The sequence below is a fragment of the Prionailurus bengalensis genome, chromosome X (genome assembly GCF_016509475.1).
Source record: "Prionailurus bengalensis isolate Pbe53 chromosome X, Fcat_Pben_1.1_paternal_pri, whole genome shotgun sequence".
NCBI lineage: Eukaryota > Metazoa > Chordata > Mammalia > Carnivora > Felidae > Prionailurus > Prionailurus bengalensis.
In genome coordinates this window covers 81,375,348-81,447,436 of record NC_057361.1, presented here as the reverse complement: position 1 = coordinate 81,447,436, position 72,089 = coordinate 81,375,348, and the positions used below count along the sequence as shown (strand labels likewise).

General features: G+C 37.1%; 1 protein-coding gene and 2 pseudogenes across 2 annotated transcripts in view; 2 read left to right on the top strand and 1 right to left on the bottom strand.

The window, feature by feature from the left end:
- TNMD (tenomodulin) overlaps positions 1–7,761 on the bottom strand; it is a 15,379-nt gene extending 7,618 nt beyond the window's left edge. Inside the window, exons 1-2 of one of the 2 annotated variants that reach the window (XM_043569648.1) lie at positions 7,627–7,761; positions 7,341–7,472 (exon numbers count right to left, since the gene is read on the bottom strand). In XM_043569648.1, coding sequence (XP_043425583.1) covers positions 7,341–7,472; positions 7,627–7,674 — 180 coding nt within the window. In that variant the 5' untranslated portion in view covers positions 7,675–7,761. The remainder of the gene's footprint in view (positions 1–7,340; positions 7,473–7,626) is intronic. The other variant, XM_043569647.1, reaches the window with a different exon arrangement.
- Positions 7,762–42,994: 35,233 nt separating this feature from the next.
- Positions 42,995–43,859, top strand: LOC122476806 (annotated as a pseudogene).
- Positions 43,860–43,942: 83 nt separating this feature from the next.
- On the top strand, positions 43,943–53,550 carry LOC122477102 (annotated as a pseudogene).
- The last annotated feature ends 18,539 nt before the right edge of the window (positions 53,551–72,089 follow it).

Below are 72,089 nucleotides of genomic sequence, written 5' to 3'. Positions count from 1 at the left end.
ATTTTAAACATTGGCAAGGTCTTTTAAGACACCATACTTTAAAGGGGGAAGGAAAATGGTATTTACAACCTTCCAGCAACTGCAGAGTTAACTCAGGAATTCTGGCCTGGTTTGTGACAGGTAGCAAACAAATTCCTTTAGGCTTGTTATTTGCTTCTAGTTATAAATATTTACTCAATTTCAGCTCTGCAGCCAGCTTGAGAAATGTCTACCTATGGCAAGAAATTGAACTCTAAGTAGGCCTGACCTAAGTAGAGGAGAGAGGCATCTACTTCAGATCCAGTCTTGTCAGATCTCCTACTGGGAGGGAATTTCTTTAGAAGTACTATACATTGTTGAGACAAATGTCGACACTACTAGTCAGTGGGGGTGGGGTGGTGTATTTGTTTCATGAGCAGCACCACTGATGGATTATTGCATGGAAAAATGAGGTTAGAGACTAGGGGATGTTGGAATGCTGCCTACCTGGGCAAAAGAAAAAAATACAGGCTGTATTTTCAATCATTGGTAGAAGACTATGGAACCATACCGGTGACATTTAGAATTTCAGTGTACTTCTGTGGAATGACTTTTCCTGCACTGTTGGCAATGCACTTCACTTGGACACCTTGCTAGATGAAAACTATTGGAAACTGCCAAGCTCAGCAGATCTTGATTACTTTCAACATTCCTTCAAAGAGGTTTTTTGGGTTTTTCTTTGGTTTGGTTTGATTTCGTGGGAGAGAAGGGGTCCATTCTGATCACATTCATTAACCAGATTATTGGCTTATTTTTAGCAATGATAGGCTGCTAAATGGAGTGGAATCAGAATGACTTCATTTACGTGTGAATCCTGGATAAGGGGTGGGAGTGGGAAGCTATATATTCACCCAGATGGAATTCTACTATCGGAAGTATCCTTTTGGAACAGACTGTCCTTGTCTAGAAAGGTGATGCTGGTGGCCCACTTTGGGCTGTTTGGGGATGAGTTTGAGCAAATCCAGACATACTGTCTCGCCCAGGTCCCTGTGGAGCACATTGCCTGGGAAATGGCTATGCAAGCGCCACTGGCCCATATGAAGACTGAGCTCATGCCTTTGGCCTCAGAAGTACTTTTCTCTCTACTAAGCTCAATGGCTCAGGGGCTGAGGGTCTTTCTGGAGATAAAGGACCAAATGGTTTTGTCCTTTCCAGGCACTAACTATAGCAGAGGAAGGATGACTGGCCTGAGAAACGTATGACTGGGTGCTCAGTAGCTCATCTCACACTGTCCCCAACTCAGCTTTACTTCAGGAAGGACAGAGCAAGGACAGACTGTGATGAGGACGACACTACTGTCAAATTGGCAAATAGGGAAAGTTAATTATTGGTGTTTCTAGGTTCCCTTTTCTGTTCTTTTCATATCCTGTTTCCTTTGTACTCTCTTAGTCCTTCCCCTTCTTCCCATCTTCCTCTATCCTTTTGTTTCCTCTCTAGACATCAAAGAATCTCATGGTGCTTCAGGTCCCTTATGTCAAAGAAAAAATAAATTTGACAAATGATTTCACACTAAGATGACCGTGATTGGTATTTATCTCTTTAAAAAGTGGAGTGAAATACTTAAGTCAAAAGAATGAATTACTAATGATGGATTTTAAGCACAATGACACCAGGAATAGGAGATATTTGAGAGGCAAGGGCATCCTTCCAGCACCACTCTGATACGTTCCTGTTCTACCCACAATAGGTCTCATCTTAACTGTAAGGACACTGGAGTGGGACAGGGAAGCCTATGGAGTGGGATATGACTCAGAAGTGAAATGAAATAGATATGTGGTTAAGTTCAGGTGGTGAGAGATGTAAGAAGACCACACTGAGAAAACATGGAGCAAAACCAAACTCATTTCTCTTCCCTGGCCCTTATACATTCTTTCCTCATTCCAGTTAAATCCTCCACTCAGGTACAAATGAGCCCTAACTTCCCTCTTTCACAGTCTTCCATTTCTTGCCTCAGTTTGTGGCAATCTCTGAGATTAGTTTTTGTAAAAAAAATACTGTTGCCTCAGACCCCAGTCTGACGGATCGATTTTGGGGGCAAGTGCCTTTAGCCTTTCCTGAAAGGGATTTGAGGACATTTGGCTTAGGTTTGTTTCTTAAAGCCTGTGATTAATCTAGCTGCTCTTCTCTCTACCTTCATCCTGTACTGTTTATGAGGTACACTCTCCAAAGGTGAAATACATGCTCAGAATAGCTGGTTATCAGGTGTTAGGCTGGAAGGAAGGGAAGGGAATGCATTGTACCATTTTATTACCAACCTAGCCTGTGGGAATTAAATGGCCTCTGGGTATTTCTTTACCAACACAGAGCAGACAGATTGTTTCTTATGCAAAGTTGGACTTCTGCATCTTCAATCACCAGCTCTCAGCCCTGAAAAAAATTGGCATAAGCAGCACAAACATTCCTCTTTTTCAATGAGAAAAAAAAACATTTCTTTCATCTACAGACTCAAGTTGGCTGGGAAGTTTTCCCATACCCACTATCCCCACCACCCCTCATTCTTATATGCATCTTAAGAATAGTAGAAAGAATCTTTAGACCAGGTTCTAGTCCTAGCCTCAACTCTGCCACTTAAAAGCTGTGTGACCTTGAGCAAGTCACCAAATTTCTCTGGAAGTTCAGTTCCCATCTTTATCTCCCACTCCTTGCCAGATGCAATGTTGAATAGTTGACAAAATTACTTTTGCTCAGATTTGGACTAATACCTATCAGGTTGATAATTGGACTGCTACTATGCTATTATCTGTTGATCACCTGGGCTACTTTCCCTATACAGCTCCAGTCCCACTCTCAGCCTCTAAAAGACAGTTCCCTCTGAGGAGCCAGGTTTTCCTTGGTGCCATGTAAGTTGCTCAGCAAATGCTGCCTTGTAGAATGGAGGGACTAAATCAGAATGTGCCCATTAGTAGCCAGAGTTCTCATCTACATGATTGGTTATTAACCTCTTAATAACCTACAGCAAGAACTGGCCCAGTGAGAGCTGCTGTCTGTATAAGGGTGGACTTTCCTTCTGCAATGGTTTGGGAGGAAAATAAAATGAAGAGAAGCCTTCTTTTTTAAAATGCCAATGTGGCACCATCTGGTGAAGCTCAGTCCCTCTGCTAAAGAGATTCCAGCTATAACTCCAACTTTTTCTTTGAGGGTATGAATGCTTCTCCAGATCCACATTTTAGCCACCAAACTGCTGTGTAGGAAAGCCCAGAGAACTCAGGAAAGACAGTTTTATTCTTTATGTGCCTAGAAGAGGCATTGAAGAAGAAGAAGATGGGTCTCTGGCCAATGCTAGTATTAGAGAAATAGGCACAGAAAAGCTAGATCCAGACTTAGCAAGGAAGTGCTTTTTCCGAACAAAGGATTTTCAGCATACGATGATATTGAGCTGGCAATCCTGGGTGATGCTGTCTTAATGATTATTTGCAGTTGAGGTGGGGAGAAGGCAGAAGGATGCCCACATATCCTTACCACTTCTCTTCTCATACTGATAGTATGGAGGAGTTGTGAGGATACCCCCAGTAATCTTGAGTGCTGTGTGGGCCTTAGGATTTACGGTTTCTAAAGAGTCCTAAAGTCACCAGGTAGTTCCTGGATATGGTAGGAAGGGCAGAATTTCATTTATTTAATTTATTATCCTTTTGCCTCATTTTACAAAGGATTGGAGTGGATAGGTTACAAGGATTGTGCTACATCTATAGATTGTTGATATAAGGGCTGGGATTTTTATGACTTGCTTTCTCCATGTTGGATGAATTAGCTGGAGAGTTGGCTTCTAATTGCTTCAAGTTAAATGTGTAATGCAGGGAACTTTAAAGGAAGAATGTTTCTCTAGGGTATTGGCTTCAAAGATCCTTGGGCAGTCACTGCCTAGAAGTGGAGCTTCATTGTGATGCACTCTCAAAATCTCTGGGACTGAATAGGTACCTTCCGTTTGGCTGAGAAAGCTGAATACAAGCATTTGATGGTCTGGCTTTCATTCAGCTTAAGTGGCTCCTATATGTGGTTGTGGGTTAGGGGCCTGGAGCCTGTAAGGGAGTGCAGCTGTTCCCCTAGGTTTAGTCCCTTTCATTTCACTTCATTTTGATGCTTTTCTCTTTCTGGAGTGTGTGTATGTGTGTGTATGCATTTGCACATGCATGCATGCACATGTGTTTATGCCTGGGGTGTGTGAGGAGAGGGAATCAAGCATGGCTTACTCTCACTTTGGGATCAAGAATCTGGGTCTTTTGTACACATCAAGGTGGGAGGTAATGGAAGGAGGGGGAGGACTTACTGGCATGGAAATGTCAACATCAGATGTGAGATGTTAAATAAACACTGTTTATTATAAACAGATGTCAAAAAAAAAGAAAAACAAAATAAAGAGAAGCTATGATGGAGGCTGAAGGAGCAAACACTAAGAGCTTGGAGGAAGCCCCAGGAGAACCACAAAAAAATCAGTCCATCCATAAGCACAGCAACATCAACAATTCTGTCTCCACGGGTTCCCACAGGTCCCACAGGCTTGTAAAGGAAAGCCCAGAAGAACCTGGGTTTTAATTTGTTAACTTTTGTTTCTTGCTAAGCCATACTCTTTTTTTTTTTAATAACATTTATTTATTTTTGAGAGACAGAGGGAGGCAGAGCATGAGCGGGGGCCGGGGGGTGGTGGGGAAAGAGACACACACAGAATCCGAAGGAGTCTCCGGGCTCTGAGTTGTTTGTTAGCACAGAACCCGATGCAGGGCCCGAACCCACAAACCACAAGACCATGACCTGAGCCGAAGTCAGAAGCTCAACTGACTGAGCCACCCAGGTGCCCCACATTTCTTGCTAAGCCATATTCTTAAGGGGAGAGTCTTTGTGCAAGGTGCCTGGATCCTTTTCCCTTGCAAATCTTCCAAGACTAATCTGACTTCTTTTTCCTTCCTAGGATTCATAAGTCAGCTCTGAGGCAGGCTTATTGGCAGTCTCAGCCATTGGAAACATAGATGGTTTCTTGGGCTCTTTGGGAATTAAAGGTAGCGGTGGACTGAGTGAAGCATCCACATCTCCAGCTGGTTCCTGAGTTTGCAACGGACCCAGCTGGGTCTTGTGGTGAAGGCCAGGACTTAAATATCAAAGACAACAAATTACAGCTCCCCACTGGAATGGAGAACAAATAACCTTTGTTCATGGTGGGAAAAGACCCAGGGGACACATATTGTCTTTTACCAGATTACCTCACAATAATTTTGTTCATTTCTGAGAACCCCTTTGCTGAAAAGTACATCCCAAGATGGATTACTTCATTCCAAGATGGATTACTTTATTTCATAGCATACTTGACCTCTTCTGTGCATGCACTGACTAGGTTTTAGTTTTGGTTTGAGGAATCACAGGATTGCTCCTTATAATGCATTAAGAAGAGAACTGAAGTGAGAAACAAAGATATGATATGGAAGTAGAGGGAACCATGGGCCCTGTTAGTGAGTTTGACACCTTGGAAGATAAAAGCAAGGTCCCACTTGTCATTTATAGTACTGAGGCAAATAACATTGAACGTTTAGAAAAACACATAAACTCTTTCAAAATAGCATTTGCAGTACCAACAGTCACAAAAAAGGCCATCTGACCCACTGTTTAATCAAGCTTGTACAGGTGGTCAAAAGGGCTAGCTACCTACCACACTCAGTTAAGTACATTATGGCCATGGAGAACAAAAGGGTTTATTGTCCTCTAACTCACCCATAATTGTCAAAAGGACCCTATATTCAATATGTGAGGCAACACATCACCTAGAGAATTAGCTAAATGGTAACAGAATGGGAATGGAATGCATTTTGGTGCTCTTACTCATTTTCTGTTTCCTTCTTGATCTCTATTTCTTTGCCCACCTTGACAGCCTGAATATAGGTGGCTTCTCTAGAAAGATATGTGAACAGAAAGTAGTTCAGAAGCAGGGCACAGTGCAAGAGATGAGATGAGATGAGACAGAGAGAGAGAGAGAGAGAGAGAGAGAGAGAGAGACAGAGAGAGACAGAGAGAGAGAGAATGACAGAAATCGCTAACTATAACCATTGGGTGATGCCTGAAATCCATTCTGGAACAAGGTGCAAATAAAAAAGCAGACAAAGATGGACTGGTTTGCTTTTCATTCTCCCTCTTACTTAAACTTGATAAGGTAGACTCTAGGACTAGATGAAAGTGGATATGACAGTAAATGTGAAGAATCCAAGGGTAGCTATGCCTTATTTCTCTGTTTTCTTTTGGACACTTGTGTAGTTAATTTTCTATTTTCTCCCCACTGCCTCTCCTTTTTCATCAATCCATACTCTTTCCTCTCTGTTCTTATCACTCCTTTGGCTCCCAGTAGTCTATGTAAACCCATTTTCTTCTTATCTTTCATCCCCCCTCCTGGATATGTGCCTTTCTTTTCCTACATTTGTTATCAAATAAAAATTATGATCTCATTATAACAAATTAATAGCAACAGTAACAACAACCCACATGCAGAGAGAAAAATGTGGCAAAGACATAAAACCATCTTCACACCTTGTAGCTTGTACATTTATTAATTCTCTCTTAAATGGAAATGGTTAGCATGAAGGGACCACTTTCTTTGGGTCACATCTAAATTTGCCTATTGTGTGTGAGTCTGGGTATAACAATAACACTAAGGTACACAAATATCAATGACAATGGCCAGTCAGGTTTACCAAATTACCCTAATATCAGAAGTTTTCTGAGATACCTGTGATTAATGACTTGGTGTCCCTTGTTTCTACCTTGTGGCATTACTATCTCATGGGTCAGTGACAATTATGGCTAGTGAGGAGCAGAAAAGTGCTGTTTTTTTTTTAAGTCATAAATGCATGTGAAGTCAGGTATGAGAATTGCTTCTTCTGAAAAGGTATTTTCTGCCTGACCTCAGAACAGATACATTAAGTCAGAAACATAATCCCTGAAAATCCTTTGCTGCCATTTCTGGTGATTTCTTTTTATGTGGTTGTATATTACTTTTCCATCAACTTCTGCCCAAATAATTGAAAGGGAGATGAAAAATATTTTTTCTTACAGTAAAAAATTTGCTTCTAGTAGGAGTCTTAACTTCTTAAACCCAAGCATTATAAAAGAATGGCTAATTCTACTCTTATCATTATTAACTGAAATGCAGAAAACAAACTTTCCTTTACCAAAATAATTACACAAATGAAAGAAAGCAAAATCTTCATTCAGTTCTTCATAAAACCAGAAAATATATGCAAAAGGGACTTAATGATTTTCATTTTCAGAGTAATATACACGTCAAGCACTAATTAAATTCAATTAACTCAAAACAGAAGCTTTAGATAATATGTGCATTTACTTACTTTTTTGGGTGTCTCCGGCCAGAAATGTTTGCCCCCCCAAAACAAGACAATTAGAGTTAGGGCCAGGATACCAAACACCAATCCACAAATCTTAAGTGATTTACATATCTTCTTGGATTTAAAAGCTTCTGCCTAAGAGAGAATAAAACAATACACAACAGCTCTTAAAATAGCAAGCCAAATTCAAAATCACCTTTGATTTCTCTTTTTAATGTTCACATTGCGATACAATAAATCTGTGAAACCATGCTTCTGCTCAAAAGGGAAAAAATATGAATCAACTTACATTTAGAATGTGACAGTCCTCACAGTTCTCTGGAGGATTCTTTGCCATGCTCTCTCAGCGCACAGTACTCTTTTCCTGCTTTGAGAGGACTGAGACCACTGCTGAGGTGGAGTTGCAAGTGAGTCAGCTAACAGATGCCAGAGGAGAAGCTGAATTTATATGGCTCAAATATGGCATACCAGAGCCTGAGGTAACCCAGGGGGCTCCTGTGCTGTGATTTGTTACATAGATTTACCCATATATGTATATAACTTCTGTGCACAGAATTCCATCCTGATTGGCAAAGACAGAAGGTTATAATGAAAACTATTGTCCTGGGGGTTGGTTTGGAATGGGACCAAGCCTAGGACACATTGAAATGATTTTTCACTATGAACTTAAAATATCAGTGGCAACACATGCTGCACACTACAGAAATAAGCAAACAAAACAAACAAAAAAAAGGAATGAAGTCCTGATTTCAATTCCATGTGATTTAACAAATATTTATTGCAGGAATATTAAATGTCAGGCACTGTACTTGGTGTTGGAAATTCAGAAATGAATAAGATACTGCCTCTGCCACTATGATAAAGTTCTTTGAGGACAGAGACCAATATGTTATCAACTAATTTTAATTAAAAACAGGGTTAAAAGATTACTTATAACTTTTCTCTCTCTCTTCATCCTAGCTCTCTGATTATTTTCCTTTTCTAAATTCAGTTCCTCAGTCTGTTCCTTAATGTTGATATTCTTTGTGGTTCTATCCTTGATGATCTTCTTAATCTACATACACTTCTTGTATGATCTCACCCACTCCTATAAAGTATCAGCTGCATATCAATGATTTCCAAATCTGTATCTATAACCACTTTTTACCTCATGAATTTCAAAATATTTGAGTATCTCTACCTGGATATACCTCAGAAACCTCAAACTCAATGTGTCCCACATCAAACTCTTCTTTTGACACCCTCTTCTCCCAACCTATTCCATGCCCCCTATATTCTTTTTTAAAAATTTTTAATGTTTATTTTTGAGAGAGAGAGAGAGAGACAGACAGACAGACAGAACACAAGTAGGGGAGGGACAGAGAAAAAGGGTGAAACAGATTCCAAAGCAGGCTCCAGGCTCTGAGCTGTCAGCACAGAGCCTGATGCGGGACTTGAACCCACTGAAAGTGAAATCATGACCTGAGCTGAAGTTCAACGCTTAACTGAGCCACCCAGGTGCCCCTCCCTGCCCCCCATATTCTTAATCTTGGTTGGTGGCTGTATTAGTTTTATAGAGCTGCTATAACAAAGTACCATAGACTGGGTGGTGTAAACAACAGAAATTTATATTCTTACAGCTCTAGAAGCTAGAAATCCAAGAGCAAGGTGTCAGAAGACTTGCTTTCTTCTGAAGCCTCTCTCCTTGCTTTGCAGATGGACTTCTTCATATTCACATGGCGTTCTCACTCTATGCATGTCTATGTTCTAATCTCTTCTTATGAAGACAACAGTCATATTGGGCTACAGCCATTGCATATAACCGTATTTTTCCTTAATTACCTCTTTAAAAGCCCTATCTCCAAATACAGTTACATTCTAAGATAATGGGTATTAGGGCTGCAACATATGAGTTTGGTAGCATGGAGGGCACAATTCATCCCGGAACCGTGGAACCATCACCCACCCTGGCTCCAAAACCAGAAAACTGAGGTTTGTCCTAGACTCCCTCCTCTTTTTCACATTCCCTTGATTTAATCAGTCACCAAATCTTATGGATTCTAAATTCTTACATCCTTCAAAGCCATTCTTTCCTCTCTATGTTGACCATTAAAACTTTAGTCTAGGTCTTTGAGAGGTCTCAAATGCATATCTCTAACCAAGGCTGTTCTTTTAGAGCTCTAGATCCATGTGTCTTATCTAACCTGTTGGAACTCTTCACTTGGATATTTCATAGGCACCTCTAATATTACATGTCCCAAACTGAATTAATTATCTCCCCTTCCAAACATACTCTTCTTTCTGTATTACCTTCCTCACTGAATGACACAATAATTAGTCCAAGTGATCCTTAGTTTTGTTTTCTTGTTCACTCCCATGCTTAATCAGCTATTAAATCCAGTCAATTTTGCCTTTGAATTATCTCTCCAGTTCTATTGCCTCCATCCACAATTGCCACTTAGTTGAGGTTCTTATACTTTTACTGTTGCATTAGAATCCTAACTGGTTTCTTTGCCTCCAATCCATTGCCTTCAAGGTGATCTTTCTAAGACTCAAATCTGAGGATACTCTTTCCCCTGCTTAAAATCCTTTCCTGTATATTCATTATCTATAATTTTTTTTTCAACGTTTATTTATTTTTGGGACAGAGAGAGACAGAGCATGAATGGGGGAGGGGCAGAGAGAGAGGGAGACACAGAATCGGAAACAGGCTCCAGGCTCTGAGCCATCAGCCCAGAGCCCGACGCGGGGCTCGAACTCACGGACCGCGAGATCGTGACCTGGCTGAAGTCGGACGCTTAACCGACTGCGCCACCCAGGCGCCCCATCATTATCTATAATTAATATCAAAGCTACTTATGGTGACATCATAGGGACTTCATGGTCTGGACTCTGCCTATCTCTCCAGCTTTTATTTATTTATTTAATTAATTAATTTTTATTTTTTATTTTTCCTTTTGAATGGTTTTTAATCGGGTATCGTTTATAACTCAGATTTCAATCAATAGCAATAGTATCGTCAAATCTTATAGCGATATTTCACCCTAGTAAACTTTTTTTTTGAATGTTTATTTATTTTTTAGAGAGAGAGAGAGAACATGAGCAGGGGAGGGGCAGAGAGAGAGGGAGACACAGAATCCGAAGCAGGCTCCAGGCTCCGAGCTATCAGTACAGAGCCCGACGCGGGGCTCGAACCCACGGACCCTGAGATCATGACCTGAGCCGAAGTTGGACACTCAATGACTGAGCCACCCAGGCGCCCTTCACCCTAGTAAACTTAATGAAAAAGTATGATACCAAGCATTACCTCTAATGTCTTTTTTTTTTTTTTTTGGTTGCAATATGATGGTTTTATTTATTTATTTATTTATTTAATATGAAATTTATTGTCAAATTGGTTTGCTCCTCCCAACCGGTGCCCTCCTCAATGCCCATCACCCACTTTCTCGTCCTATCCACTCCCCATCAACCCTCAGTTTATTCTCAGTTTTTTTTCAATATATGAAATTTATTGTCAAATTGGTTTCCATACAACACCCAGTGCTCATCCCAACCGGTGTCCTCCTCAATGCCCATCACCTACCCGCCCCCTCCCTCCCATCCCCTATCAACCCTCAGTTTGTTCTCAGTTTTTAAGAGTCTCTTATGCTTTGGCTCTCTCCCACTCTAACCTCTTTTTTTTTCCCTTCCCTTCCCCCATGGTCTTCTGTTAAGTTTCTCAGGATCCACATAAGAGTGAAAACATATGGTATCTGTCTTTCTCTGTATGGCTTATTTCACTTAGCATCACACTCTCCAGTTCCATCCACGTTGCTACAAAGGTCCATATTTCATTCTTTCTCATTGCCACGTAGTACTCCATTGTGTATATAAACCACAATTTCTTTATCCATTCATCAGTTGATGGACATTTAGGCTTTTTCCACAATTTGGCTATTGTTGAGAGTGCTGCTATAAACATTGGGGTTCAAGTGCCCTTATGCATCAGTACTCCTGTATCCCTTGGGTTAATTCCTAGCAGTGCTACTGCTGGGTCACAGGGTAGGTCTATTTTTAATTTTTTGAGGAACCTCCACACTGTTTTCCACAGTGGCTGCACCAGTTTGCATTCCCACCAACAGTGCAAGAGGGTTCCCGTTTCTCCACATCCTCACCAGCAAATCTATAGTCTCCTGATTTGTTCATTTTAGCCACTCTGACGGGAGTGAGGTGGTATCTTACGCGTGGTTTTGATTTGTATTTCCCTGATGAGAAGTGACATTGAGCATCTTTTCATGTGCCTGTTGCCCATCTGGATGTCTTCTTTAGAGAATTGTCTATTCATGTTTTCTGCCCATTTCTTCACTGGGTTATTTGTTTTTTGGGTGTGTAGTTTGTTGAGCTCTTTATAGATTTTGGACACTAGCCCTTTGTCTGATATGTCATTTGCACATATCTTTTCCCATTCTGTTGGTTGCCTTTTAGTTTTGTTGGCTGTTTCCTTTGCAGTGTAGAAGAGTTTTATCTTCATGAGGTCCCAATAGTTCATTTTTGCTTTTAATCCCCTTGCCTTTGGAGATGTGTCAAGTAAGAAATTGCTGAGGCTGAGGTCAGAGAGGTTTTTTTCCTGCTTTCTCCTCTAGGGTTTTGATGGTTTCCTGTCTCACATTCAGGTCCTTTATCCATTTTGAGTTTATTTTTGTGAATGGTGTAAGAAAGTGGTCCAGTTTCATCCTTCTGCATGTTGCTGTCCAGTTCTCCCAGCACCATTTGTTAAAGAGACTGTCTTTTTTCCATTGGATATTCTTTCCTGCTTTGTCAAAGATTAGTTGGCCATACTTTTGTGGGTCCAATTCTGGAGTCTCTATTCTCTTTCATTGGTCGATATGTCTGTTTTTGTGCCAATACCATGCTGTCTTGATGATGACAACTTTGTAGTAGAGGCTAAAGTCTGGGATTGTAATGCCTCCCGCTTTGGTCTTCTTCTTCAATATTACTTTGGCTATTCAGGGTCTTTTGTGGTTCCATACTCCAGCTTTGATTTTAGACAATTTCTTTCATAGAGATGGAGCCAACCAGGGGTGTCAGCTGGGCAGGGCCATGAAGCATGTTCATGTGACTTCATCCATGTTCTAATGTCTCAAAGAAAAATAACTTTCTAATTGTTGCAGACATAATTTTGCATGACATTGATTCTGTAATTTATGAAATTTAATTCATGATTCCATTTGTTTTACAATTTTTGGCCAAGCTTGGAGAAAAAGAGAAAGTCATGAGAAACTTATGTTTACTGTTTTAGATTATTTCCCCCTCCCCAATGTGACATTATGCCTCAAATACCTTCCTTATACTTTACTTTTATTGATACTGAGACCCTGCACTTTTTCACACTGCAGGGCATTTGCACATGCTATACTCTTTGCTTAGATTTCCCTTCTTTGTTTGTTTGTTTGTCTGTTTGTTTTTTGGTATCTTGCTTACCACTTTAAATGTTGCACTTATTATACTGCAATACAACCCATTTATATGTGTTTTTCTCCTGAGAAGATTTTGAGATATTTTAAAATGTGCCATATTTGTTAAAAAGTATTTAATTAAAATTGAGGACAAAGCAATATGCCGTGGAAGCATAGCCGGTGTGTGTGTGTGTGTGTGATCACTTCTGATTCAGGAGTGCAAAGAAAATTGCATGAAGCACATGGAATTTCAGATTGGTCATTTATTAGCACTGTTTATTCAGTGCCCTCTATGTGATAATCACTGTTATAGGGGCTAGATATATATTTAGTAGTGGACAAGAGAAACACAGCCCTTGACATTATAGAGCTCAGAGTCTAGCTGGGGAGCGAAAAGCTAAACTAAAAGGAAAATATCCTGTATCCTGTAAATAAAGAAAAAATATAAATTATGAATCATGGTAAGAAAGAAAAGTTCAGGGTGCTATGAAATCACCTAATTTGAATTGGAGGTGTCACGGAAGTCCATGCTGAGATATATCTTAAGCTCAGACATGAATAATGAGTAGATGTTAGCTGATGAAGCGTGAAGAAAAGATTATCCCAGGCAGAGGGAACAGCACATGGAAATACCCTGAAACAGAAGAGATCTTGTATTTGAAGAGTAAAAGGAAAGTCAGTGTGACTGTAATACAGTGAATAAGGAAGAAAGTTGTTTAAGATAAGGCTGACGAGGTGGGAAAGGACCATCCCATATAAGATTGTGTCTATTAGGATTGTTTATGGCTGCATGTAAAAGAAACCAAGCTATGGTGGCTTAACACAATAAGAAGTTTATTTTTCTGAGGTAACAACCTCAGTGTCAGCAGTCCAGGGCTTGTACAAGTTCTAGCACCCAAGCTTCCATATTTTTTTTCTGTGATCCTTTGACCATCGCTTCCATCTTCATGCTTCCAAGATGACTATTTCACTCCCAGTCAGGAAAAAGAAAATAATGTAAAAGGCAAAAGACATGTGACAGGTGAATCTATCTCTTTCCATCAGGAAAATAGGAGTTTTCCTGGAATCCCTATATTGTAGATTTCTGCTTATCTTATTGGCTAGAACTGGGTTTTATTTTCAACTCAGCCTATTACTACTCCTAACAAAATGCTGAGTTTGTTATAGAATGAGGAAACATATTGGGCAAGTAACTCACAGTTTCTGCCACAGGATTTGAAGTTTATTCTAATGGAAATTCATTGAGGGGTTTTAAGCAAGAGAGACACACAATTCCTTTTTCATTTATTAGCATCTCTCTGGCTGCTATGAGAAGAATCAATTGTGAGGAGACAAAAATTTTAAAAGGTTCATCAGTTAGGAGGTAATTGCAGGAGATGATGGTAGCCTGGACCAAGGAAGTGATAATAGAGGTGGTAGACAGATTTGGGGTATATTTAAGAGGTAGCACATACTCGGTGATAGATTGGATATACAAGGTGAGAAAAAAGGAGGAATAAAAAATGATTCATGTATTTTTTTTGTTTGTGAATTTGGGTGGAGTGTGGTGCCATTCACTGGGATTAGGAAACATGGAGGAGGACCATGTTTGGGGTAATGAGTATGGCTTTGGACATGTTGAATTTGAGGTATGTATGAAGCATACAAAAGGTGTCTGGTTGGCAGTTGGGTATATGTCTTTGTAGGTCAGAAGATAGGACCTGGAGTGGAAATATACAGGCATACTTAATTTTATTGTACTCTGCTTTACTGAGCTTCACAGATATTGCATTTTTTACAAATTGAAGTTTTGTGGCAACCCTGAATTGATCAAGTCTGTTGGTGCCACGTTTTTTCAATAGCATTTGCTCACTTTGTGTCTGTCACATTTGGTAATTCTCATATTGAAAAACTTTTCATTATTATATTTTTTATGGTCATCCATGATCACTGATTATGATCACTGAAAGCTCAGATGGTGGTTAGCATTTTTTAGCAATGAAGTACTTTTTAATTAAGGTATGTACATTTTTTAGACATAATGCTATTGCACACTTAATAGACTACAGCATAGTGTATACATAACTTTTATATGCCCTGAGAAACAAAAATTTCATTTGATTCACTTTATTGTGATTTTCACTTTATTGAAGTGATCTGGAACTGAACTGACAATATATCTGAGGTTACGCCTGTAGATTTGCAAGCCTTTTGACTGGATGGTATTCAAAACTATGGCAGTTGATGACATGGTATAGAGAAAAAGTGCAGAATAGAAAAAGAAAAAGGCTCAAGATTAAGCCCTGGGGAATCTTCAGTTACTTATTTGAAAATGTACTTTTATAATAGTTTTTACATTTTTATGAAAAAGATACATACCCATTAAAAAATATGCAAGTAATATAGAAAAACCCAGCAAAGGGGAAGAAAAATCTTTCCAAATCAGCACTAACCAGGGATAGCCATTATTGGGTCTCATTTTCCTTATCGGAATAAAGACGGATAAATATAGTACCTATTTATGAGATTCCTGTGCTAATTTAGTGAGATAACCATTTAAAGTGCTTATTCTGTTACTTGGGAGATAGTAAACACTTCATAAGCATTAGCTGCTAAGATTAATGAACATTTTTCTGGGCATCAATTTTATTATATAGGATTAATAAATGAATACAAAAGTTAAATGGAAGTAATATACATGCTATTTTTTAAAAGTATGAGATTTTTTTAATTGTTTGAACAAAAGAAAAATAAATCAAAGTGAAAGGAATTGATATACTTCAGATCAATGTTTCTTCTCTCTCAAAAAATAGAAGTTTCTGAAAAACTATTTTAAAGTTAAGATCAAAGATTTGAAAAATATAAAGAAGTTGTGGTCACTATATTTTTATTACCATGTTTAAATTTTTGATAGTGTTGACTGATTCCTTGGGTAGTTGGTTAAGAGCATGGGTTCTGTAGATAGCTTGTTTGGTTCAAATCAGTTCTGCCACTTGACTAGCTATTAGGTCGTCAAATTATTTAATCTCTACATGCCTCAGTTTTCTTATTTCCAGAATAGGGATTAACAAGTAGCTACTTCATTGAGTTGTTGTGAGTAATAAGTGTTAATATGTATAAAATACTTGGTATAGTGCCTGGTACATAATAAACTATTATTATAAATGTGAAGAAATGTGTTATTGTTATGAAACATGATAAAATGAGACCCCTTGCACTTTCCCTACCATTTTCTGATTTTTGTTAGTTATTTTATTATTTTTACCTTCTGTTTTCCACACCCTCCACCCCAGAATTCTTTACGTTTGGTCTTGGTTCTATGTTTAAATGAATTCAATGAATGGCTAAAATTAACAACACAGGAAACAACAGATGTTGGCAAGGATGCAGAGAAAGAGAAACCTTACACTGTTGGTGGGAATGCAAACTGGTGTAGCCACTCTGGAAAACAGTATGGAGGTGCCTCAAAATGTTAAAAATAGAACTACCCTGCAATCAAGCAATTGCACTACTAGGTATTTACCCAAAGGATTCAAAAATACAAATTTGAAGGGGTATGTGCATTTTGATGTTTATAAGAGCAGTATCAACAATAGCTAATCTATAGAAAAGCTCAAATGTCCATCAATGTATGAATGAATAGAGAAGAAGTGGCATATATATACAATGGAATATTACTCAGTCATCAAAAAGAATGAAATCTTGCCATTTTCAATGAGGTGGATGGAGCTAGAGTGTATTATACTATGTGAAATAAGTCAGAGAAAAACAAACACCATATGATTTCACTCATATGTGGAATTTAAGAAACAAAACAGGTGAACATATGGGAAGGGGAAAAAAGAGAGAGGGAAACAAACCATAAGAGACTATTTAATGATATATAACAAACTGAGGGTTGATGCAGGGAGATGGGTGAGGGGTAGGCTAAATGGTTTATGAGTATTAAGGAGAACACTTGTTATGATGACCACTGGCTGTTATATGTAACACCCAGGAATTCTTTATTCCTGAGTTATTTGTTTTGATATATCACTTGGTTGTCTACATTTTCTCATTTACTAGTTTTTTAAAAAGAGGCACTCATAAATGTTACATTTCTTGAACTTTTGCATACTTGGAAATATCTGTTGAAGGGAAAAATGATAGCATATAAAATTCTTGGGTCACACTTTGATTCTCTCAAGAGTTTGATATTGCTTCACTACCTTTTGGCATTGTGGGTTACAATGGTCCTTTAACTATGGTCTCTCCATTTATTCTTTGGTTGGCCATATTTCACTCCAGAGATTCCAGCATTAGAAGTCAGACGATAGAGGAGATGGAGCTAGCAAATGAGAATTAAATAGGGTGGCCAGGATAATGGGAGGAAAACACTGAGCTGTGACAAAAGCCAATAAAAAAGTGTGTTTGACAAAGAAGGTGGCATTGAACTCAATTAAACCTTCTATAAGTTTGAAATACTGTGAAAAATATATTTTTTTTAGTAGGGGGAATGTGGAAGAGCATTCTGGACTGTAAAAATAGCATGGTCATGAACACTCACTACCTAACTTGCTTACAGCAAGCCTGGCCCTCTATGCCCCAGTGCAATTGCCTTTCCCAGTCACACTTGCTTCAGTCCCACCAAGTGGACCCCTTCTACCAGAAGACTAGCCAGTACCCCTGCCCACACCATGTCTCCTAACCCAGAAGTTTTGCAAGGCCTTGGATCTGCCGGTAGTGGCAACAAGTTTAATTTCACAAGCAGACCAGAGCACACCTAGTTAAAACTTGCCACATTCAGGCCAGGGACCAAACACTACCCACAGCAGGCAAAGAGAGCCTCTGAAAATGAGTAACCTGAAGGATAAAGCAGCCAGGGCACAACAACAGAGCCCATGCAACACACATTAGAGAAACTCCCAAATCCCTAGGCCCTGAGGAAAAAGGACTACAAGACCTCTTCTTTATAAGGCCATTACCCTCAAGAACAGGAGAAGTAGCTGGCTTTCCTAACACAGAAGAAGGCACAGAGACTTAGAAAAAATAAGAAGACAAAAATTTGTCACAAATGAAAGAATAGGACAAGGCCACAACTAGAGATCTCAGTGAAACAGATATAAATAACATGACCGATAAATAACTTAAAGTAATTATCATAACGATACTCAATGGAGTTGAGAAAAGAGTGGAATGAAACCCTTAACAAAGAGATAAGGAATAACATAGCAGAAATAAAAGGCTCAATAAACAAAATGAAAACCATACTTAGTAGAATGAATAGCAGGCTGGAAGAAACAGAAGAATGAATTAATGACCTAGAGGGGAGAATAATGGAAAGTAATCAAGCTGAAAAAAAGAGAAAAAAAAATTATGCAAAATGATAATAGACTTAGGAAACTCAGTGACTCCATCAAATGTAGTAACATTCACATTATAGGAGTCCCAGAAGAAGAAGAGAGAGAGGGGGGCAGAAGATTTATTTGAAGTAATAATAGATGAAAACTTCCATAATCTGGGGAAGAAAGCAGATATCCAGATGCAGGAGGCATAGAGATCTCCCAACAAAATTAACAAAAGCCAATACACACCAAGACTTATTATAATTAAAACGGCAAGATACACTGATAAGAAAAAAAAAACTTTAAAATCATCAGGACAAAAGAAGACAGTTACATACAAAGGAAATCCCATAAGGCTATCAGGGGATTTTTTCAGCAGAAAGGAGTGGCATGATATTTAAAATCCTCAATGGGAAAAATATGCAACAAAGAATACTCTATGTAGTAAGGCTATCATTCAGAATAGGAGAGATAAAGAGTTCCCCAGAGAAACAAAGTTTAAAGGAGTTCATGACCACTAAACTAGCCCTACAAGAAATGCTAGAGGGGACTCTGAGTGGAAAGGAAAGACCATAAGTAAGAGTAATGAAATTAGGAAGCACAAAAGCAGTAAAAATAGTATATATGTAACAATCAGTCAAGAGATTCACACACACACACACAAAAGTAAAGTATGACACCATATACTTAAAATGTGGGGAGGAGAGGACTAAGAATGGGTTAAAACTTAAATGGCCATCAACTTAATATAGATTGCTGTATGCAGAAGGTGCTATATACAAACCAAATAGCAACCACAAATTAAAGCCACTAATAAATATGCAAAGAATAGAGAGAAAGAAATGAAATGTATCATTAAAGAAAATCAGAAAAACATGAAAGAGAGAAAGACAAGAAAGGATCAGAGAAAATCATCAGAAACAACCACAAAACAGGTAATAAAATTGCAATAAATACATATCTATCAATTATCACTTTGAATGTAAATGGGCTAAATGCTTTAATCAAAAGACATTAGGTGACAGAATGGATAAGAAATCAAGACCCATCTATATGCTGCCTACAAGAGACTCATTTTACACCTAAAGACACATGCAGATTCAAAGTGAAGGGATGGAGAAACATCTAGAATGGATGTCAAAAGAAAGCTGGAGTAGCAGTACTTATATCGGAGAAACTAGACTTTAAAACAAAGACTGTAACAAGAGACTAAGAGGGCACTATTCGGGGAATAAAGGGGAAAATTGAACAAGAAGATATAACAATTATAAATATTTATGCACCCAACAAAAGAGCACCCAAATACATTAAAAAGTTAATAACAAACATAAAGGAACTAGTTGATAATAATACAATAATATTAGAGGACTTTAATACCCTCACTTACATCAATAGACAGGTCATCTAGACAGAAAATCAAGAAGGAAACAATGGCTTTGAATGACACACTGCGCCAGGTGTATTTAACAGATCTATTCAGAACATTGCATCCTAAAAAAGCAGAATACACCTTCTTTTCAAGTGCACATGTAACATTCTCCAGAAAAGATCACATATTACTCCATATAAAACAAGTCTCAACAAATTAAAAAAGATTGAAGTCATACCATGTATCTTTTTTGACCACAATGCTATGATACTAGAAGTCAACCACAAGAAAAAATCTGGAAAGATCACAAATACATGTAGGTTAAACAACATGCTACTAAACAATGAATGATTCAACCATAAAATGAAAGAAGAAGTAAAAAAGTACATGGAAACATGAAAATAAAAACACAATGCTGTAAAACATTTTTGATTTAGCAAAAGTGGTTCTAAGAGGGAAGTTTAGAGTAATACAGGCCTACATCAAGAAGCAAGATGAATCTCAAGTAGACAAACTAACCTTATACCTAAAGGAGCCAGAAAACAAACAACAAAACCTAAAACCAGTAGAAGGAAAGAAATAATAATGAGTAGAGCAGAAATAAATGATATAGAAACTGAAAAAAACAATAGAACAGAATAAGAAACCAGGAGCTGGTCCTTTGAAAAAAATGAATTAAATTTATAAACCTCTAGCCAGACTTACCAAGAAAAAAAGAGAAAGGACTCAAAATCACAAATGAAAGAGGACAAATAACAGCCAACATCACAGAAATACAAACAATTATGAGAGAATATTAAGAAAAACGACATGCCAACAAATTGGACAACATAGAAGAAATGGATAAATTGCTAAAAGCATATAAACTACCAAAACTGAACCAAGAAGAAATAAAATATTTGAACAGACTTATAACTAGCAAGGAAATTAAACCAGTAATCAAAACCCCCCAACAAACAGAAGTCCAGGACTAGATGCTTTCACAGGTGAATTCTACGAAACATTTAAAGAAGAGTTAATATCTATTCTCAAACTATTCCAAAGAATAGAAAGGGAAGGAAAATTTCCAAATTCATTCTAGGAGGCCAGCATTACACGGATACCAAAACTAGATAAAGACACCACTAAAAAACAGAACTTCAAGCCAATATCCCTGATGAACACAGATGCAAAAATCCTCAACAAAATATTAGCAGACCAAATCCAAAAATACATTAAAAAATCATTCACCATGTTCAAAGGGGAGATACTCTTGTGTTCCAAAGGTTGTTCAGTATTCCCAAATCAATCAATGTGATACATCACATCAATTAGAGAAAAGATAAAAGCCAAACGATCATTTCAATAGACACAGGAAAAGCACCTGACAAAATACAACATCCATCCATTCATGATAAAAACTCTCAACAAAGTAGATTGAGAGGGAACATACTTCAACATAATAAAGGCCATCTATGACCCACAGCTAACATCATCCATATTGGGGAAAAAACAGAAAGCTGTTCACCTACGGTCAGAAACAAGACAAAGATGTCCACTCTTACCACTTTTATTTAACACAGTACTACAAATCTTAGCCACAGCAATAAGACAACAAAAATAAATAAAAGGCATCCAAATAAGTAAGGAAGAAGTAAAACATTCACAATTTACAGATGTCATGAGACTATATACAGAAAACTTGAAAGACCACCAAAAAACTGTTAGAACTGATAAATTCAGTAAAGTCACAAGATACAAAATCAGTGCACAAAAATCTGTTGCATTTCTTTTTTTTTTAATGAAATTTATTGAAAAATTGGTTTCCATACAACACCCAGTGCTCATCCCAAAAGGTGCCCTCCTCAATACCCATCACCCACCCTCTCCTCCCTCCCACCCCCCATCAACCCTCAGTTTGTTCTCAGTTTTTAACAGTCTCTTATGCTTTGGCTCTCTCCCATTCTAACCTCTTTTTTTTTTTCCTTCCCCTCCCCCATGGGTTCCTGTTAAGTTTCTCAGGATCCACATAAGAGTGAAACCATATGGTATCTGTCTTTCTCTGTATGGCTTATTTCACTTAACATCACACTCTCCAGTTCCATCCACGTTGCTACAAAAGGCCATATTTCATTTTCTCTCATTGCCACATAGAATTCCATTGTGTATATAAACCACAATTTCTTTATCCATTCATCAGTTGATGGACATTTAGGCTCTTTCCATAATTTGGCTATTGTTGAGAGTGCTGCTATGAACATTGGGGTACAAGTGGCCCTATGCATCAGTACTCCTGTATCCCTTGGATAAATTCCTAGCAGTGCTATTGCTGGGTCATAGGGTAGGTCTATTTTTAATTTTCTGAGGAACCTCCACACTGCTTTCCAGAGCGGCTGCACCAATTTGCATTCCCACCAACAGTGCAAGAGGGTTCCCGTTTCTCCACATCCTCTCCAGCATCTATAGTCTCCTGATTTGTTCATTTTGGCCACTCTGACTGGCGTGAGGTGATACCTGAGTGTGGTTTTGATTTGTATTTCCCTGATAAGGAGCGACGCTGAACATCTTTTCATGTGCCTGTTGGCCATCCGGATGTCTTCTTTATAGAAGTGTCTATTCATGTTTTCTGCCCATTTCTTCACTGGATTATTTGTTTTTTGGGTGTGGAGTTTGGTGAGCTCTTTATACATTTTGGATACTAGCCCTTTGTCCGATATGTCATTTGCGAATATCTTTTCCCATTCCGTTGGTTGCCTTTTAGTTTTGTTGGTTGTTTCCTTTGCTGTGCAGAAGCTTTTTATCTTCATAAGGTCCCAGTAATTCACTTTTGCTTTTAATTCCCTTGCCTTTGGGGATGTGTCGAGTAAGAGATTGCTACGGCTGAGGTCAGAGAGGTCTTTTCCTGCTTTCTCCTCTAAGGTTTTGATGGTTTTCTGTCTCACATTTAGGTCCTTTATCCATTTTGAGTTTATTTGTGTGAATGGTGTGAGAAAGTGGTCTAGTTTCAACCTTCTGCATGTTGCTGTCCAGTTCTCCCAGCACCATTTGTTAAAGAGGCTGTCTTTTTTCCATTGGATGTTCTTTCCTGCTTTGTCAAAGATGAGTTGGCCATACGTTTTTGGGTCTAGTTCTGGGGTTTCTATTCTATTCCATTGGTCTATGTGTCTGTTTTTGTGCCATGTTGCATTTCTATATACCAATAATGAAACAGCGAAAGAGAAATTAAGAAAACAATCCTATTTACAATTATACCCAAAATAATAAGGTATCTAGGAATAAGCCTAACCAAAGAGGTGAAAAATCTATACACTGAAAACTATAAAACACTGATGAAAGAAATTGAATAAATACTGTTAAAATGTCTACACTACCCAAAACAGTCTACACATTTAATACAATCTCTATCAAAATTCTAATAGTATTTTTCACAGAACTAGAATAAGAAGCTGTTTAGAAGAAACAGCTCTAAAATTTGTATGGGAATACAAAAGACCTCGAATAGCTAAAGCAGTTCTGAAAAATAAAAGCAAAGCTGGAGGCATCACAATTCTGGACTTCAAGTTATATTACAAAGCTGTAGTAATCAACATGGTATGGTAGTGGCACAAAAATAGTCATATAGATCAATAGAACAGAATAGAAACCCCAGAAATAAACCCATGATTATGTAGTCAATTAATCTCCATCAAAGCAAGAAACAATTCCAATGGGAATAAAGAAAGTATCTTCAACAAATAGTGTTGGGAAAATGGACAGCAACATGCAAAAAAAAAGAAAAGAAATTGGACCTCTTTATTACACCGTACACAAAAATAAATTTAAAATGGATTAAAGACCTAAATATGAGACCTGAAACCATAAAAATCCTAGAAGGGAGCACAGGCAATAATTTCTTTGACATCAGCCATAGCAGCTTTTTTCTAGATATGTCTCTCCTAAGGCAAGGTAAGCATTGGGACTACATCAAAATTTTAAAAAAAGTTATGCACAGTGAAGTAAACAATCAACAAAACTAAAAGGTAACCTACAGGAATGGGAGAAGATATTTGCAAATGACATATCGAATAAAGTGTTAGTATCCAAAATATTTTAAGACTTATCAAACTCAACACCCAAAAACCAAATAATCCAATTAAAAAATGGGCAGAAAACATGAACAGACATTTCTCCAAATAAGCCATACAGATAGCCAACAGACACATGAAAAGATGCTCATCCCCACTCACCATCAGGAAAATATAAATCAAAACTACAGTGAGATATCACCTCACACCTGTCAGAATGGCTAAAATAAAAAACAAGAAACAAAAGGTGTTGGTGAGGATGTGGAGAAAAAGTAACTCTCTTGTAGTGTTGGTGGGAATGCAAACTGGTGCAGCCACTGTGGAAAATAGTGTGGAGGTTCCTCAAAATTTAAAAACAGAACTACCCTATGATCCAGTAATCACATTACTGGGTAATTACCAAAGAATACAAAAACAGTAATTCAGAGGGATACATGCAGTGCCCTATGTTTATAGCAGCATTAATTTAAAACAGTCAAATTATGGAAGCAGCCCAAGTGTCCATCGACCGATGAGCAGATAAAAAAAAAAGAGGTGGAATATGTATACATTAGAATATTATTCAGCCAGAAGAAAATGAAATCTTGCCATTTGCAATGATATGGATGGATCCAGAGAGTATAATGATAAGTGAAATAAGTCAGAGAAAGACAAATGCCATATGATTTCACCCATATGTGGAATTTAAGAAACAAAACAAATAAGCAAAGGGAAAAAAAGAGAGACAAACCAAGGAACAGCTTTGTTTGATCTTGTAGAGAACAAACTGATAGTTACCAGAGAAGAGGTGGGTGGTGGAATGTGTGAAATAGGTGATGAGCACTGGCTGATGTATGGAATTATTGAATCATATTGTACATCTGAACATCTGAAACTACTATAACACTATATGTTAAGTAACTGGAAATAAAATAAAAACTTAAAAATAAGAAGTATATCATAGACTTCCTTCCCTGTCAGTACAAGAACTCATTTCTAATAGCTAAATGACATTCCACATACAATAGAATATACTGTAATTTATTTACAGGTTCACTATTGACAGACGTGTGGATGATCTCTATTTTTTGACATTATAAAGAATGTTGCAACAAGTCCCTTGATGCATTATAAGTATCTTTGCATACTTCTATAAGCATTTCTGTAGGATAGATTCTTAGTAGGGTATATTAGTTTCCTCGGGGTGCCATAAATAACCACAAACTTGGTGACTTAAAAACAATAGAAATTTATTCTCTCACAGGTCTTCCTTGATTCTTCCTAGTTTCTCATGGCTCTGGGCAATCCTTGGCATTCCTTGGCTTATAGCTGCACCACTGTAATATTTGCCTCTGTCTTCAAATGGCCTTCTTCCCTCCATGTGTGAATCTGTGTATCTTCAAATCTCCCTTTCCTTACAAGGATGGCAGCCACTGCATTTAGGCTGAAAAAATTATATCTCAATTTAATTGCAGTTCTGTTAGTATTTCTTATGTGGATTGATTGTTAATAACCATAAAAATGCACCATTTATAATTGTGCAATTGGGTCATTTTTAGTATATTCAAGAGTTGTTCAAACATCGTCACTAATTCCAGAACATCTTCATCACTCGCAAAAGAAACCCTGTAGCCATTACTATCACTTACCATTTCTCCCTTCTCCCAGCCCCTGGCAACCACTAATCTATTTTTGTCTCTATGGATTTGCCTATTTTGGACATTTCATATAAATGAGATTATATGTTATACGACCTTTTGTATTTGACTTCTTTCATTTAGCATAATCTTTTCAAGGTTCATTCATATTTTAGCATGTATAAACACTTAATTCTTCTTTATTGCTTAACAATAGTCCATTGCATGAACATACTACATTTTGTTTAATCATTTATTAGTATCTGGACATTTGATTTGTTTCCACTTTTTGGTTATTATGAAATATGGTGTACATTTATGTGTGACATGTTTTTAGATTCTTCTGGGATTATACCTAGGAGTAGAATTTCTGAGTCATCTGATATCTTTCAGTATATATATTTAGCTTTTTTTAAATGTTTATTCATTTTTGACAGAAAGAGTTTGGGGGGGGGAGCAGAGAGAGAGGACATAGGATCCCAAGTGGGCTCTGCACTGACAGCAGCAAGCCAGATGTAGGACTTGAACCCATGAACGGTGAGATCATGACCTGGGCTGAAGTTGGATGCTCAACCAACTGAGCCACACAGGCACCCCTAGATGTTTAACTTTTTGAGGAACCACCAAACTGTTTTCTACAGTGGCTGTACCATTTGCATTCCCACCAGCAATGTATGAGTGTTTTAATTCGTCCACCTCCTTGCCACAAATTGTTATTGTCCTTTTTGAAATGTTTATTTTTGAGAGAGAGAGGGACAGAGTGTGAATGGGGGAGGAGCAGAGAGAGAAGGAGACACAGGATCTGAAACAGGCCCCAGGCTCTGAGCTGTCAGCACAGAGCCCAACGCGGAGCTCAAACTCACAAACCTTGAGATCATGACTTGAGCTGAATTTGGACGCTCAATCAACTGAGCCACCCAGGTGCCCCTGTTATTGTCCTTTTAAAAAATTATAACCATCCAAGTAGATGTAAAGTGGTATTGCCTTGTGGTTTTGATTTACATTTCCCTAATCACTAATGATGTTTAGCATTTTTTCATGCGCTTATTAGCCATTGTACCCTTTTTAGTGTCTATTCAAATCCTTTGCCCATTTTTAAATTAGGTTATTTGTATTTTTATTATTGAGTTGTAAGAGATTTTGTTATATATTCCGAATACAAATACCTGGTTTCTCATGTGAATTGCAAATGTTTTCTTCTTATTTGGCCATATTATTCCTTGATAATGCTCTTTGATGAACAAAAGTTTTAATTTTGATGAATTCCAACTTATATATATTTTTTCTTTTGTTGCTTGTGGTTTTGGTGTCATATCTAAGACTCTTGTCCAATCCAAGGTCACGAAAATTTATCCCTATGTTTTCTTCAAAGAGTTTTATCGTTTTAGCTCTTACATTTCAGTCTTTGATCCATTTGAGTTAGTTTTTGTATATGATATAAGGTAAGGATCCAAATTCATTCTTTTGCATGTGGAAATCCAGTTTTCAAACCACCATATATTTTTAAAATTTACATCCAAATTAATTAGCATATAGTGCAACAATGATTTCAGGAGTAGATTCCTTAGTGCCCCTTACCTATTTAGCCCATCGCCCCCCCACACTCCCTCCAGTAACCCTCTGTTTGTTCTCCAGATTTATGAGTCTCTTATGTTTTGTCCCCTTCCCTGTTTTTATATTATTTTTGTTTCCCTTCCCTTATGTTCATCTGTTTTGTCTCTTAAAGTCTCCATATGAGTGAAGACATATAATTTTTGTCTTTCTATGACTAATTTCACTTAGCATAATACCCTCCAGTTCCATCCATGTAGTTGCAAATAGCAAGATTTCATTCTTTATGATTGCCAAGTAATACTCCATTGTATACATACCAAATCTTTATCCATTCATCCTCAAACCACCATTTGTTAAAAAGACTGTCCTTTTCCATTGAATGATGTTGGTACCCTTGTTAAAATTCAATTGTCAAAATTCAATTGACCATAAAGATTTGGGCTTATTTCTGGACTGTCAATTCTATTCCATTGGTCTATGTGTCTATCCTCATGCCAGTATCACCTTGTTTTAAAACCAGAAAATGGGGCTTATTCAACTTTGTCCTTTTTTTACAAGAAGAAAACTATTGGCTATTATGGGTCCCTTGCATTTCCATATAAATTTTAGGACCAGCCTTTCAGTTGCTGCAAAAGAGGCAGTTGGAATTTTGATGGGGATTTTTTTGAATCTGTAGATCAATGTGGGGAGTATTGCCTTTTTAACAATATTAAGTCTTCCAACCCATAAAAATATGATGACATATTTTCATTTATTTAGGTCTTCTTTATTTTTAAAAATTTTTTAATGTTTTATTTATTTTTAAGACAGAGAGAGACAGAGCATGAGTGGGGATGGGGCAGAGACAGAGGGAGACACAGAATCTGAAGCAGGCTCCAGGCTTTGAGCTGTCAGCACAGAGCCTGATGCAAGGCTTGAACTCATGAACTGTGAGATCATGACCTGAGCTGAAGTTGGACGCTCAACCGAATGAGCCACCCAGGAGCCCCTATTTAGATCTTCTTTAATGTCTTCTAATAATGATTTCTAGTTTCTAGTATACAAGTCTTACACTTTTGGCTAAATTTATTACTAAAACTTTATTTTTTTGGTGTTATTATGAATGAAATTGTTTCTTAATTTCATTTTTGGATCAATTGACAGTGTATAGAAATACATGTGGTTTATATATATTGATCTTGCATCCTAAAACCTGGCTGAACTTATTAGCTCTAATACTTTTTTAGTGGATTCTTTAGGTTTTTCCATTATAGGATCATGTCAGATGCAAATATAGTTTTAATTATTTATTTCCATATTTGATGGCTTTTATTTCTTTTCTTTGCCAAATTATCCTGGATAGATTTTATAGTAGATCTACCGAGTTTTGAAAATTGAGGTTTTTGAAAATTTTTTTTGTTGTTGTTTTTGGTTTTGGTTTTGTTTTGCAAATTCAGTTTTAGACATGCTGAGGTAGAGGTCCTTGAACACTATTTAAGAGGAGAAGTCAGGGAGATAGTTGGTTATTTATTTATTTATTTAGGAGAGAGATTTGCTCTGGAGATTCAGATTTAGTAGATGTCAACAAAGAGATATTTATTGAATCCCTTGAAAAGATAACATTGCCCAAGAAAAGTGTTTAGAATAAGAACAAGGCCTAGAACAGAGGTCAATATCCCATAAATAATGGGGATAAGAAGGAGATCACAAAGGTAATTGAGTAGTCACTGCCAGAAAACTAAGAGTTAAATCTTGAAAGTGCAGTGTTATGGAAGTCAAGGGAAGAAAGAGTTTCAAAAAAATGAGAGTAGTCATTAGTTTGGGGGACATGAAATGCTTTCAGTGGTGCTGAAAACTTTAGTAAAATAATGTCTTGGGTAGATTAGGGCATGTTAAAATGCTTAACGAATAAAACCAGTAAAGGTGATGGTACAGATACTAAATAAAGACAGAGGAGATAATCAGTAAACTATATTTATTTGAGTCACTGAATAGTATCTTTGGATATGAATTACACCTGAATTTTCTGCATATTACTTAAGCTTTTTGATATAGTAGAAAACTTACTGTAGGGGATTCTTGGCTTGGAAGACAGGTCATATATAAGCAGGTTCCGGGTAGAAGAGGTCTGATCTATTCTTTTTATGCCAGAGTTTCTCAAACTATGTTTTGACTTGCATTAGCATCACCAGCAATATTTCTAAAGGTACAAATTGGTTAGTTAAAGGTACAAATTACATAACTACTGGATCACGACCCCAGGAGTGGTACCCTGGAATCTGCATCTTAACAACTTCCGTCAGGTAATTCTTATGCACACCTAAATTTGAAAAGCATGGTCCTGGAGGAAGCATCCTTCTAAAAGTTAGTTAAGCTGACTCATTTACTCGAATGCAACAGAGATGAGACCTACTTAAAAGAGACACTGATTATAGCAACATGAGTTTATTTGGCTAACTTTGGGTACAAGGGTGCACAGCCTCAAAAAATGCCAATTGTCAAACATTCTGTTATGTTTCCAATGATGTCATTAGTATTTGGTTAAAATAATGATGCCCTTCCTGTGTGAGTTATTAAGTAGTGTTAAGATCTTCTATTGGTCAGGTTTCATCTTTCTATATTCTTCGTCTCTTAAGGTCAAGACTCCTTGCTTTTGATCTATCTTATATCCCTTTTGATCAGTAACTACATCAACTTAAACAAAAGAGGAATTTAGGGGTGGAAATTGACCACCTAATCCATGTCTTGAGGTTTTCTATAAAATGACTGACTTATATCAAACAATATCTAAATCTATTCCTAGGTTGTTAATAGCTTCTGATACTTTTCAGCTTCATGCCTCTTTGAATTTTTCTTTGTGCATTATCTTTTTTTCTGACCAAAAAGTCTCTTCTTTTTTTAAAAAAAAATTATGTTTATTTTTATTTTTGAGAGAGAGAGAGAGAGAGAGTGCACAGGAGGAGCAGAGACAGAGGGAGACACAGAATCTAAGCAGGCTCCAGGCTCTGAGCTGTCAGCATGGAGCCTGAGGTGGGGCTTAAACCCATGAACTGTGAGATCATGATCTGAGCTGAAGCCGGACACTTAACCAACCGAGCCACCCAGGCGCCCCTAATCTCTTTTCTTAATTCACTATTTACTTCATGTGCTTATTCACAGAGGTTGTTTTTTTTTTTTAATTGATCATAGCATCAAGGAAAGTTGGGACTAAAGTGAACTTAGAGATTTTATTTTTACTTTATTTTATTTTAAGAAAACTCAAGGCCAGAGTCATGAAACAACTTGCCCACAGTAACACAGCTAGTTAGTGACCCAGGGAAGACCAGACCAAGGTCTTCTGATTCTATTTCCAAAGCTACTATATATACTATTTCCTACTATAGCAGGGATTGTTATCCCCAGAGAAGATAAACTAATGATTTTTCATATGTTCTTCAAGTAGGACCAAGTCTGGTGTGCAAAAGGAAGAACTGAAGGAAAATAGTGAGTTTCTTTTTAAGCTTAGTCTGTTAAAAAGATTTAACTTTTAACCACTGTATTAGTTTTCATTTTTCCCCCTCATCTCTGCCAGAAACAATAAAATGACTGCTGTAGCACTGAGACCAAGGCAAGGTATTATACTTAAATCTGAGTTTAAATGATTTACAATTGAGTGGGAAGACTGTCTGGCATACTGGGTTTACCAGGCTATTTCTGAATGCCACTGACCAGCCATGTGACCCTCATCAAATCATGAGCCTCTGTCTCTCAGTTTCTTCATTTTATAGAGAGGATTCTACTCAGAGTGCTTAGACAGAGACCAATGAGAAAGCAGTTGCTTAAAAAAAAGAAGTTACTTATATTCAAGGAGTATCAGCTTTGGACAACTTAGTGACTGCCTTTTACAAAAGATAAGAAAGCTTAATGGACTCCTCACTGTGTCTTGATTAATTTTCAGTTTTGAAACTTAAAAAAAACTCTCCAAGATAAAGAGAATATCATGTTTTGAAATGGGAGAAAACTCTGGGGTAGGAGATGTTTTTCTTACTACTGATCTTTTTTCTAAATAGGCCTATTAGATTTTACTAAAAGATTCATTAGAAAATGAACATGAAAGAAAGAGACAAGAAAAGAAATAGATCATTCAAAGAGAATTTTACAAAAAAGCAATGACTGTAGGGAGAATAAAACCTCAGAGAGACGTGGTAAAGTCAAGCAATTTGGGTGAAAAGAACATGTGGTGCTGTGTAGTAGTAAGTGCCAAAGAGGATGGGTGGAAAATAGCATGTGCCTGGCCAAAGAGCTTTAATTTTTTTTTAACTGAGAACAGTAGGAGATAAATGGGCAGTCTCCAAGGTGCTCTGGAAAATCAATCAGAAACATCATCTAGAAGCAGCTGACTTAATTCATTCTATTCCTATTACAATAAATCTGGCTGGCATATAAATTTCATGTGCCTGGAAATACTAGCCTGAAAAATTACTTTTGGGCTCTTGCTTGAATTTTTATGTTAACAGAGAAAACTAGGAATCCACCAAAACACAGAGAATCCAACTATTTTCTCCTCCAAAGAATAGTTCAAAGTCCAGATCTGGCCTACCGTGTAGATAGTAATTAACCATATAAAACAATTGGTAGCTTTTGGTTATCCAAAATGAGGATGCTGCATTTTTTATATGAAGGTACAGAACTTGCATTAGGGCAGGTATTTGGAGTATTTTTTTCATACTTGGGGTGGTTTTGTATTGATCCATCTGTACTTTCTAACTCTTCCTCCCTCATGCTCAGTGCTAAGAGGCTTGCCAGGGAACAGAATAAATGGAATGGCCCACCCAGACTTTGGGCCCATAACTGGGGCCTTATTAGCAACATGGCTCAGACAACTGATTCTAATGAAAGCTCCACTGAGGTGGCTGAAATGGCTTCCCAAGCCTTAAACTAGAGCTACTGAAAAAGAGCTATATCTTTGTCAACATGAGCTTACTACAGACCAGTTGCCATTGATGATAAAAAAAAATCATAGTGGTCAGTCTCTTTTTATGCATTTTGCTGGGCATTTGGTGGGCTCACCAAGTACCCTAGAGACTTGTATTCCTCAATTCTGGAAATTTTTCTTGCACTATGTATTTGATAGTTTCATCCCTATATTTTCTCTTTCTGAACTTTATCATGTGGATGTTAGACCCACCAGATTGATGCTTAAATTTTATTATCTTTTCTCTACGATTTTTATATCTTTACCTATTGGTTTAGTGTTTTTCAAATTATTTTTAGAACAGTTTATAGGTTCACAGCAAAAGTGAGTGGAAGGTACAAAGGTTATCCATATGCCCCTTGTACTCACATATGCATAACCTCCGCCACTCTCAAAATCCTGCACCAGAACAGTACATTTGTTACAATTGATGAGCCTACATGGACATATAATCATCATTCAAAGTCTATAGTTTACATTAAAATTCATGCTTGATGTTGTACATACTATGGGTTTTGACAAATGTATAGTGGTATGTATCCATTATAGTATCATACAGAATACTTTCACTGCCCTAAAACTCCTCTCTGCTGCACCTATCCTTGTCTCCCTCCCTGCTAGCTGTGAACAACCACTGATTCTTTTACTATCTCCATAATTTTGCCTTTTCCAGAAGGTCATATAGTTGGAATCATATAATATGTAGCATTTTCAGATTGACTTCTTTCACTTAGTAATAATACGCATTTAAGATTCCTCCTTTCATAGCTTAATAACTCATTTTAATTTAGTGCTAAAAATATTCCATTGATGGATATATACAGTTTATTTATACATTGACCTATTGAAGGACATCTTAGTTGCTTCCATGTTTTGGCAATTATGGATAAAGCTGCTATAGACATCTGTGTACAGATTTTTCTATGGACATGTTTTCAACTGTGTTGGGTAAATACCGAAAAGTACAATTGCCAGGTTACATGGTAAGAGTATGTTTAGTTTTGTAAAAAAAAAAAAAACCTGTCCAACTGTATTCCAAAGTAGCTGTACCATTTTGCATTCCCACCAGCAATGAATGAGAGTTCTGTTGCTCCATATCCTGGTCAGCATTTGGTGTTATCAGTGTTCTGGATTTTGGCTACTCTAATAGGTGTGTAGTCAAATCTCATTGTTGCTTTTAATTTATATTACTTTAGTGACATATGATATGGAACATCTTTTCATATGCTTATTTACCATTTGTATATCTTCTTTGGTGAGGTCTGTTAAGATCTTTGGCCCATTTTTAAATTGGTATGTTTGTTTTCTTATTGCCGAATTTTAAGTTTCTTGTTATTTTGGATAACAATCCTTGATCATATATGTATTTTACAATGATTTTATCCTAGTATATTTGTCTTATTCTTCTGACAATGTCTTACATAGCAGATTTTCATTTTCACAAAATCCAGCTTATTCATTATTTCTTTCCATGGGTTGTGCTTTGGAGTTGTATCTAAAAAGGCATTACCATACCCAGCGTCATCTAAGTTTCTTCCTATGTTATCTTACAGAATTTTTATAGACTTTAATTTTACATTTAGGTCTATGATCCATTTGGAGTTAACTTTTGCGAAGGTTGTAAGGTATGTGTCCAGACTTCTTTCCTTTCCTTTCCTTTCCTTTCCTTTCCTTTCCTTTCCTTTCCTTTCCTTCCTTTCTTTTCCTTTCCTTCTCTTTTCTTTTCTTTTTTTTTTCTGTTTTTTGGTATATGGATGCCCAGTTATTGCAGTGTCATCTGTTGAAAATATTATCTTTGCTCCATTGCATTGCCTTTGCTCCTTTGTCAAAGATCAGTTGACCATATTTATGTTGGTCCATTAGTGTCTATTAGGTTCCACTGACCTATTTGTCTATTCTTTCACCAATTCCACATTGTCTTAATTACTGTAGCTTTATTAGAGAGTTTTGAAGTTAGTGTTAGTCCTTCACCTTTGTTCTTCAGCACTTGTTGGCCATTCTGAGTCTTTTGCTTCTCTGTATAAAGTTTAGAATCTGTTTGTCAATATCCACAAAATAGTGTCTTGGTATTTTGATTGGGATTGCACTGAATCTATAAAGATAGGAAAAATTGATATCTTATAGTATTGAGTCATCCTATACATACACATGGAATATCCTTCTGTTTATTTAATTCTTTATTGATTTCTTCCATCAGTTTTATAGTTTCCATCATGTAGATCTTGTGCATATTTTGTTAGATTTATACCTAAGTACTTCATTTTTTTGATGCTTGTGTAAACGGTATGTTTTTAATTTCGAATTCCTCTTGTTAATTGATGGTGTATACAAAAGTGACTGACTTTTGTATATTAACCTTGTATTTTGCATCTTTGCTTATTTTTAAAAAAATTTATTTAAACTCAAGTTATTTAACATATAATGTAACAATGGTTTCAGGAGTAGAATTTAGTGACTCATCACTTACATATAACACCCAGTGCTCATTCCAGTAAGTGTTCTCCTTAATGCCCATCACCCATTTAGCCCATCACCCCACCCAACACTCCTTCAACAACCCTCAGTTTTTTCTCTGTATTTAAGCATCTCTTGTGGTTTACCTCCATCTCTCCTTATATCTTATTTTTCCTTCCCTTCTCCTATGTTCATCTGTTTTTTTTCTTAAATTCCACACATGAGTAAATCATATGATATTTATCTTTCTCTGATTGATTTATTTCACTTAGCTTAATACACTCTAGTTCCATCCATGTTGTTGCAAATGGCAAGATTTCATTCTTTTTGATTGGTGAGTGATAATCCATTATATATATATATATATATATATATATATATATATAGTGGAATGCTAACTAATCACAGGGAGTTCTGATTATCTAGGAGAAACTGGTAGCAGAAAAAGGCACTTAAAGAAAATGTACATAAAATAAGAGACATTTCATGATAATGGTGGAAAAATAAAAGGTTTTATTGGGATTTTAAATCAAAAGTGAAAGGAACAATTATGAAAAGCAGTTTACTTTACATTTAACTTAATTCAGACTCAAATTAAACTATTTTCTAGTTCTTAAAACAAAGGACAATGTTTTGCTTTTGGGGGTGTAATTTTCTGACAAACTTATGTGATAGTATTATAATACCTTTCACTTTTGACTTTCATTTGAGGGTCATTTTTGCAAAAATGTTTGAAAGCTGCATCATTTTTTTCCAAGGAACTCTCTTAAGCTTTTATCATTCAAATCTCTTTGGAATGTCAATGCTATCATCATCCTTGTCCATTTTCTCCTCTTCAATTGTTAACTTATCTGTCAGATCATCATTTGCCAATGACTTTGTGAGTTATTTGAGTAACTTACCAACAAATTTTATCTACTTCATATTTCTATATCTTTTGCAAATTTTCAATTTCACTTTGAAATTTGCACCATGCATTGTTGGATATTTATGGCAAATAAATACCATTGCTGCAATGTCCAGGGGTAGACACTAACTCTAGTCAAGGAGGATGTTCAAATGGCACCTAATTTTACTATGGTTAGTTCATTTGTGAATTTTTTTTGTGTTATGGCAACTTTTGTCCCTACTGTGTAGATCTGAAAATGGATACTTGGTTAACAATAAGATCTTTGTATGTCCCAATAATTTCCATCTTTATTTAATTAGGACTCTTTTACTGGAGGCAACAGTCAGTGATTTCAGTGCCCCAGTGGTATAAATGACATTTTTCAGCCAGTGATACTCAATATTGTAGGTTTTCATAATCTACAAGAAAGAAAACTTGTGATATCAGTGAACAAGATTGACTAAAGGCTTTAACTTGAACTGAACCAGACCATGCACCACTCAGAACCATTGAAAGTTGCATTGATTGATTAATAAGGAAAAGACACTCAGGAAAACACTGTGAGGTAGTTACATCAGGCTGTACAATGTGTCAAGACTGTGAAGGATCCAAGACTTTAATTGCATGCCATTTTCATGGATGATAGCAGAAGATATGGAAACTCCTGGGTCAGAGACAAAGGACATCACTACTCACTGCACAGCAAGCAGCATGAGCTTCATATTCAATATCAGATCCCCTTTGCCATGCCTACCCCTCCTTTCTCACAGAGTGATATAGAGGGGGCTGTGTGGAATGTGTGTACACAATGGGTTTGCATCATAACTGAGGAATCCTGCATTTAGGGAACTCAATTATAATGGGCTGTACATTGAACTATTTAACTTTTACTTTAAATGGAAACATTATTGTTATTATACTAGAAGTATAATATAGTATAATAGAAGTATAACTAGTATAATAACTAGTTTTAGTCACCTTTTCTGCACCCTATTGGTGAGTGAGGAAATCCTACTCTAGGGTTACGGGATGGCCAAACACATGACACATGACACTGGACAGATGAGATCCACAGCAGTTTATTATTCACATATACTCACAGCCCAGACAAGGAAAATACCACACGCCTTGCAGGGCACATCGAGTTGCACACAGGGACCGAGTTAACAATCAGGGGCTGTGGAAGGCAACTTTTGTAGCATCTACCCTGTGAGGTTCCCCTTGGTTCCTGTGGGAAGATGTGATTAGTTTGCTTGGATAATTCTTCAGGATGGCAGGGAACTGAAACCCCCTACTCTGGGATAAGCAGGAGCTATGCTTTGTCCCCTTGATAAGGAAGGTTGTATGGCTAGGGAATCCTATCTATGAGAGCAGAGTGGGAGGAAAACTTACACTATACTGGACAATAAACAAATCTGCCCTTTACTTCAGAGGAAGATGCTATTTCTATCTTTCATGGATGTTTGCTTTATAAACGTTCTTGAAAATATAGTCAGTCCCTCTGCTTGCAAAACATGCAGAAGTGAATAATTGCCTCCCAATACAATGTTGACAGGATTGAAGAACAGTACATTTTTATTGTGATAGTAATAAGACTAAGGTCACAAGAAATAAAACACTTTTTGATCAAAGTCAATTATTTTTACATCTCCTGATATGGGGGATGAGGTTAAACTATACAAATAAACCTTTTCCTTTGTCTAAAAAGCTAGAGTACAATTGCTGTGGAAGGCATACCCAAGTCTCTGTATTCTATTTGACCATCAACAAGTGTCTTTAACCATTCCAGGCCTGATACAGTAATGCTAACTTTCTAGTTAGTTGAATAAAACCTTAACTCTGGGAAAAAATAATAAGAAAAACAAATCAGAAACAGAATTAGAAATAGAAAAGACAAGAAACATCTCTTTACAGAATTACTATTTTCTCCATAAATCTTGAGGACACAACATGATAACCCCATCAAATTTTCATTCCTAGTGCAAGTACTACCTTTTTGAGAAGTGTTTCTAATTTCCCCATATAAAATTAATCTCATCATCTTCTGTGAATCAAAAGGGTTTTGTTTATAACATCTATTACATTCCCTTGTACTACAAGTTTTCTTATATCCTTTACCAGATATGGTTTCTGCCTCCCAGCAGTTTATAATCCAGTCAACACATTTCTATTTCAAAAATGGATTTTTTCTTCACTTTTAAATTTATTTTTTTCATTTTTGTGCCTCTCATAGTTCTCTATAGGAAATAGGTGTTCAATAAATGCTTATTGAATATATTTGGACAAAATAAACAGAAATATTAGTGCTCTATATGCCTGTAGCACTTTTAAAACTTGTGAAAGCTCTGTTGTATTGAGGATTTCATTTGATTCTCACAGCATCCTTGTAAACAAAAGAAGGCTAGCATTGCTAACCTCTTTTAACAGATGAGAAACCTGAGGCAAAGAGAAGATAAGTGATTTGTTCCAAGTAACACATCTTGTTGGGAATGTAAATTAACGAAGATATCATGTAATTTCAGCATGTTTCCTTCCTTCCTTCCTTCCTTCCCTCCCTCCCTCCTAGAATCTTAAAAATATTCTTACTTTTGACTTAGTGAGTCCATTGGTAGGAATCTACCCTAAGGAAGTAATCTGAAATAGAGTAGATTTGTGGAGGGTGCTCATCACAATGTTACTTATAATAGTGAAAATGTGGAGGCAGTTTAAAATACCTAACAAGAAGTAGTTAAGTACATATGGTACAGCCATACAATAGAATATTTTATTTTTAATAATTTGGTGTATCTATTTTCAGACTGTTTTTCTCTTCATATGTATATATGATTACAAATAGTAATTCAGTGTTGTGCTGGCATAAGATAGATATATAGATCAATGGAATGGAATTAAGAGTCCATAAAAACTACCCTAATATTTATGATCAATTGATTTTTGACAAGGTAGCCATGATAATATTCTGGGTAAAGAATAGTCTTCTCAACCAATAGTGCTAAAACAATTGGATATCTACATACAAAAGAATGAATTTGGACCCCCTACATTACACCATTTACAAAAACTAACTCATAGACCTGAACTAGATCATAGACCTGAATGTAAGAGCTGAAAGTGTAAAACTCTTACAAGAAGACATAGGAGTAAATGTTCATGACCTTGGGTTAGGCAGTGTTTCCTTAGATATGACACCAAAAGCACCAGCCACTAAAGGAAAAGACAACTCACAGACTGGAAGAAAATATTTGCAGAGTCATATACATTACAAGGAACTTGTATCTAGAAGATATAAAGAACTCTTAAAATTCAATGATAAAAAAGACAACACATATAAATGGTTAATAAACACATGAAAAGATGTTCAACATCATTAGTCAAAAATAAATGCAAATCAAAACCACAAAGTGATGGAGTGCCTGGGTGGCTCAGTCGGTTGAGTGCCTGACTCTTGATTTCGGCTCAGGTCATGATCTCACTCACAGTTGTGAGATTGAGCTGCACATTGGGCTCTGTGTTTCACAGCACGGAGCCTGCTTGGGATTCTCTCTCTTCTTCTCTCTCTGTCCCTCCCCTGCTTGTGCGTTCTATCTCAAAATAAATGAACATTTAAAAAAACACAAAGTGATACCACTTCATATTCAGTAGAGTGGCTATAATAATAAAGATAAATAACAACAGGTATTGGTGAGGATGTGAAGAAATTGGAACCGTAATACGTTGCTGGTATGTATGTACAATGGTCCAGACTCTATGAGAAACAATTTGACAGTTTTTTTTAATGTTAAACATAGTTTAACCATAGGATTTAGCAATTCTCCTCCTATTTATATACTCAAGAGAGAGGAAAACATATGTCCACACAAAATCTTGCACATGACATGGATATTCATAATAGCTAAGAAATGGAAAGAAGTCAAATGTCCATCAACTGATGAATGGATAAACAAAATATCATATATCCATGCAATGGAATATCATTCAGTCATAAAAGGAATAAATTACAAATGATGAAAGTGCCCTAAAATTAGATTATGGTGATTGTTTTTACAACTCTGAAAATATACCAAAACCCGTGGAATTGCACTTTAAATGGGTAAATTTTATAGTGTATACCAAACCCCGTGGAATTGTACTTTAAATGGGTGAATTTTATGGTGTATAAATTGCATCTTACTAAAGTTGTTAATGATAGCATCACACATGTTTTCTATAAATGACTATTTCATTATCAGTTTATTGTTAACATATTTCATGGTAATAAGTATATTTCTACAACATTTAAAAAATCTTTATTTCCCATTAATTTCAAAAGTAATGCATGCTCATTGGAAAAATATCTCAAAGAATACAAATGTCAAACACAGAAAACCAAATATTTCACATAATCTTATTACTTCCTCAGAATTCTATTAATAGTTAATACAACAATATACTTTAAAGGCTGCTTAGTATTCTGTTGTACGGCTGTACCATAATTTACTGAGTTAGTTCCATGTTATATTTATTTAACAATGAATTGGAAGCAATCTGTAATAAATCCCCCTGCTATGAGCATCTTTGTGCATACATGGTGGTGCAATTGCACAACTTTCTTATTAGAATAAATTCCTACAAGTATATTTGCTGGTTAAAGTGTATGTGTGTTTTTAAGGTTTTAAAATTATATACTGCTAAATTTCACCAAAAATTATACTAATTTTACTTTAATCAGCAATGTTTATGAAATATCTGTTCTCTCATATCTTTTTACAACCTTGGTTATTAATTTTTTTCTTAAAACATTTTTTTTGGTAGGTGAAAATGATGTATTTAATTTGAAATTACTTTTGGATCCCTAGTTACGTTGGATACTTTTTCATGAACCTTTGGCCATTTGTATTCTTTTATAAATTGTCTGTTTAATGCTTTGCTCATTTAAAAAATGAAGCATTACTTTTTCTTTAAGATTATATTCAATAAAATAATACACATCCAATAAAAATGTTTTGTGAAGAATTTTAGTGCTTCTTTTCAATGTTAAATAAAAAACAGGATAGAGTATTGTATCTATTTTATCAGTTCAATTATATAAAATATATTATGCATTGGTAAATACTAAAAAAATGAAATCATCTCTAGATGGTACATTTGGATACTTTTTATTTTCTTTAAACCTTGTATTTTCCCTATTTTCTACAATGAGCATATATTACTTTGATAATTTAGGAAAATGTTTTTCTTTCAAAGCACAGAGCCAGTTTGTGGCAGAGCCAGGACCAGACTCTTCATGCCTTCCTGCCCTCTGCCTTGTGTATCTAGAAAGGTGTGGTCAGAGGTAGGAGAATCAAGGGAAGGCAAGGATTGCTAAGAGTTTCAAGGAGAGTATTGAAGGAGGATAATCTTATTCTTAGGAGATGAATGTTAAAAAATCTAGAGTTCAAGTGTAATGATATCTGCAACTTAGAAAATGTATGCTGAAGTATTAGAGTGTCATGATGTCTGGAGAGAAATAGAGGAGAAGGGAGAGAGAGATGGAGGAGGGGAGGAGGGAGAGGGAATGAAGGATGGAGGAATGTGGTGAAACATTAACCTGTGAAGTTAAGTTAAAGCTGTATGGCTTATCACTGTAGTATTCTTTCAACTTTATATATTTTGAAAATTTTCAAAATAAAGAACTTGCAAAAATTGTGAGAAAAAAGAAGAGGTAATCACTTTGTAAATGTTTTGGAGAAATAAATTAGGATGAGCCCTAAGAAGAGGCATCTGAATCTAGGGACCAGGAGACCACAGGAGATATTAAAGAAATAATGATTTCAGTAGGCTTGGGTGGTGAGGGGGACAAAATCAGACTGCAGAAGTTTGGCAAATGGAATGAAAGTGAGGCAGTAAAGTCAATGGTTTGGGAGTGCAATTCTGAGAATTTGAGCAATGAAGAAAAGAGAGTTGTAAAGCTGACTTGAGAAGCGATAGAATTTTGGAAATATTATATCATTGTTATTTTTCACCTCGTATGGATACCTATTAATATATGACTTCTATCTCCCTTCCACCCATATGCCTTTCCTGATGTATAAAATGATGAATTAGGGAAGCAATAAAGAGAAGTACAAGAATAATATGCACAATGCTACCATCTAGAGTATCCACTTAAAATTACACCCAGTGTTTGCTATTAATTCAGGTTTATGCATGTGTTTGTGTGTTTGTTGCTTTTTTAAGTCATATAGGAGGGTGAGAAATATTCTCACTGCAGTCCAGTGTTTGGGGACTGATAGTTTGATCCCTGAGTGGAACATTTAAACTTTCTGTGAAGTCCTAATATTTTATTTCAAACTAGGAGAGACATTTTGGCAATGCTTTACCTCAATAGTGCTTTGGAAATGAAATGAAAACATTTAGAAGAAGAGGAGGACGTCAAAGACAACCCTAAATATAAGAATTAAGGGGGATATTGTGTTTAGCTTGAAGAAAGATGAAATAATGCTTGAAGTTTGTTTTTGTTTTTTGTGGGGGTTTTTTTGTTTGTTTTTGTTTTTTTTTTTTTTTGCTTCAGAGAGCTTCATCAATCTTTTCAGCTAGTCTGAAGCCAAATGTTACTGGATAATGGTGAAGGTGTACATATGGGAATGCACTCTTGGGGAATGGTAGAGTAATTTAGGGTAGGCAGGCACTGGCTTCGCGCTTATATTTCCTCCAACCAGAGGATTCAGTCTTGAGAATACTGGAGGGGAGGGGGATCTTGTCTTTTGTTCCTCTCTAAGGGCCTGATACTTGGCTAGGTGCACAGTAGGGATGCAGTTATATCTCATAAGAGTTTGGCTGTCAGAACTACAAAAGTGGATGCTGAGATTTAGCTTCTAGAAACATGATTCTGGTGCTTGAAATCAGGCAAATCCAACTCCCAGCTAACAACCGGAGCAGCACTTCTTAGGCTTTAATATAAATCACCTGAGGATCTTGTTAATGTGCAGATTTTGATTCCTTGCAGCTGACTGGGGTGGGACCTGTGAGCTTGCATTTCTAGTAACCTCCCAAATGATGTCTGTGTTGCTAGTCTGGGGACCAAACATTGAGTAGCAATGATTTGAAAATGCCTTCCCCCTCAATTCATTGACATTTGCAGACTCCAGACTCCTAAATGATTTTGCACAACTAAGGATTCTTCACTTAGTAAAGCTGATAGAAAAGCTCAAATTTAAAGTACCTTATAAAGATTTCCTTCCATTAGAATTGTTGAGGAATATTTGTACTAATGTTATCTAATCCATGCCATTTAAAACACTTTTTTTGATGAATATTGTTCTTTCTGGTTGGACTCAGAGTGTAATGTAGTCTACTAACTGATGAATGGATAAGGAAGATGTGGTATATACATACAATGGAATACTATTCAGTGATCAAAAAGAATGAAAACTTTGCCATTTGCAACAGCATGGAACTAGAGTGTATTATGCTAAGTGAAATAAGTCAGTCAGAGAAAGATATATGATTTCACTCATATGTGGAATTTGAGAAACTTACAGATGAACAGGGAAAGGGAACGAAAAATAAGATAAAAACAGAGAAGGAGGCAAACCTTAAGAGACTCTTAAATACAGAGAGCAAACTGAAGGTTGATGGGGGGTGGGTTAAATGGGTGACGGGCATTAAGGAGGGCACTTTTCGGGATGAGCACTGGGTGTCATATGTAAGAGATGAATTACTGGGTTCTACTTCTGAAGCCAAGACTACACTGTATGTTAACTAACTTGAGAATAAATAAATAAATAAATAAATAATAAATAAATGTAATTGTAAGCCCTTACTCTCCAAATAGATACTTATTTATTGATTGAACATCCTTTCTGTCTAAATTCCATGCCTATTTCCTCCTTAATAATTACAAGCCTATGTTTCTCAGGTTAATAACTCACACAAGGGACAAACTCTAGTCACTGCTATTCTCAAAATGATTATTGTTATATAAATAAATCTGGCTGTAACAACATAAGTTGTGCCTTTTCTGGGTGCTTATTATTTTTATTTCATTTTCCTCATCCTTTGAGTAGGCTGAGCTGTACAAGTTTAATATTGATTCCTATAGAGTCATCTTTCTCATCTCGCAAGATGGTGGGTGAAAAAGTTGAGAAGCTGGATACTAAGGAGAAGAAACCTGAAGCCAAGAAGGCTGGTGCTGGTGGCAATGTTAAGAAGAGTAGCCTCAAAGCTAAAATGCCAAAGAAGGGGAAACCCCAGTGTAACAGAATCCCTGTCCTAGTCAGTGGAATTGGCAGATATTCCCCATTGGCTATGTATTCCAGAAAGGCCATTCAGCAGTGAAATCCAGGGTTGAAAAGAAGAAGAAAGAGAAAATTTTTGCTACTGTCACAAAGCCAGTTGGTTATGACAAGAATGGTGGGACCAGAGTGGTTAAACTTTGCAAAATGCCTAAGCATTATTCTGCTGAAGATGTGCCTCAAAAACTGTTGAGCCATGGCAAAAAGAAAAAACCTTTCAGTCAGCATGTAAGATGGGTGGATGCTGAGATTTAGCACTCAGCACTCCTGGGACCATTTTGATCATCCTCACTGGGCAACACATAGGCAAGAGGGTGGTTTTCCTGATGCAAATGAGCAATGGCTTGCTACTTGTGACTGGCCCTCTGGCCCTCAAATGAGTTCCTCTACATAGAAAACACCAGAAATGTATCATTGACACTTCGGCCAAAATTGCTATCAACAGTGTGAAAATCTCAAAACACCTCATTTCTGCTTACTTCAAGATGAAGAAGCTGTGGAAACCCAGACAGCAGGAAGGTGAGATCTTCAACACAGAGAAATAGAAATAGATTACAGAGCAGCACAAGGTTGATCAGAAAGCTGTGGACTCGTAAATTCTGCCAAAAATCAAAGCTGTTCTCCCTCTTCGGGGCTGCCTCTGCTCTGTGTTTTCTCTTACAAAAGGAGTTTATCTTCACAAATTGATGTTCTAAATTTCTTACAAAGAACCTAATTAAAAAATTGATCCATTAAAAAATATTTATTCCTATCATTGTGAATGTCAGAATTGGTAGGAATGGTCTCCATGAGGAAGATGAAAGTGATGGTAAATTGTTGCATATATTAATTGGCTTCCAATTAATTACACAATACCACCTGGCCACATTTCAGCTGTGCTGAGAAAGGCCTGAGTGCATAATTATAGCCTTATCAAGAAAGATGCCAGCCTTTAGGGTAAGATCACAATTCCTCACCTCATCCCCCAAATATATTTATGGGATATATTTGGCCTAACAATGACATATTCACACAGTCTGGAATCTGGAAGCAAAGAGACCCACCATTTGAACCCTTGCCTTTTCTCTTCTCTCAGTGTTTAGGACACCCATCTGTTGAGATTCTTAGTATGACTTTATGAGGTCTTCGTCCACCTAAGTTTAGCCACTGGAAATAGCAAGATCTGTTCAGCAGCCTTTGACCACCTGGAGGTCCACTTTCATGTGTAGCTGAAGGAAGAGGTTATCTATATACATATATATATAGATATATATTTTATAGATATTTATTTTAAAATAAAATAACACATAGGAATAAATGAAGGAGTTTTGCTTTTGCATTTAAATAAAATTTTCTTTTAATGGCTAGGGCAATTGTTATGCTTTCTTTTCTACCTAAAGGGTGTAGACTGCCATAATCACTAGCACAGCAACCTAAAAATACAACAGTTTTCTGTGAAGAAGGACTGAACTCTTCACATGAAGCTTCCTAGAGTGTCTTAGTGTGCATTCTCTATAAGCTCAAGCCTAGAGGAATTCAAAACAAGGGCCTTCTGATTCCTGGCTATTTTTCAAATACAATTTCAGTTGATTTGAGTGAAGATTCCAAGTGAATGTTAACCTTCCTTCCTTTCTCTCTGTCTTCCTTCCTTTTTTAAAAATTATAAAAGAGCTTCTTTATTTAAAAAAATTCAAATATTACATAAGTGAAGTTTCATAATTCCCCCCTTTTTTTGATTATTACAATAAGTTTGGTTAATATCCATCACCTCACATATACATTTTTTATTGTGATGAGAACTTTTAGGATGTACTCTTAGCAACTTTCAAATATACAGTACAGTATTAACTATAGTCACAATACTGTACAATGACACTCCAAAAACTTATAACTGGAAGTTTATACCTTTTGACCCCCTTCATCCATTTTGCTCACCCCTAACCTCCACTTCTGGAAACCACCAATCTGTTCTCTGTTTAATCGCACTCTTCAGAGGTAACAATTGTTAACAGATTGGTATAAATTCAGAATTTTAATATGCATATGTAAACATATACAGTTAGATATATAAATTATTTTGGTTTATATAAATTGGATGGTATTTTATATACTTTTCTATGTTTTCTAATTTATCAACATATTATGAATAGTTTCCAACATAAATACATATAGAATTCCCTCACTCATGATTCCATAGTATCCCATTTTCAATCTATTTAACCATTCCCCTATTAACAGAAATCTCATTTATTTCAGTTTTTTCTATATGCATTATGCTACAACAAATGTGTTGTATGACACAAGGTTCTTTTTGGTAACATAAATTATTAGAAATGGAAATCCTGGGTCAAAATGTCTACATATTTAAATGTTGGTAGATTGTCAAATTTCTTTTTACAAAAGCTGTACCAATTTAAACTCTACCAATGTCTAAGAGGGCCTGTTTCCTATAACCCTTACCAATACAGGGTATTTAAATCCTGTAATTTTTTGCCAGTTTGAAAATTTTTTTTCCAGTTCAGTGTTGTTTTAATGTGTATTTCATTCACAGTTGGTGAGGCAGAGCATCTTTCCATATGTTTGATGGCCATTTATGTTCTTTCTCTTGCAGGACCTATTTTCATCAGAAATTGCAGAAGGAAAACAATCCAGCTTTTGTGATAGAGCTCTGGTAATGAAAAAGGTGTGTCTCCTATACTTACTCTGAAAAAGCAAAAGATACTTCTTTTCATTAGAAGTACAAATATGCTTTTTTAAATGATAAAGACTAAAAGGAAAGTAAAATGTGTCACTCTGTGAAAGATACACAGATAGGCTTCATAGTGTATTTCAGAGACACTAAAACAATTGAATAGAGGAAAACAGAGAAATGGATTGCTGAGGAAGCTGGCAGTGTACTTCTAGCCATCTATCCACTTGTTCATTATTTGAAAACCATTCAATAAATATTTTTGAGCACTTATAATATGCTAATCACTGGGTATCTAGTGGTGAGCAAAGATCCTAGTTTCTGAAGTAAGATTGACTGGTTTTGAATTTTGGCTCCATCTCTTACACTGTGATCTTGTGCGAGTTGCTTAATGTCCTTGTGCTACAGTTACCTCATCCGTAGAATGGGTATAAAAATAGTATGTACTGCATAGGGATGTTGACAGGATTAAATGAGATTAATGCAAGTAAAGTTCTATGCACAGAGTAAGCTCCTAACAAGAGTTATATTTACAATTCTTGACAAATGGATTTTTACTTCCTACCCAAAATCAACTATAGAGAGAGAAGCCAGAGGGAAACATAGATTCCAGGAAAAATATCAACAACTATGGCAATACCACTGTGAGAAGTCCCTGGAGAAACTGAAAACTGCCTCGAACTGATGTGTGTAGAAGTTAGATGGTTGTAGCTTGGTGCAAGGGATGATCAGAGGTATTGGTGATGGGATAGGGCAGAACAAAACTTCTAGAGTTCTGTTCCTTATGATCCCTCGTATATCCTTAGTATAATTTCCGCCTACCTCATTCACTGAAGAAATCAGCTGCAATAGACCAAACTGCCTGTATCAGCAGGCTCATGAGTAGATAGGCAATGCAAAAGTCTTACTGGAGTGACTTGATGGACATAAGGATGGACTAACCAGTTGCCCTCTGACATTCATTCCTCCACCTCTCCCCCTCCAAACTCTTTGATCTGATGGTTTGCAACTCAAGGCAACTAACAAGAAGAGTTGCCTCATAAGGTGCCACGATGCAGGAGTAACAGTAGTTCTGTGGTATCTGGGACTCTTCACTAGGACTGAACTAGAGCCTGGTCCTTGATCCTTGACCCTTTTTTGATATACATTTATGAGATGCAGTAGCTGATACCCCCAGGAAATAAGAATAAGCATACTTAAACCTCTGAGAAGGATGGATAACTACTATAGAAAAGGACAACAAATTGAAAATATATACCATTCAATTCAGAATTACTGGAATAGATGGGCTAATAATTTAAAATATACAAGGTAAATATATTTAAAGATTTAAGGTAATAAATTAGTAATATGAAATAAAATAATTTTAAAGGATCAAATGGAAAATATTAGCCATAAAACATATATTTATGTACATATTTACCATTTCTGACACTCTTCATTCCTTTGTGTAGACCTCAATTTTCATTTCATAACATTTTACTTCAGCCTGAAAACAATCCCTTGTCATTTCTTTTTAAATATATTTTTATTATGGAATAGATTTAGATTTATAAAAAATTGCAAAGATGGTACAGAGAGTTTACATATACTTTGCATTCTGTTTCCCCTACTGTTAATATCTTATATTAGTATGGTACATTTCTCACAACTAATGAACCAATATTGATACATTATTGTTAACTAAAATCCATACTTTTTTTGATTTCCTTAGTTTTTAATCTCGTTTCTTTTTTCATTTCTAGAAACACATCCAAGATACCACATTACACTTATTTATCATGTCTCTTTAGGCTCTTCTTGGCTGTGATGGTTACTCAGACTTTCTTTGTTCTTGATGACCTTGACAATTTTGAGGAATACTGGTCGGGTATTTTGTGGATTGTCCTCCATTTGGGTCTGTAGGATGTTTTATTCATGATTAGACTGGGTTATGTGCTCTTGGGAGGAAGACACAAAGTTCACTTCTCATCATATCCTATCATGTGTACATGCTATCAGCATGATTTATCACTGATTATATTAACCTTGATATTTGTCGGAAGCAGTGTTTGTTAGATTTCTCCACTCTAAAGTTACTCTTTCTCCTCTTTTTCCATACTGTTCTCTTTGGAATGGAGTTATTTTGTGCAACCCACATTTGAGGAGTGGAACTTAGGCTCTACCTCCTCAAGTGGAGACAATACCTAATTTATTTGGAATTATTATATATAGGAGGTTTATTATGGGTATATTATCCTCTATTTGTTTACTAAATCTTTTATTTATACCAATATGGACTTATGGATATTTGTTTTATAATTTGGGTTATAATCTAATACTAATTTATTTTCTTTTTCACATAATTCCAACTTTGGCCACTGGGAGCTCTTTCAGTTGATTGCTGTATCTCTTTGACATGACCCCATCATTTTTTCTTTTTTAACACTTCCTTAGTTTCTGGTATTACAAGATGCTCCAGGCTCATCTTGTCTACTCCCATCTGCAGCCTTAGAGTCTGCCATTTCTACAAAGAGCCCTTGTTTCTTTTATTGCAGAATGATATTAGAAACCAAGATCTGGGCACTGGGTCTAATATTTCCTTTTGTGCAGGTTTGCTGGTGACAAATTCTCTCAGCTTTCATTTGCCTAGCAAAGTATTCCTTTGGTCTTTATTTTTGAAGTTTCTCCCCCCTTGGATATAGAATTCTTTTCCAGGTTATATTCTTTCTGACAAGAAGTCAGTATTCATTCTTATCTTTATTCCCTTATATATATAAGGTATTCTTTTTCTTCCTCTGACTGCATTTAGGATTTTCCTGTATCAGTTTTCAGCATATTGATTATGATGTGCCTATACATGTTTTTCTTTGACTTTATACTGCTTAGTCTTGTGGAATTTTTTGGATCTGTGAATTCACAGTTATCATCAAATTGGAAAGCTTTCAGCCATTATTTCTTCAAGCATTTTCTCTGAACCTTCCATTCTGGGACTCCAATTGCTTATAGGCTACACTATTTGATATTGACCCACATGCCACTGAGGCTGTGCTCATCTTTTCTTACATTTTTCTCCTTCTATTTACAAAAAAATTTTTTAATAGAGAAAGAGAAAGGAGAAAGAGGGAGGAGACATAGTGCAAGCAGGGGAGGGGAAGAAAGAGAGGAAGACACAGAATCCAAAGCAGGCTCCAGGCTCTGAGCTGTGAACACAGAACACGACATGGGGCTTGAATGCATGGACTGTGAGATCATGATCTGAGCCAAAGTCAGACACTTAACTGACTGAGCTACCCAGGCGCCCCTCATTTTTTTCTTTTTCTTGGGCTTCAATTTGGATAGTTTCCACTGCTATGTCCTCAAATTTACTCATTTTCCACAGCGTCTAATTTGCTGTCAATCATACCCAGTGAAATTTCCATTTCAAATATTATATAGCCACCTCTAATACTTTCATTTGGTTCTTTCTTATACTTTCCATTTCTTTCCTAATTACTTCAATATTTTACTTTAACCTTTGACCCTTCTTTAACTTTTAACCTTAATATTTTAAGAGTGATTCTAAATTTTTGCTAATTCCATCCTCTCTGTCATTTCTGTGTCTTTTTATGTTGTCTGATATTTCTCCGGGTTATAGGTCATATTTTCCTGCTTCTTCACTTGTTTAGTAGTTTTTTTAATTGGTTGCTGGATATTGTGAAAGTTTTATTGTTGAGAGCCTGGATTTTACTTTTACTTTAGAGAATGTTGAATTTTGTTTTGGGAAGCGAAGTCAGTTTCATATCAGCTTCAAATTTTCAAGTATTGTTGATAAGTTTTGTTATGGTAGGCCTAGGATAGCCTTTATCGAAGGGCTAGATTATCCCACACTAAAGTGTCATCATCCTGGGGTCTCTACTTAAATTTCTTGATTCTCAACATTTGTCTGCTATGGCTGGCTGGAAATCAATCATTTCCTAGCCGTGTATGAGCTCTAGGAATTGTTCATTCCCCAGCAGTTGTTCTTTGCCCATTCTCATTGGAATTTTGCTTTATGCATGCAGAGCTCAGTACGTATCAAAGATTCAAGGGTGTTGCTAAGCCAATTTGTAGAGTTCTTTCTTTGCATAGCTCTCTCCTCTCCACTTCTCTGTTCCACTAATTGTAGCTGCCTCAGCCTCCCTGAATTCTGATCTCTGACTCTTCAAATCAGCAAGATCACTATGTTGTGCTTGGACTTTCCATCCCTATGCTGTTGTCCAGAAATTGCCTGTAGGCAGCAAGGTGAGACAATCATAGAGATTATCTCATTTTTTCCCCTTCTTTCAAAAATTGCAGTCTTGCACTGCCTGTTGTCTATTGTCTGAAAACAATTGTCTCCTATATTTTGTTCAGTTTTCTAGTCATTTATGGTAAGAAGACAAGACCGTGCCAGTTTCTCTGTCATGAATGTAAGTGGAAATTCTATTCATAAAAAATATAATAATTGAAATTAAAAAAAATGACTGACGGAGTTAATACCAGTATAAATTTAGCTGAGGAACAAATTAGTGAGTTAAATATAAAATTGAAGAACTTTCCCAGAAGATAGCAGGAAAAGGTAAAAAGATAGAAAATATAAAAGAAAAGCTATAGGATATGGAAGATGGAAGTAAAATTCCAACATCAAATAAAAGCAGTCCAAGAAATAGAGAAAATAAAAAATAGGGAGAAGTAACTACCTTAAGAAATAAGGGACAAATTATGGAAAGGGCTCAAATGTCCATCAACTGATGAATGGATAAAGAAGATGTGGTTTATATATACAATGGAACACTACTTGGTAATGAGAAAGAATGAAATCTTGCCATTTTCAACAATGTGGATGGAACTGGAGGATATTTTGCTAAGTGAAATAAGTCAAAGAAAGATATCATATGTTTTCATTCATATGTGGAATTTGAGAAACTTAACAAAAGAGCATGGGTAATGGAAGGGGAAAAATAGTTTCAAACAGAGAGGGAGGCAAACTGTAAGATACTCTTAAATACAGAGAACAAACTGAGGATTGATGGGGCCCAGGGTGGGGAGGGGAAATGGGTGATGGCATTGAGGAGGGCACTTGTTGGGACGAGCACTGGGTGTTGTATGTAAACGATGAATCATGGGAATCTACTCCTGAAGCCCAGAGAACACTGTATACACTGTATGTTAGTTAACTTGACAATAAATTATATTAAAAAAAGAAATAATGGAGATAAATGTTTTGGAATTGAAAAATAATGAGAGACTTCATGTAGTAAAGAGTCATAGAGAATCAAACAGGAGAGAAAAGGAAAACTTATACTAGATACTCTATAATAAACATTAAGAGAATCAAAGAGAAAATTCTAAAAGTGTCCTGAAAGAACAAATGGTGCACCTACAAAGGAACAAGAATCAGGTTGATCTCAGACTTCTCAATAGCAGCATTAGATGTAAGAAGAAAATAAATTATCATTGGGGAGATTAATAGGTGAGCGTCACAGAGAAAAAGGCTGGGAGAGAGGAGAAACCAGAGGAAGAACTGAATTAATTGGTAATTGATCAAAAGCTTCCACAGCTATAGTTTAATGGTACAAAAGGTCTTGTGCATGTCTTCAAGAAGAGAAAATTAGTCATGATTTTTCCCCACTGGATCATCTTTCTTCTCTGGAGTTAAAAGGAATAATTTCATCTTGCATTTGCATTACATTTTATACAGTTAAAATTATGTTAATATTCATTACCACATTTAAACTTTTTTGGAACAGAAAGCTCAAATGTTACTGTGTTCAAGTAGTGTTGTTTGCCTTATTGTATAGACCAGAAAGTTGAGACCCATTAAATTATGCCATGAATTGCTCACAGAGCCAAACCTAGACCCCTACATTTCTAACTCCCACATTTATGCTGTTTCTTCAGCATAATGAAGGAGCATGAAAACTCTGGAGAGCCGGGTGGATTGTGAACTGATTTGTCCAATGGACCTTGCTTGGAAAGGCCTTTTGGCTGGGAGTGGGCATTCTTAGATGAAAAGGTAATTGTGTCACTCATGAGAAGGCTGTATTTGGCTTATATAACATGATTGTCCTAAGCTCTGAGATATGATCAGATAATGAAAAAAACATCTCTTTTCCCACTTGGAGTTCTTATTAGTCATTTATGTGGATAAGGTTTTATTGGGATACTTATTGTAAATGTGACATACATGAAGAGTGGTTGCAATTGCATTTTTAGAGCATAAATGTATGATAATGAATTTCATGGCAACTCATACAAATCTCCTTGTCTTAAAAGCTACCAGCAGGAGAGACATAACTCTGTCAGAGAAATGACAGAAAGAAACCTCTCTTCTAATTTTTTCGTCTTAAATATGAAATGTCTCTTTCCCACGGAGCCCATAAAGGCTTTCATGTTATCAGCTATACATGAACATTCTTTTTACCAACTACCCTAAGGTTCTAAAAGTCCCAGTGAAGGAACAAAAAAGAGCATAATAATTCTCAGAAACTGGCTGATCACTACAATCTCAACACCTCCTAATTAGAGGGAAATGGAATCATGAATGCAGCAGTGTGTCTAGACCTAAGACTTGTCTCCTCTTTGGTAGAGTTATGAGCTTCAGAAAACCTGTTCCATCAGTGTAGAATGTGTTCTCCTGATTTTGTAACTATGCTTTCATTTGTGTCTCCATTTGAAAGATGTACTCTGTGAGAATCTGGAAACCCCTGTCTCCCCACTAGACACACATGCACATACACTCCCTCTCATGCTATGAAAGCACAGCCCTTGCACAGACCATTGAAAATTAAAATAGAAATAAGGATGGATGGAGTCTGAATTGTATGTTAGGACATTTCGGAGCCCTATGTATCAAATTATAAACAAAGCAAATAAAGAACCTGATCTGATAGTGAAGTCCAAAATGGGAGTTCCAGAGTGCCCTTCCAAAGATTATGAGCCACTCAACTTGCCTCTAGAAGTAAGGACCCCAGAAGAACCCTACTCAGAAGAATGCTCTATGGAACTCTACCCAATCTCATTCAGAGAATAAATGCTCTGGAGCATCCTAGAAGATGCCAAAGAAGATGATGCCAATTGACTGTGAGATGGTGGGCACAGGACCCCAGGGGCATATAAGTTCTTTGGCCTGATGTAGCACTGTCAACTACCACGGAGATGTGCTTTATGATGAGTACATCCTTCCCCCCTGCCACATCGTGGACTACCAGACAAGATAGAGTGGCATCTGGAAGCAGTGCATGATGAATGATACACCCTTTAAGATTACTCAGAACCAGATCTTGAAGATACTCACAGGGAAGATAATGGTGGGGCATCCCATTCACAATTTCAAAGCCCTTTAGTACTTCCACACCACATCCCTCACCTGCAACACCTCCCATATCCTCCCAGCCATCAAACGGAAGGTTGACTGCCTGGAGAATGCTACCATGTCTCTGAAGCATCTCACCAAGAAGCTTCTGAAATGGGACATCCAGATTGGGAAAAGTGGACATTCTTCTGTGGAAGACGCTCAAGTCACCATGAAGTTGTATGAGTTGGCTGAAGTCGGGTGGGAACAGCCTGCCCCAGAATCCCCGAAAAGACTAGTGGCAATGGGGACGCTGGTGATGTGGGAAGGCAGAAGCAGCACTGCTCCCAGGAGAAACAGGGCCTTCGACCAGTGGACAGCTCTACCAGCTCCACCTCTTTGCAACTCAAGTTGTGAGGGAGAGAGAGCTTCCACCCAGACTTAATATCGATTGAAATTTCACCTCAAGTGTTGTGTTCTGTGTCTGGTTAAATATCCCGTGGAAGGTGGAAGGCTCCATGTCAGAATGAGCCCTATACTGTTTATATCTTAAATGGCGCTAACTACAGGTCCCAGGGTGCTTTGCTCCAGTTGGGCCTTTTGACTTTCAAGTGGCAGGGCATACCGAGAAATGTAGTTTCTCAAACTATCTTATCACTAGAGTGGCCACATGTCCCATTTTATGCCTTTTGTTCTCAAGTAATTAGTACCCTTTCTCTCTCAAAAGTATCCTGGTTGGATGATCACACCCTGTTTCACAGACTCTGCTTTTGGCTCGGTCTCCACCTAATCCGTGTTGGGATATTGCCTATTCTTCCCACCTTGATTTCCAGAGGAGCCATACCCTGATGAAGTTCAGTTCTCCTTCAGGTTACAAGGCAGTAGAGATAAGAGAGCATGACTTGGAAATCAATTTTTCTGAATTAGGAAAGCAGTCTCTTTCCTAAAGTAATACAGGATTTATTAAATTTACATCCTACTTGGTAGGTTAAAAAAGAATTTAAAGTGTTTTCATGGTTTTTAGTCTTTTACTTTGCCAAACCAAACCTTTAAAAACTCAAAGTATTCCATTGATAAATTTTTATAATGGAAAAAAATAAAATAAAAATAAAATAAAATGGAGCTACAAATGTAAAAGGTAATTAAAATGGGCCAAAGAAAATGAGCCATGTGCACAGGTGAGTCTGAAAATCTTTTAGGAATAGCTAATATTTATGTTAATACCCTTTGTAATTTTAAGTTTTGAATTTCATCCTGCTTTACACTTGAGGCAGTGTTTTTTATTCCAATAAGGATCCTTTGGGTATATAGTTTATTACTGGATTCAAAAGAAAATGTAAAACTCTTGTGGAGTCTGGTCTAGCACCAGCTGAATTTTGTATCTTCCTTTTTAGGCCCCAGTGTTGCTTACTTGAGTTCCAGGCTAGATTGCCTTTGGTAAAACAGTGTAGTTGACCAAGTTACTTTTTGGACACCCTCTCCCCCTCCGCTACCCCCCAGCTTCCTTACTCTGGATTTTCTCTTTGTGTTATCTGCCCTCCTCCTCTTCCCCACCTCTTCTCCTCCTTCCCTGCTTCCAGTACTGCCTGTTCTCTTTCTTCCTTCCTATTAAAATCTGCTCTGATGAGTCACTCTAATATTAATCATTTATGACTTTGTATGGATTTAAATCAACTTTCTTCCCCCTCACAGAGAGCATTTTTTTAAGCTTATCTCCAATTATGGAATTAAATACTGTCTCTTATAAATAGATTTCAGGCACCCAGCTTGTGGGGAAGGTAGATTTTTGGCCACCAGACCTTAGGCATCTCAGAAATTTATGGATGATTGTACCACCCCAAATACTTAACAGTGGCTGGTACACCTAGTAGTAATTCAATGAGAATTTGCTAATTGGATAAATGGTTATCTACTCCTCCTACCAATAAGGTTTTGGCTGTTAGGCCTTTTTTTTGGCTTTTCAATGTGTCCAGATTGATATTGTGGGGCTTGGGCACATTGTGGATCCTGATATTACACTGGAGTTTGATAATGAAGAAGGTTGCAATATTTGAGAAGATTGAATCTTGAAGGATAATTCAATGAGCAGTGACAGGACAGCATCACAAAGTTAAACAGACATATATGAATCTTCCAGAATTGAAAACTGTCGAAATTGCTGCAAGATTAGATCATATTAGTCATTTGCTATAAACCTGCTCCAGCTGTACCTTCAAAGAAGAGTTTATTTCCTGACTGTCAGTCAACTGTGGCCTGATTAGAGGGAGCAGGATCTGAGGAGGTCAGAGTCTGGGTTCTGGAGTCATTTCTGATGAGTTTTTCTTTTGCCTAAAACACACCAGGGAAAGTAAATGCAGGTGGGGAAGAGATTTACATTTTTCCTCTGTATTGCTCACATGAAACTTATATTTCCATTTAAAATCTTTTCAGAGAAAGCTCTTGGAAAAATTGACCCCTGAAGCAAGCACTATTTAGAGTTTGGGACGTGGCTTTCTGGCAAGGTGTAGGTTTGAATGTGATTAGCAGACAAGCCCTGGGCTGGGCCTCTTGGCTTCTGCTAGCTGGCGTTCATCCATACACCACCCAACCTTCGCTGTTTCCCCTGCTGCTAGAAATGTCCCTGCTACCATTAAGACATTCTCCAATACATTCTCAAGCCCTCCTTAACTGTCATCTTAGAGTGGTCCACCATCTATGCACATAAATCAATCATTGTAATTTTCCCTAAGACATCCTGTGAAGAGGAAGTGGTGGTTGACCTGGATGAGAATATTTCTGCTCTAATCACCAAGCCTATCTTATTGATGTAAGGGCAATTTCTACCAGGTTTGGGGGAGGAAAGGAGAATAAAAATAAAGGTACTTTGCTCTTCCCTTGACAGGGGTAATTGCCTCAACTGCTAGGCAACTTTTCATTCATGACCTCTTACACTCCCATTCCTAAGAAACCCTTGAGTTGCTCTCTATTTTAGCCTCATATTTTCAATAGGTTAAGGTTACAACTGTTAATAAGCTTGGGCTTTTGCTTCAGGGCTGTCAAACTAGCCCCTTTCAAGTCTGCAAAATTTGTTTAGCAATTAAAAAGGTATGAAATCTCATATATTCATGTAAGTAGCTCTTCCTTTCATGTTTTTGCCTGGATATAACTGGAGATGCTTTTTAACCACAAGTTTATCATTAGGTAGAAAATGTAATTATTGAGGGGAAGGGCAAGATGCTCTTAGTGACTTGTCTAAAGAGTCTCTTTAACTAATTACAGCTTCTCTCAAATTAGAGCAAGAATTGTAATGATTCTGAACAATATTGGGGCAGTACAATAACATCAGGAAAAATTTAAAAATAACATCAATGCCCTAATAAGTAGTTTCTGCTGTGAAAGCTTATATAAGCACTTTATTCAAGTCTTATTTGGAAATATAAAAGTCATTGCATTCTAGGCTCAGTAAGGCAAAATGATAATGGTGAACAATCTTAAAGATCTTTCAGTAAGAAGAAGGCTTACTGGAATGTCTAAGAATCTTGCAGCATCATTTGAAATAAAATATCATTTATTTATTATTTGTTTTTATTTTTTTTAACGTTTATTTATTTTTGAGACAGAGAGAGACACAGCATGAACGGGGGAGGGTCAGAGAGAGAGGGAGACACAGAATCGGAAGCAGGCTCCAGGCTCTGAGCCATCAGCCCAGAGCCCGACGCGGGGCTCGAACTCTCGGACCGCGAGATCATGACCTGAGCCCAAGTCGGACGCTCAACTGACTGAGCCACCCAGGCGCCCCTAAATAAAATTTCATGTAATGTAGTTCAAAATCTCATTCCAGTGAGCTCCAAACAAGTGTCCAAGTGACTAATACAATTTTCTTTAACCAATACCTTTAATTAACCAATTTCTTAAATTATATTTTTGCAGGAAGAGGTGTATCAAAAGATCATCATGTTCTACTCTTTTAAAAAATGGCCATTTCCAGTATATTGTGAGTTCACTATGGGTTAAACACAATCTCTTAAGCCTTTTACAGCTACATCACTAATCTTGGCTGATGCCATAGATGGTGGAAAGATGACTCCCAGACCCAGTAATATCTTCAATCTTCAAATATTAAATTTTGTTCACTAATGTAACTTATTATACTGTACTCACTAAGGCACGAAATTGGACTCAGGGGATTTCTAGCCATAGATTTTGAAAAATAATAAGGTGTCATGTTACCCCCAATGTACCCAAACAAAAAACAGCCACAATATTTTATTCTCAGACCCAGTGAAAAAAAGATTGGGAATGATGGTGTGTCATTGTATTAACAGCAGCCAAAATGACTGCCAATGATTTGGAAATGGTTTTGTTTTATAGTAAATTTGTGGTACTAGAAATTGATCTGGGGTGTTCGTTGTTATTCACTATGTGCATCTACACAGACCAGTGGGTGACCTTAACATGGTAAGTGCTTAAAAATTTATTTTTGTCTAAATAGAAGAATGAATGTGTATGCTATATATATATTTAAGATATTAAACCTATTTTTGTTGCCAGTTGCTCCTGATAATCTGTTGCCTTTTTGTCTTGTACTCCTACTCATTGAATCAATTGAATTTACTGCTCCAGGTAAGATATAACCTGGAACAAATGTATCATTGCTCATTTCTGAGTTTCAAACTGTAATTTCTTTAGTTCATTGTGAGACAATAGTTTGAAAATCCACGCTTTGATGAGTTACATACCAAGAGAAAAATGTGGTGGTGTGAAAATAGTAGGTCACCATCAGCTATTATGTAGAGAGGATGGGGGATACTAACCTAAGGGAAGTTTCTGCCACTCAGAAAACCAAAACCATTTTTGGTGCTCAGAGGAGTTTGGAAATATATTTGGGGAGGAATGTGCTTACACTTCAGGTACTCATCTGACACTCTGGGCCACAAAAAGGGCTAGTATTGCTTTTCCTGTTTATAGCTCTTGAAAGGGGTCAATCACATGGTGCCGTGTATCAACACAGAGTAGCCATTGAGTAGAAGTGGGCACCATAACATAATAAAGCAAAGAGAGGTCTTGGGATAGTGTACCTGGTCCTGAAGGACTATAAAAGAGATCTTAAGTTGTCATGTGCCCTGGTGGGGAATGTAAAAGTATAGAAGGGATAGGTGGCTAGAAGAAGACTGGGGTTACAATAAGAAGATGCTGAGTGCAGGAACCTTACCATCAGAAAAATGGCAAGGTTCATGGTCATTAGCAGTGACTCCCAACATGAATCCTCAAAATCCAGGTGGCCGTAAGACACTATGCGGTGGTCATTTCTGCAAAACTCACAACGATCAGGGATAGTTAGAGGCAAACTCAGCAGAAGTCAGAAAGGAACCAGAGACCAACAAGCAATACAGAGGATCCTTCTCCAGTGCAATGAGGTTATATAAACTTTCTTCTGCACCCCAATGCAATCTTGAGGAAGGGGAAGAGATTTTAAGAAAATAGAGGCAGCCTTAATAACTTTGAACTTTAAATTGAATGAATATTAATCTGACAGATACTGGGAGAATTAAGGTTCCAAAACAAGATGAAGTCAGATATAGAACATTAAATTGATTTTTTTGGAATTGAGTCATTGTGTAAATTTTTACTTCCTCTAACAAATGCATTCTCCAATTCATTACAGACTAAGGCAAGACTCATTTACCTTTCCAACTCAGCACTAAGTTTTCCTTCTTATTTTTTTGCAAGTCTTCCTTCATATCTATTTTTTCCACCTCTATTGAGGTATAATTAGCAAATAAAAAATATATATACATTTAAGGTATACAATGCAATGATTTGATATATGTATACATTGTGAAATGATTACCACAATCAAGCTAATTAACACATCCATCACCTCACATAATTACTTGTTTATGTGAAACACTTAAGATCTACTTTTTTAGCAAATTTCAAATACAATACAATATTATTAACCATGCTGTGTATATGCAGTCACCATGCTGTATATTAGATCTACAGAACTTATTAACTTTGTAACTGAAATTTTGTGCCTTTTCACCAACATCTCCCATTTACCACACCTCCCAGTCTTTGGCAACCACCATTTTTCTGTGAGCAACCACCATTTTTCTGTACTTCTGTGAGCTCAAAAGTCTAATTTTTAATATATTTATTCTAAGAAAAGTATAAAAGGGAATGAAATGACAAGAAATTTTCTATTAAAATGCAGATTCCTCTGAAGCAGTTACACCTTAAAATTGTATCAATTAATACTAAATTATTAGTTAACAAAATAGTTGTCCATTAATACCTCAGTAGAGGCTTGGGTGGGGGGGGGTAATAAACACTAGGCACTTTGGAGAAGGTGGTTAAGAAGTAATTAAGAAGTAGGTATAGTTTTCTTTATATATCTGAGGTTGCTTGGATGGTATCTATCCCATGGTTCTTTTTTTTTTTTAAGATAAAATGAGGTTTATTGGCTCCTGTAGTTGAAAAATCCAATAGTAGAGCTGGCCTCAAGGGCCCCTGCCTTGTGGTCAGGTGTCCAGGTTTTCTTTCTTTTTAATTTAATTAATTAATTTTTGATTTCAGGAGTAGAATTTAATGATCCATTACTTACATATAATACCCAGTGCTCATCCCAACAAGTGCCCTCCTTAATGTCCATCACCCATTTAGCACATCTCCCCACCCAACACTCATCCAACAACCCTCAATTTTTTCTCTGTATTTAAGAGTCTCTTATGGTTTGCTTTCATCTTTGTTTTATCTTATTTTTCCTTCCCTTCCCCTATGTTAATCTGTTTTGTCTCCACATGAGTGAAATCATATGATATTTATCTTTCTCTGACTGACTTATTTGGCTTAGCATAATACCCTTCAGTTTCATCCATGTTTTTGCAAATGGCAAGATTTCATTCTTTCTGGTCACTGAGTAATATTCCATTATATATGTACCACATATACCATATCTTCTTTATCCATTCATCAGTTCATAGACATTTGGGCTCTTTTCATAATTTGGCTATTATTGATAGTGCTGCTATAAGCATTGGGGTGAATATATCCCATGGTTCTTAAGACACAGACTAGTTATCAAGGCAATACTGTGAGGTAGTTAAGAGCACAGTCTTTGGAGTCAGACAAGCCTGGTTTCAAATATTAGCTGTGTCACTTTGAATAAGTGACCTAACCCATTTTAGCTTCAGTTTTCTCTCATCTATAAAATGGGAGAAATATTGTGTATGGCAAAGTTTTGTTGTAAGCAATAAGTACAATCTGAAAACTTCCAAAAATGATATCTGAAATGAAATAGTTGCTCCATAAGTGTTTGTCCCCTCTCCCTTGTTGAGCTGTGTTGGACATCTTCCCTTTGCCTCTCCAGATCCATTCTTCACCTTTTTTTTTATCCTATTCTGTGTTCTGGAAGACTGATCTGTATAGACTTCATCACTAGGATTCCTTGTTCTCTGGCTTCCTGGTGGGTTAGACCAATGGAGAGAATTAGTAGGAGATCAGAGGGAGGAAACAAGTTGAGGTATTTATTCCTTTAGCTTCCATCCAATGGGATGCCATGGGCTGTTTAGGTTCCTCAAGGAAGGGTTATAACTACAGCTAGGAAGCCCTCTCCATGGAACCCACTCTCTTCTGTTGCTTTTTCAGGCCTGAGGTGACAACCCCCTTCTATCTCTCCCAATACTTTTTAATCTTTTTCTGTGGTTTGCCACACCTTTGTAAATAGTCCCTTTATTAAACTCTCCTCAAATTATTCAGTATGAGCATGACTGCATATTTCTTGCTGAGACCTTGACTGATACATTCTCTTACCATTTTTAAATGTCTATGACAAACAGAAGGAAGACACATGAACTCAGTTTGTCTGTAAAGGTCTGAATCAGCTGTCCTATTCCTTCTTTTGAGATGCTTAGCTCCAATGAGGGGACAGTTTGGTCTAATGAAAAGAACACCAAACAAAGGGTTAGAAGACTTAGCGCTTTGTTCTGGTTCTTCAATTAACTCTCTGAGCTTGGGTAAGTGACATGGCTCCTGTGTAGGTCTCAATTGTTCTGTAAAATGAAAGGATTGAATCAGATGACTTCCACAGTAACATCTAGTGCTTACTCCACAGCGACTGGCATTTTCTCTAGTAGAGTTGTAGCAGACATCCTTTTGATATTAAATAACTTAGCTTTCTATACAGGGAAGGAGACTGATGTATCCTGAAATCTTTCTTAAGAAAGAAAGAAAAATAAAATAGATAAAATAAAAGCTAAAATAAAAACAAAAAAAGAGAAGATAGAGGAGAAGGAGGAGAGGAAGGGAGGAAGGAGAAAGAACAAACTTTTACAAATGATAAGTAAAGCTTTTAAGCCTTCTAATCAATCTCTCTGCCCTCAGATTGACAGATTAGGATTGTTGACATATGAATGATTTATTATGACTTAAAGTCCATACTTACAGCACTTCAGCTTGATTTCTTTACAACAGGAGGCAGTGGAAGGCTACAGATAATAGGCAGGAAATAAGACCAGTCACTGCAGAAATGGGAGCTTAAATGGTGATTCTTCCATGTGTCCTTGGCAGACATCAGAAAATTTTGTTGTTGCCATAGTTGTTTGGTTTCAATAGTTTATGAGAGTAGGGATAACAGAGGAGGGTAGAGTTACACACACCTAGAAAAAAAAAACAAGGCATATGGAGAGGCATATAATAGCAAGGAGTGGTTTGTGGAAAGTAGTGAGATTGTGCATTGAGATCTATCATGTCCTAGCCCACTATGTTGTGGGCTTTATATAGGTTAAAGAACTTAATCACAACAGCTATGTGAAGTAGAGATTGTGATAATTGTAAAGAAGTGGAAACAGATTCAGAGAGGCTAAGAAACTTGTCCAAGTTCACCCAGGTTTATCAGTAAAGGGAAAAACCAACATTTGAACCTAGGTTTAGTTGGTTTCAAAGTCCACACTTTCTAGAGACTGCTAAAGAATAATGTCATGAGTTACATCTGGTGATTTCAGGGCATACAGATAGTTTAAAACCATTCATGCACTCATTTGAGAAATATTTATTGTGTATCTACTATGTGCCAAGAAATATTGTATATACTGGGATTGAGTGGTGAATAAGTCAGATAAAATCCCTACTCTTACCTCCTAAGAACCTACCTCTTAGTGAGGGAGATGGATGATTAACAAGTACACAATTAACAAAATATAATTTTCTAGTAGCCATAAGTGGTTTAAGGAAAATTAAATAAGGAGAAATTGGGAGGTGGTCATAAGTGGTTTCCCTGAGAAAGTGACATTGAAGCTTAGTCTAGTATGACTCAGAACTGGCCTTCAAAGATCAGGAAGAAAGGACATTTCAAGCAGATGTACAGCAAGGACTAGAAGAGGAGCCAGTTTAACTGGAGAGGGAGAGAAAAAGAGTATGTGATATAGATAACTGTAGATCATAATGAAGGGTTTGGCTTTTATTTTAAGAATGATGGTGAGCCACTAGTACCCTCAACTACTTTCTCCACCCAGGTATTAATGGAAGAATCTTCTGAGACTGAACTTGATGATTTAGGATTCCAAATGTAAATCTTAGCTACCTCTCAGACAGAGTTAAAATGTCTGTTAACTCTGTTAATGGTTAGAGTTAAAATAACCAATATCCTTCATGACAAAAACACTTATTAAATGCCAGTTTGTACATGGCATAAGGTTCCAGTTCAGTTGTTGCCACCCCGTGTGTGTGTATGTGTGTGTGTGTGTGCGTGTGCATGTGTGTGTGTATCAGTGTAGAGGTAAGGGTGGTATGCATGACTATAAGATCTGGAAGGTCAAGGAAATGGGTGGGAGTACCCACAGACCTCGTCTGCTCACCTCCTCTCCAGCTTAAGGAACCATAACCACTTTTCCTTGGTGTTTGTGGCTATTTCTTGGTCTACCTGCCTGAGTCCCTCCTGAATAAAATGAAGCTTCCAATGAAAATGAAGGTAAGATGTTTGCAGGTCTTTGAATCTTGCATTGGCAATTCCAGTGAATGTGTAGGATATATTTACATGATGCTGGAAGCATTTATAAATGTGCTCAGATTACATAGCTTGTGAAGAGGAGATTGTTTATTCAGACGAAGATTGAAAGGGTTAATTTGATTTATTAATTCAACCCAAGACTATGTGATGGTAAAATATGTAAATAATTTTCTCAATGATTGAAGAGTTCATCTTTACATTAAAAAATAGAAGGAAATAAGGGGGCGTTGTGCTTAGAGGGGGCATTGAGAGGGCTTCTGCTATGTTAGTTAATTGATATGGGTGCTGGTTACATGAATGTGTTCAATTTGTGAAAATTCAGTGAGCTGTACACTTATGATTTGTGACATTTTATGTGTACGTTATACCTAAATAAGATTCTACAAAATGTGAACTAAATGAAATGCAACCATGAAGGCATTTTCAATATAATAAAGCCAGGATAGTTAATATGCACTAGAGTAGGAGTTTAGAGACTAGGTTCAGTATAAACTCTTCCTCTAAGTCACATGAATGAGTAATAATAATACAGAGATTTGAGGTAGTCAAATAAATGACATCTTTTCTTGTCCCAGTTCTTAAGTGATAGAGACAAAGAAGTCAAGCAGGTAGAGATCAAAAGAGCTTTATTTCTGATAGAAGTGACTTATATCTGATATCTGATATAAATGATATCTGATATGATATGACTTATATCTGATATCTGATATATCTGATATAAGTGAGTGGACTTCTTAATTCTCAACTTCAGAATTAGGCAGAGATACCCATCTAGACTCAAGAAATTCAAGAAAACTGTAGTTCTTGCCCATAAAGGGGATTTTATGGCAGCAAATAGAACAGAGATCATTCGGTCTAAAAGCAGATAGATACCTACTGTCTATACATGGCCTGTTCCTGCTCCTAAATCTACCAACAGAATTCTCTACTCCTGAGGAGGAGAAAATGAGAGGCTGAAGAGAGGTCAACAGTGTTATGCTAATTGATATTTCTCCACTTGGGAACATGAAACCAAGAGAAAGAGTGTCTCCAGCCTTCCTTAACTAACAATAAAAACAGCTTCAGCCGTGATGATGACAGCAACTGCCATTTATTGAGCACTTACTATGGTGAGGCAGAGGGCAAAGTATTTACCCATGTGTATTTTTACATATATTATCTAATTGCATTCTCACAATAACCTCAGGAAATAGATACCATTATTACCTCCATTTTATATATGGAGTAACCTACTCAAGGTCATATAGCTAGGAAATGATGGAGCCAGGATTCAAACATAGACTCCAGAAGTCATACCCTTAGAGATAGTAGTAGCATAGTGAAGAGTAGAGACTAGCATTGGGCTGCCACATTTTAAGACAGTACCACTTACAAGTTGTGTATCCTTGGGCAAGTTACTATACTGTTCATTAGTTTTCACATCAGTAAAGTGGAGATGTTATTTCTTTTCTTTGGGACTCAATTTCCTTATCTGTGAAATGTGTACAGTAGATTAGCACAGTAGTTCTCAAGTGTGATTTCTGGACTAGAAGCATCAACATCATTAGGAAACTTGTTTAAAATGATAATTGTGCTGAACCTGAAACTCCAGGGTGGGACCCAGAAATTTGTGTTTCAATGAGTCCCCCAGGTGATTCTGATTTCATACTGAAATTTAAGATCTTCTGATCTAGATGATATCAAAATTTTCTTGTAGCTCTACCATTCTGACCTTTCACTTCAATGCTTCCTGTTACCCTTTAGTCTTGTTGGGTGTCCACCCACTAGAGGAGACATTGCTTTACTCTCAAGAAGCTCCTACTGTCAGGCTAATGTTGGTGGTGTTAGAGGGAAGGGACATAGAGCTGCCTTAAGGAATGCCCTTTTTAGTGGGGCAACTACACTATTAGGTCTGCCTCCCTACTCCAGACTGTGCTAGTGGCAAGTGAAGGAATAGAGATTAAAACCAAGCTCTTAGCCTGAGATGGGAGTTAGTATGGGCTGCAGCAGCTGCCAGGAATGGCTGAGCTAGAGGTGTGGCCCAAGGTTCAGACCCCTACAGAATTAAACTGTGGGACATGGTTAGCAGACCATGTTTTTAACACTTCTCCTGACTTTCCTCGCCTTTTTACTACCTTTGATCTTCACCCCAGTCCCTAGGTGGCCTGGGCATTCTGAGTTCCTACGTCAGTGAGACAAGATTTGTCAGAATAGGGCCAAAACCTCAGAAGAAACAACAGGTTAAGGTTGCAATTTGGAATAATTAAGAGGTACCTTAAAACATGCCTTCATATTATATGGCAGTGGACAAAGTCCTCATTAATACCTTAACACAACTAAGTGATAATATTCAGTAATTATGTGAAAGGGCTTTTACAAGCTGTAGAAATGGAGGATATTGTTATTATGAAGAGTATTGAATAGGACTCTTGGGCAAACCATAGGTAAGGCCAATATAGTGGTTTAGAGATGTCTACATAGTGTGTTTGAGGGGTGTCATTTAACATCTTAGCACAGATTTATTTGTCAGATAAGTAGCTGTTACCTTGGCAATTCAAGCAAGGCTCTGGCAGCATGGGACATAGGGTAGGAAAATTTTGCCTGGATGCCATGGGTGAGGGCAGGAATCCTAGAGGGAATTTTAGGGATTAAGTGATACAGCATGTAAAAAGTACCTGGCATAGTATCTGGCATGGAAAAGTGCTTAATAAAAAATTAAGGTAGGAATGTTTGGAAAAGTTGGGAGCATGGGGTACTTGTTAGGGAGAGCAGTTTGCAAGAAGGTGGGGCACTGAACAAGTGGTGGCCTGGGGAATGTTGGAAAGGAGGGGAAATGAGAAAAGGGTAGAGAGGGGTGGGGGAAACAAGTCAATTTGGCTGACTTGTTGAGGACTGTAAAGGCTATTCAAAGGCCCTTGGCATCCTCAGACGGAAAGACCTAGGAAGGCAATAAAAAAAGGACTGGTTTGTTTTATAGCTGAGAGGGTTATTTAAAATCTTTTGAATTTTACTCTAAGCCGTGTTTGTAATGTCTGTGCCACACATAAATCATGTAAGTCAGTAACCTGTTGGCATGAAAAATTACATTATTTTCTCTGTAACCTCCAGACAGAGTAATAATACATTGCAGCAAAATCAAGAGAATTAACATGAATCATGTAGCTTCCTTTTTAAAAGTTGTGGTTAGCTGTATTAATGAAACAATATTCAGGCCAATGCTTCCCTTAGGTTGAAAAAACACTGAAACTGGATCAGGGCTCTGTCACCAACTGTGGGAACTCCCATGCCCATTCCAGGTGTACCTTTCTTCCCTAAAGAGCAAATTGCTTCTAAGATCCTGTTTTGGATTTTCAAGTCTTTTGTATCCAGTAAGCTTGCATGCTTTCTCCTTCCTTCCCACCATGGTTCACAGCTCCTCCAGCTGATTTCAGAAGGTGAGAGAATGCTATGAAGTTTGCATACAGACTCTAATCATGAATGCCTAAAAAGCAAGGCAGGCCCCAAACACCAGTTATCATTCTCATCAAACCCTGCCATATCCCAAGGGAATAGAACAAGGACTCCAGGAAGGAATTATATCCTGATTCTAGATACCAAAATGTCACATTGTGTTGCCCAATTCCTGCAGATGTTGTCAAGCAAGAGGCATCATGAGACATTAAAAATTCTCTTTGTGAGATTAGAGTGCCAAACATCAGACTTGCCTCTCTTCAGAGTTACAAACTGGGCTGTAGGCTGGCCCTTTTCATTTCCCCCATCAACTCTCTGCTGTGGGCTGAGGCCAAGGGCAGAGATCCTTGGTCCACTGGCAGTCTTTTATCTGGCTCATTCACAGGGCTCTTCCAGAAATGTCTCTACAAAAGTTATAACTACCACACAGTGGCTTATTCTCAGCAAGCTGCTTGCATGGCGAATGCAATTTAATGGAACTTTTTAAATGATTTCTAGGACTCAGGGCGCCTGGGTGGCTCAGTTGGTTAAGCGTCTGACTTCGGCTCAGTTCACAATCTCACAGTTCGTGGGTTCAAGCTCCGCTCAGAGTCTGGAGCCTGTTTCGGATTCTGTGTCTCCCTCTCTCTCTGCCCCTCCCCTGTTCACACCCTGTCTGTCTCAAAAATAAATAAGCGTTAAAAAAAATTAAAATGATTGCTAGGACTTTGGGAAACTGCATAAAGCTGGTTTAATTGGGAGCGCATACTTTGAAGAGTTTTAAATTCTCTTTATATTTGTTCTGCTTCTACTTCTCTTCATCTTTTCTGCATCAGCCCCAACTATCTTAACACAGCAGTAGAATTCTCCCTTCAGACCTTAGTTTCCTCTCTGGCTCTCTCCCTGTCCTCCTTAGCCACCTTCCCAGCTGCAAGGCACTTGGACAGAGACCAATATATATGGTGTATGCTTCTCTATGTCCTGACTTTTTTTCCATGCCCACCAGCCTATCCAGAGCTCTCACAACTTCCTCTCTCTTTAGTTTAATTTTATATATCTTTGGGATTCTAGGAACATCACTGGAACCACATGATTTATGTGAAAGCCATTTTAGCTTAAAGAAAACAGGGTTCACAGTGTCAAGTTTCTGAATAAATTGTGATTGGGCTGATAAGCCTGAAATAGGCTGGCAGGAAAAAGGCCTTTGAATGTGTTTTCCTCTACCTGGAGTGCCATTCCCAGCCTTCTAAACTTAGCTATTATATCTAGTAATTCTGCAAAGCTTGGCTCAGACATCTTTACCTCTTCTGGGAAGCTTTCAGTAAACACGGCTTTCTCATCTTGTCCCCTCTCCTATGCACCTCTAAGAACAGCTAATATTTATTAAGTACTTCTTATGTTCCAGGAATTTACATATATTAACTAACTTAATCCTCACAATCATTCTTTAAGATAGGCAATCTATTATTATTATTCCCATTTGACAGATAAAGAAATTGAGGCATTGATTAAGGCAAAGGTTAAACAACTTGTCAAAAATAACAAAGTTAGGAAGTGGTAGAACTGGAATTCTAACCCAGGCATTCAGGCTACAAAGCCTATACTCTACTGTCTCTCCCTTCCCTAGTATAGCCAATGTAGCATTTATTGCCACTAGGGTAACTACCTGGTTACTTGTCTGTATCCATAACTGGATTGAAAATTCTGTGCAGGGCAGAGGTGGTGTTTTCTGTATCCCCAGAATCTGGCACAGTGTTTGGTGCAAAAACAGATGTTAAGCAACTGTTGAATGAATGAATGAATAAGTTAATTTTGCTCAAAAAGAAAGTATAAGGTTTTTGGAATTTGGAAATGTCTATCTTTATTCTGGCTCTGCCTAGCTGTGTGATTCTGGTAAAGTTATATAATTTTTCTGAGTCTCAGTTTATTCTTTAGTGCAGTAAGAATAAAAGATATTTCAATGTCTTATCCTGACCATTAAATAAAATTATGTGTTTAAAGCACCTAGAACAGTAAAGGTGCTCAGTACATGGTTTTATTCATTCATTCATCGATCCATCCATTCATTCACTCAACAAATAATTATTGCACAACTGATATGTGGCAGGCACTACAATAATTGTTGGGTATATGAGAGAACAAAACAGAGTTCTCATCTTGTGGAGTTACATTCTAGTGTGGAAGACGAATGAAATAAATTAGTAAATAAATTAAAAATAAATGTATAATATTTATATAATAAATAAATAGAGTAACTCAAAGGCTGTTTTATGTAGAAAGAATGGTCAAAAAAAGCATCTGAGGACTGCTACTGATGTTAAGGCTTAAATAATGAGGAGGAGCTAGCCCCTTGAAGAGCCAGGGATGAGCATTTCAGGACGAAGAAAAGCCCATATAAGTGCCTTGAGTTTAGAATGAGATGGAAGTGTTCAAAGAAGAGAAAGGTGGCCAAGATGATTGGCATCTAGAGAGTGAGGAGCAGAGAGATAGGAAATGGGTTGGACAGACAGAGACAGATCATTAAAGGTCTCTTAGTCTCTGTTGAGGATTCTGGATTAATCTAAATGAAATGGGAAGCTATAAATAGGTTGTAAGTGAAGGAGTGACATAGTTTGATTTATATTTTTAATAGCCAACTTTGGCTGTTTTATGGTGTGTGGATTTTAAGGGGGCAAGAACAGAATAAGAGAGGCCAGTTAGCATCCTAGCGAAGTAGTCTAAGTTAAAAGTTCGAGTACTGGAAGTAGGTAAGTAGCAGTGGAAATGGAGAGGAATGGTCATGTTTGAGATACCTTTTAAAGGTAGGACCTCTATAACTGGAAAATGGATTGGATATTGAGCATTATAACTAGCTTTGGGTTTGAATGACTGGGTGAGTGGTGGAGTTTATTGAAATAAGAATATCAGGGAAAGGAACAGGCTTGGGAGGTAAAACAAGAGTTATACTTAAGACATGTGGTGAACTGAATGTTTGTGTCCCCTCGGATTCATGTGTTGAAACACTAACCCCCAATATGAATGGTATTTAGAGGTGGGGTCTTTGGGAGGTGAATAAGTTTAGCAGAAGTCATGAGCGTAGGGCCTAAGAAAAGGAAGAGAGATCAGAACTCTCTTGCATGCTCTGTCTCTTCCATGTGAAAACACAGTGAGGAGGCAGCCAGCAAGCTAGGAAGAAGGCTTTTGCTAAGAGCAGAATCTGCAAGTATCTTGATCTTAGACTTCTCAGTCTATGGATTTCTCGAAAACTGTGAGGAATAAATGTTTAAACTATCAGTTTATATAGTATTTTGTCATATCAGCCTGAGTTAAGACACATGTTAAATTTGAAATGCTTATTAGATATCAGAGGAAATGTCAAATACACAGACTTATGAGTTTGGATGTCATGAGAGAGAGGGATATGAATTTAGAAGTCATATGCTTATGGATAGTATTTAAGATTATGAAAGTGAATGAGATTACCAAAGGAAGAGTATAGAGAAGAGAATAATAATAATAGTAATGGTGATGATGATAATGATAACAAACATGTATATAGCGTTAATTATGTTAGATACTATTCTGAGGGTTTTATATAAACCCATTTGATCTTTAAAACAACACCATGAGGTAGGTGCTATTATTATCCTTACTTTACAGATGAAGATAGATTAGGCAAATTGCACAATTTCACACTAAGTAATAGCAGATAGGATTCAAAACCAAGAAGTTTAGCTTCCAAGTCCATTCTCTTAACTACCATGCTATTATTGCTTCTCAAGAGAAGACAACCAGAATTCAGCCCTGGGGTTCTATCACATTTAGAGGGTAGGGAGAGGAGGATCCAGTGAAGGAGACTGATGAGGAGTAACTAGAAGAATGTGTGGTGTCATGGAAACAAAGAGAATAAATATTATCAATAAGGAGAAAGTGTTTAATCATGTTGAATGTTTTTGAGCAGTTAAGAAGAGAATAGAGAGGTTTCCACTGAGTTTGTCAATATGGAGGTCACTGGTGCCCTGAAAAAAGCAGTTCCTTCCTTATTAGTATTTACCATTTTCTGAAAGATCTCCCTTTTAAGTTACTACCTTCTTTTGTCAACCTTGAATATACATTTTAATATTGCTATTGATCTCTTTAGCCAATAATTTCATCTGCCTATAGATATGTGAAATCAAAACACTTCACTTCCTATGGGATGTATTTGGAATAGCATTTTGGATTTGGGCTTTTAACCCACTTTCTTATTTTGGTGTGAAATGGTCTAGTTTCCTTGATTTTTGGTTTAATTTCTCCTGGAGATATTTTCCTATGTCATCAAAGGAATTACATAAGAGGCTTTCTCCTTAGTTCCATTGCTCCCACTTGCTCAGCTGGTTCATTCAGAATGGAAAAGGGGAACAAGATTCCTGGCTGTTTCTGAATGGCAAACTCTAGAACTGTGTCACTAGACCATTCTGATGTACAGCACTACCTCCCTACTGTTCCTACACTTGAGTAATAAACGGACAGTACCTGAAGGCTAAATCTCCCTCCAGCAAGGATAATGATTCCTGCTAGGCAGTTTAGAGTAAGGACAGATCACATGACCAGTGCCTCTAATTAGCCTCTTGGCAAGCTCTAGTCCAGATTTCTTATTTAGGGCACAGTGGTACTTACATAGGGTGTGATTCATTTCTGCCAGTATGTCTGAACATCTGAATACATAAAAAGGAAACATTTCCAGATGGAGTCCTCTTGGACAGTGCTGCCTGGGGAGGGTGAGCAATGCCACACCTTAACCTCAATAGGACAAAGCACTTGAAAAAGGAGCTTCCACTTGTTCTCTGATGAGAAAAAGCAATGCCCTAAATAGGATGTCATAAACCTGTGATTTCCCCTTCAAGCTCAGGAGAGCAGATGGCAGGAGCACAGCAGGGGATTGACAAATGCTTATCACTACTTTGCACTAACTTTCTCAAAACATGTCAACATTGGCCTTCCCTAAAGATCTCAGTCAAGGCATTGCTTTAAAATTTTTGTTATGTTTTTATTTTATTTTTGAGAGAGAGAGAGAGAGAAAATGAGGGAGGTGGAGAGAGAAAGGGAGACAGAATCTGATGTAGGCCCCAGGCTCTGAGCTGTCAGCACAGAACTTGATGTGGGGCTTGAACTCATAGACTGCGAGATCATGACCTGAGCTGAAGGGACGCTCAACCGACTGAGCCACACAGGTACCCCATGGGCATTGCTTTAAAAGAGAGCATTCATAGAGGTGAGGTCCCCAGTGAGTGAGTGCCCTATTCCATTTGCCATTCTACACAGATTTGGGGCTGTCTTCCCCTCAAAAAGTATCTTCTTCTTGTAGAAATGGTTCATACTAAATAGCTACCCCAAAGCATTGAAGTATTTAATTTTCTTTGTACTTTGTTTAATTTTTTGTACTTCTTTGATCCTTCAGAATCATGGAATCCCCAGAGCATAGATAAAGGAAGGGTTATCATTGGTGCTAAAAATACCAGAGAAAAGGAATGAATTATAGGAGAGCTTGTGATTCTAGAATGGTTGAATTGACCTGCAAACCAGTGGAAAGATAAAGCAGATGGGAAGAAAACTTTTAAAGGCAACTA